Source organism: Bidens hawaiensis, unplaced genomic scaffold, assembly GCF_021521415.1.
Source record: "Bidens hawaiensis isolate Kalapana, Puna unplaced genomic scaffold, B.hawaiensis_p1.1 tig00001179_1, whole genome shotgun sequence".
Lineage (NCBI taxonomy): Eukaryota > Viridiplantae > Streptophyta > Magnoliopsida > Asterales > Asteraceae > Bidens > Bidens hawaiensis.
Window position 1 is genome coordinate 3,894,141 of NW_027491068.1, and position 72,089 is coordinate 3,966,229.

Genomic DNA, 72,089 nt, shown 5'->3' on the forward strand with positions numbered 1-72,089 from the left:
ATATCTCGCTTTTGGAAATCTCTCCAATCTGCGCTAGGAACTCGCTTGGACATGAGTACGGCATATCATCCCCAGACTGACGGTCAGTCTGAGCGAACTATTCAAACTCTTGAGGATATGCTCCGATCTTGTGTTCTTGATTTTGGAGGTAATTGGGATTCGCACCTACCTTTGATCGAATTCTCTTATAATAACAGCTATCATTCCAGTATCGGTATGGCCCCATTTGAAGCACTTTACGGTCGTAAGTGCCGCTCCCCGATTTGTTGGAGCGAAGTGGGAGAAGCTCAAATCACAGGACCCGAACTTGTTCAAGAGACAACCGATAAAATCGCCAAGATCCGTGATCATCTGCTGACTGCCAGAAGCCGACAGAAGAGTTACGCAGATCGTAGACGGAAGCCTCTCGAATTTCAAGTTGGTGATCTTGTTCTCCTCAAAGTGTCGCCCTGGAAGGGTGTTGTCCGCTTTGGGAAGAAGGGTAAGCTTGCTCCTCGATATGTTGGACCATTTAAGATTCTCGCGCGTGTGGGAAAAGTTGCCTACAGACTTGACCTGCCGCCCGCGCTCAGTAATGTGCATCCAACGTTCCATGTATCCAATCTCAAAAAGTGTTTAGCCGACGAGAACCTTCACATTCCACTTGATGAAGTTCAAGTTGATGAAACTATACATTTTGTCGAGAAGCCTGTTGAGATTATGGATCGCGAGGTAAAGCAAACCAAGCGCAGTCGTATCCCTATCGTGAAAATTCGCTGGGAGTCCAAGCGCGGAGCCGAGTTTACATGGGAAAGGGAAGATCAAATGAAGATCAAGTACCCGCACCTGTTCTCTGCGCAACCTACTTCGAGATAAATTTCGGGACGAAATTTCTTAAAGTAGGGGAGACTGTGACATCTGCCCCGATCCGACCCGACCCAGGTACCCGTTTCTCTGACCCGATCTCTTTCTTTTATTATTTAATATTTATACTTATATTTTACTTTTAATAATAATATATATTTTCCTTCCCGCCTCTTTCTCTCTCTCTTTCTTTCCGCCGTCCCGTCCCTCTCCTCTCTTTCCGCCTTCTTTTCCCTCTTGTCGCCGTCCCGCCCTTAAGCCTTGTTTCCCTCTCTTCTAACTCTTTTGTTCCTTCCCGCCTAAGGTTGTCTGCGCAGACCCCTTGCAAGGAATCCTGCGTGAAGACCATCTGTTCCTGCGATACGCGAGACGAATTCTTCTCGCAGCGCGCTAAGAACGGTAGTTCTTCCCGCAACGCGCTAAGTATCGTAGTTCATCCCTCGGCGCGCGAAGAATTATAGTTCTTCCCGCGGCGCGCTAGGAATTTTAGTTCCTCCCGCGGCGCGCTAAGAAATGTGATTCTTCCCGCGGCGCGCTTAGAAATGAAGTTCTTTCCGCGACGCGTTAAGGTTGGTTCTGTCTGCCTTCGCGCTCGCGCTCTCTTGACCTTCTGTGTCTGCCTTCGCGCTCGAGCTTTCTCGCGCTAAACCCTTTGAGTTTTCTTCTGTTTAATCTAGCCGTTGCTTTTGTGTTGTCTTATCTTTTGAGCTGTTGACCTAATCTGCTTTATGTCTGAAAAGCCACTTTTGGCGCAGCATGCGCACCAACCCCATTGGTTGGCAGAAAAAGTGACTGACATTATCTTTTGAGATCTGCTTTTGCCATGCTTGACCAATACCTTTATCTGAACCGCCCATACTTTTTACTGTTCCCTGACAGCTTTATCTTGCCCCCTGCAGCTGCCATATCTTTTGATATCTTTTACTTGCTTTTGATATCTTTTGTTATCTTTTGTTTTGTCTTGTTCTGTTTGTCTTGGAACCTTTTCCCCTTTTTCTGGATTTATGTCTCCTAGGGTTTTCCTATAAATAATAATCTTATTTTCATAACACTACACACACAAAACACTTAATCTCTCCTGTTCTCTTGCCCCTTGCTCTCTCTGCCGCCTCCCTCTCTGCCTCCGTCTTCCTCCCTGTTCTGCCCTGCTTTTCCGGTAATATATATATATTATATATAATAATTTACTTATTAATTATGCTAACTTATAATCAAGACTTAAATCAATTCATTAAAACAATAATCTTATTTATAGGTTAACTTGTGCTTGTTTAAAGTTGGTTCTTGCTTTATCTTACACCGCATCGTTTATCAAGTGAGTAATCTCGTACCTAATCCCTTTTTGCTTTTAATGTTTTGGGATGTTCATGTGTTCATACAAACTTAGAGTCTTAAACTTGTTTATGAACTTTAGTCGCGCAGTATCCCATGTGTTGAGGACGTTTACTTGGCTGTTTATTTGTATGTGTGTATCATTAACCGCTTTGTTCGGCCTATTCCGCAGTTTTCATGGATCCATTAGATGAACACGGGAGACCTATCGTTTACGGTTTTCTTTGTTTACACTTGCACAGATGTTTTCTCGTTTTTGTGCTCAATTGGGAGCACGGATTGAACTATGAACTATGAGCTATGATCTATTTAGGCTTGATCACAATCTGATTGCACCCTTGATAAACACCAGACATACACGTGTTGTGCGCAGATTTATTGTTATCTATGTATTGTATTAAACTTGATTTCTCACCAACACGCAAGTGTTTGACGTTTATTTTAACACATGTTCAGGTTTGCAGTAGCTGTTTTGGAGCTTGTGGACACGTAGGAAGTTTTCTTTATTTTGGACCTAGATTAAAATGTATCAAGACAAGTTTTTGCTGTTCGAATATTATGATTTATAATATATTGATTTATGATGATTTATGTTATTGTGTTTACTTTGCGCGTGCGCGAATGGATGTATTTATTAAATATTGACACCCAATAGTGTCACGAGTAATGAAACAATATGTGGCGCCCCGATGTATAATCCGCCTTTGGTCGGGGTGTTACAGCAGAGAACCTAACAGAGAACCCAACAGAGAACCCAATAACTAAGGCCCAACAGAGACAAGGCCTAATTCCAACTAAAGCCCGAGCTGAAGCTGAGTCGAGACCCCTGTAATATGACCGAGAACACTTGAACAGAGAACATACAGTGGCCGAGAACACAACAATAAACCCGAAAACGATGTATCTTGGCCGAAAATGTTTAATAATTTCTGAGAACCCTTGTTATGTTGCTCGATAATGATCAAAGGATGCCGAGAACACACAAATATTTCCGAGAACGATTAAAAATTTTCTTGAATACTCAGATCTGGCCGAGATCAAACAATCTATGCCGAGAACCCTTGTTTACTGTCCGAGAATGATCAGAAATTTCCGAAAACACTAAAATTCTTAACTTGGTAAACTTGGTAAGTAAATCAAATCCAGAGAATGAAGGGGTTTGAATTTAAACCAAAGATCAAGTCAAATATATCCCAAAACTATCTCAACTAATCCCGATGAACACGAAGAACACACTGGACTTGACTCTAGAAAATCTCCAAAGAACATTAACCAATAACACACTCCTGAATCAATGATATCACCAACATCTAGCCTTGAATAGGTCTATACGCTCTGATACCAATTGTAAGTCCCAATAACAATATAATAATCAGTCCAATAACAATCCAATAACTAAGGCCTAAGGAGACCAGGCACAATTTCAACTAATACTCGAAAACCCAATAACAGAGAACCCGATAACTAAAGCCCAACAAGGACAAGGATGAATTCCAACTAGAGCCCGAGAACACTGAAGCTGAGCCAAAAACCCTGTAATCTGACCGAGAACACTTGAACAGAGAACATATAGTGGCCGAGAACAAAACAATAAACCCTAGAACGATGTATCTTGGCCGAAAATGTAACATCACGGGAATTTTGAGTCAAAAATGTCAACTTTTCAAAGTTAAAGGACCGAATATGCCAATTTCCAAACTCCAGAGACTAAAATGTAAATTCTGTTTTCTTGTCCTATCGCGATACGCGATGGGACAAAAGACAAGCCCATCTCGTAATGCGATGGGGCTTGGTCAAAGCTTTTGGAAGGGGTCAATGGCGATACGCGATCGTTGTTGAACCAACGTCATCTATCGCGATGACGTGGTCTGACAGATTGTGACACGTGTGCCACGTGGCACACGGTGGCACCGTCTGCCGCCACGTGTCACCATGTGGCAACACGTCCGCCACGTGTCTCCACGCGGCGTAACGCCTGCCACGTGTCGCCACGTGGCAGGTCTACGTGGTGACACAGATGGCCTATATCGCGCTACGCGATAGGCTAGCCCAGGGACCCATCGCGTACCGCGATGGGATCCAAATTTTTTCCTATAAATAGCAGGTTCGGGCATTCACAATTTCACACCAAAATTCACATTCTACTCTCTCTCTAAACATCTCACTACACCTCGAAAATCGTGCCTTCGATCCATCTCGATAAGCGTGCCCAAATCCTTGTTTTCGGTGCCCTACCTCGATAAGCGTACCATTTTCCGACGACGAGTATATCAAGAAGGTGATCTCGTACCGACGTCCCGACGATCACTTCGAAGTACGTGCTGTGAAGTGTTGGTGCCTTGAGAAGCGTGCCGAAGTGAAATGGCGATCAAAGCGAGTGTTGAAAAGACTAAGCGGCGTAGAAGTGCTGCTCGAATATTTAGAGATTTATAAGCCGAGTAAAGGTAAGTGTAATGCCCGACTAAAATAATAATAAAATATTATAAAGGCTTAATGCCCTAAGTCGGAATTATACTCGATGATTATAAAAAGAAAATAAATAACAAAGAAAAGAAAATAAAGAAAAATAAAAAGTATATACATATATATATATATGTGTGTGTATGATGATGATATATATATATATAATTCTTTGTTATTATTATTATTATTTAAGTTTAAAGAGTATTCTTAAATAATAAAGAAAAGAATACGTTTCTTAAAGAAGAAGAAACGTAGGGTTTTTATAATAAACTAAAGGTTTATAAACAATACTTTTAAACTAAAGGTTTTCAAGTAAACGAGAATTGAACTAAAGGTTCATCATGGTAAAATAAAGACTAAAGGTCTTAAGCCGAATTGTATATCCGACTAACAAATGGTTATACTCGTACTATAGGTGCGAGATAGCAAGAAAGAGAACTCAAGGACGGTGTTGGAAACCGATCCCGATAAAAGGTGAATACGCCCCACTTTTACAAACTTGTTTTCAAACAAATAAGCGTGTTATGTGCAAAACTTTACATGAGACTAAGTGTCTCTAAAAACATTATGAATAAGAGTAAAAGCCTAGCCCTCAGGTTGTAGTATACGTTTGTCTGGATCCTTACATATGTGGTTAAATGCTGTGGGCACATCGCACCACGCCTGGTCACGACCTCCAGCCACGATGGGCCGAACCAAAGTATGTTCGAGTGAGAATGACCTTGTGTATATTTATGGTACCTAAGTACGTCGAAACGCTGCGGTGTTTTGCTGGGGTGACCTAGTGTAGAGACTCGAGTTTATAATGGTATTTTTTTAACTTTGTAATTCCTAAGCCAAGACGGGGCCGAGGCTTGCGTAACCCTCGAGGGGTAACAAAGTAAAAGAAAATATTTTTGCATCAGCATATTCACCAGCATTCGTTGCTGACGTATTTTCTAACATTTTATAGGTAACCAAGATTAGAGCTTGAAAGACGAAGGGCTCAAGAATCCGATGGCTCGGATATTTTTGTTTAAATATTAAAATATGATGTTTTTGCTAAACTTATAAACAAGTAAATCTAATCGAGACTTTCGTCTCGACTTTTGTAATATAAATATCTTAACTTTAAATCCACATGTTTTATAAAGTCTTCCGCACTAACCCGTAACTATGATATATTTACAAATGTGGTACCATCTGTCGAGTCGCACTCCTAGGCCCAAGATGGGGGTGTGACAGGTTGGTATCAGAGCCAACAATCTTAGCGAATTGGGTATCATAAAACAATACCCAAGCTTCGGTCCAAAGCATATGAAAATATTTTACTTGTTTATTTGAATAGGGATAAGATTGGCTGGTAACCCTTTCTTTCCCTCTTTACATTCTAAACCACCCATAATGTAGATGTCATTTAAAAGTTGGATGGAAAACTATGTACGCAAAGCCAAGGAAGCGGGAATCGCTGAACCTTTTCCCGAGGACAACATGAGCGATGGGTACTATGAAGCTTACTTTAACCAAGATGTGGAACATGACTTGACCAAACCAGTGTACTACCCCGGAAGTAGACACTATCCAATAGATGTTCCCGATAATCCACCAAGATAAAGAATCAAACCACCAAGACACTCAAGTTACCATCCACCAACAATGCCCATATACCATCCCTCTAAAAAACCGACGTACCACCCATCGGCGATCCCGAATCATCAACCATCGCAGACCCTGCAATACTTTCCCATCGGATACTTACCAAATCCACACCCATCTTATGCCTTCTTTTCAAATCGACCAATCAAGGAAGAACCGAAATCCCCATCCTCCGTCTGGATGCAATGCCATTCCGATCAACGAAGGTGGCATACTGGAAGCTCCACTGCCTTCGAAGTCAACTCGCAACCCAACAATGGTGAAGGACCGTCCCGCAAGCCCAAGTTGAGGGTAATGATGCCCTACAAAAGTCTTAAGATGCCCCGGATGATCAATAATACCACCCAACATATGGAGGAGGAAGAACCTATCGAAGAAGAGGAGGAACTAGGAGAAGAAGAGGAACCAGAGAAGGAAACAGACCCCGAAGAGGAATTTCCCGACAACCCAAATGAAGAGATGACACCGGTGGAAGAACCATTCCCTCAACAAACCCCAAGTTGTGGTTTTGTTGACCCCCACATGCAATTCCTTCAAGAGCTCAAGGGCAAAGCATCGTCAAGCTTCCAACCATACACAGGTGAAATCCCATCAGTTGAAGAACAGGAAAACGAGATACGAGAGCAGATGGTGGCTGCCGACACTTTCTTCAACTACCAATCCGATGTGACTACTTCCCCATACCCAGATCCAAGGAATCATTTTGACGTGCTGATGATGGGATACCGAGATCCACCACCTCATTATGGTTATCCAAATGATATTCCCCAGTCACAGGAGGAACATCTGGATCGAGCTTTACACGAGATCGATGATTTGAGAAAGAAGATTGCAATGGATGGGAAAAAGAAGAAGATGATAAGAGAGACGCTTCTTCGCAAATGCAACAAGTTGACAAAGGTTGTTAAGAAGTTTATGAAAGACTAGGAAGATGGTGATGATGGCATGTTTCAAGAGATGAAGTTTATGTGTGTAATCTAGTATGTGTGTTATGTGATGTATGAATAGGAATATATATACATCGAGTATGAATGTATATATATGTATGTGTTGTAATGATCAATGTATATACCATGTATGGTATATACAAATGTTGAAATAAATAAAATGTATGTTTAATAAAAGAACATTCGTTAAATTTCAGACATAAAAGATAAAAAGAATAAAGAGAAAAGATAATATGTCTCAGCAAAGTAATAACTTTGAGGCTTCCCGAAAGGAAGCTGAAAAACAAAAAGAAAAAGGAAAGGGACCCGAAAACGAACAAGAAGATCCAATTCCCGAAAAATTTATGGACCGAATTCAAAAGATGATTAAAGATGCAGTTAGGGAAGAATCCATGGCTAGAACTCAATCTAGACAAACAAAACATTCTCACTCGGCTAATCCGTCCCGAAAATCTGTTTCTAAACCCCGTTCTAGACCTTCACAAATGGATGAAAGTGTGCATGAATCGAACGCTGATGGTGGAGTTCGTCAAGAATTCAAGAAACTCAAAATAGGTGGGTGTACATTCAAGGACTTTAAATACTATGGACCGAAGGCATTCCATGGTGATAAGGGAGCCATCACGACCGTGAGGTGGCTTGAAGAGATGGAGACAATCGTGATTACGAGCAAGTGTTCGGAAGAAGAAAAGATTCAATATTCTGCCCTGATGTTTAAAGGCGAGGCTTTAGAATGGTGGAACACTTTGATAATGTGTAGAGGAAGGAAGGTTATGTACAACATGTCATGGAGCGAGTTTAAGGAGTTGCTGATGTCGAAATTCTGTCCGATGCATGAAACACCAAATTCAAACCAAATTCTTGGCTCACAAGGTTGTTGGAACAAACCTTCGTGAATAACACGAAATTCCACGACACCTGTCTTTTGGTTCCCCAACTGGTTACCCCGGAATCCAGCAAAGTTACACGTTACATTTGGGGACTACCACGAGAAATTCGTGACATGGTGAGGTCACACTTGCCACAAACCGCTGACTCCGTGATGGAGTTGGCTGGATATTTGATGGGCGGAATGATCCGCAATAAATAAGAGGACAAGAGGGTCGTGACGACACAAGACCCTAAGAAGGAAGGAAATACCCGTTTCAAGGGTAAAGGAGTTGACCAACGAAGGTCTGGCTTCAACCCCGGCATCCCACAATGCAAAATTTGTAAGAAATACCATAGGGGTCGATGCCACCTAACTCCACGACTTTGTGAATCATGTCACAAACCCGGCCACGCCACGACCGATTGTTGGAAGAAGAAGATGACCTGCTACAACTGCAAGGAGATGTGACATCTTAGTTTCGAGTGTCCCAAGAATAAGCCCGCGACTGGTGGTGCAGGTGGTAGCGGTCAAAAGAATGAGCCCAAGAAGAGCAACGAAAGAGTCTTCGTCTTGGATACTAAGAAAGCGGCCGAAATGCCGGAAACCATTACCGTTACGTTCCCTGTTAACAATGCCTATGCTAGAGTCTTGTTTGATTCAGGAGCCAATTTAAGTTTTATAGATTATAAATTCTGTAGTCTATTAAACGAACCTTTAGTCAAACTTAGTAAAACTCTAAGCGTCGAGACCGCTAATGGCGAAATTATTAAAATCTCCGAAGCTCTAGAAAACAGAAAATCTTATTAGCCGGTTACGTTTTACCTATTCAATTGCTACCTATGACTCTTGCTGGTTTTGATGTTGTGTTGGGTATGGATTGGTTATCCAACAACCGTGCCCATATCCTTTGCAATAGCAAGACCATTGAACTCCAATCCCCGGACAAACGAACTATTCGGATTGAAGGGGATAAAGACACTGGCCAAGTTAGCCTAATCTCTATGATAAGGGCTAACAAATGTTTGAATCAAGGATGCTTAGCATTCATGGCCTACATCACTGAGGAATCAAAACCCAATAAAATCAAAGACGTTCCTGTAGTTTCCGATTTTGCCTATGTCTTTCCTGATGAACTTCCCGGCATTCCTCCCGATCGTGAAGTATAGTTTAGGATCGATCTTATTCCTGGAACTGCTCCGATCGCTAAAGCTCAGTATCGCCTTGCACCAACCGAGATGAAAGAATTGAAGAAACAACTAGACGAGCTTCTCGAGAAAGGATTCATACGACCAAGTTCATCACCATGGGGAGCGCCGATACTTTTTATCAAGAAAAAGGATGGATCCATGCGAATGTGAATCGATTACCGAGCTCTCAACAAAGTTACAATCAAGAACCGATATCCACTTCCTCGAATCGACGATCTTTTTGACCAACTCCAAGGTGCTAGCTTCTTTTCCAAAATCGATATTCGCTCCAGCTATCACCAACTCAAAGTCCAATTCGAAGATATTCCGAAAACCGCGTTTCGAACACGGTACGGCCATTACGAGCTCACCATTATGCAATTTGTAAGCATTACTTAGATAAATTTGTGATCGTATTCATCGACGAAATATTAATTTATTCTAAGTCTAAAGCCAATCATGAAAATAACCTTCGAACGTTACTTGACATTCTTAGGACCGAGAAATTGTACGCCAAGTTCTCGAAATGCGAATTCTGGTTGCACGAGGTGCAATTTCTTGGTCATATCATCAACGTCAATGGTATTCAAGTATATCCCGCTAAGACTGAAGCCATCTCTAAGTGGGAGATCCCAAAGTCGCCAACCGAGATTCGAAGCTTCTTGGGATTGGCCGACTACTATCTAAGGTTCATCGAAAACTTTTCTCGAACCGCTGTTCTCTTAGCTTCCTTAACTTGAAAGAACACCAAATACAAATGGGGAACAAAATAGCAAGAGGCGTTCGATATACTTAAACAAAAGCTTACCCAAGCTCCTATACTGGCCTTGCCAGAAAGTATTGAAGATTTCGTTGTCTTTTGCGATGCGTCTCATTCCGGCTTGGGGTGTGTATTGATGCAACAAAAGAAAGTAATCGCTTATGCCTCTTGTCAATTGAAAGTACACAAGAAGAACTATACGATTCACGATTTAGAGTTAGGCGCCATAATCTTTGCACTTAAGATATGGAGGCACTATCTATATGGAGTAAGATTTACTGTGTACACTGATCATAAGAGCTTAAAGAACATCTTTGATCAAAAGGAGCTCAACATGTGCCAACGACGCTGGATGGAGACTCTCAACGACTATGACTGCAAAATAGTTTATCACGAAGGTAAGGCCAACGTTATGGCTGATGCCTTAAATCGGAAAAAGCACGAAAAGCCAAAAAGAGTCCGAGCGTTGAGGCTATAATTACAAGTCGATCTCTTCGAACAAATCAAATCCGCGCAAACTCAAGCGATAAATGAAAACCAAATCTCTGACGAAAAACGTAACGGCACCATTGACTCCTTGGTCAAAGGTGATGATGGTATACTTAGACTCGGAAATAGAATTTGGGTACCAATCGTTGGGGACTTGCGTGAGAAAATCCTGAACAAAGCTCATAAGTCAAAATACATGATGCATCCCGGGAGCGACAAAATGTACCATAACCTAAAAGCAAACTATTGGTGGAATGAGATGAAAAGGGATGTCACTTCGCATGTTGCGAAATGCTTAACATGTTTGAAAGTCAAGGCTAAACACCAAAAACCTTCGGGATTGCTTCAGCAACCCGAAATTCCCGTATGGAAGTGGGAGTTGATTACTATGGATTTCATTACTAAACTCCCTAAAACGACTCGACAACATAATGCAATCTGGGTGAGTGTGGATCGATTAACAAAGTCCGCACACTTCATACCTATTAATGAGTCGTACTTAATGGACAAGCTAGCTCGTATCTATGTTAACAACATCGTCGCTTTGCATGGAGTACCACTGTCTATAATTTCTGACCGAGACAGTCGTTTCACGTCTCATTTTTGGAATAGCTTCCAACAAGCGCTTGGTACGAAACTAAACCTTAGCACCTCCTATCACCCACAAACTGATGGGCAAAGCGAAAGAACAATTCAAACGTTGGAAGATATGCTCCTCGCATATGTGATAGACTTAGGTGAAAGTTGGGACGACCACTTACCCCTAATGGAATTTTCGTATAACAATAGTTATCACACGAGCATTCAAGCCGCACCATTTGAGGCGTTATATGGTCGAAAATGTAGGACGCCCGTGTGCTGTCTGAAACCGGAGATAATTAATTATTTGGACCCGAAATAGTCCAATAAACCACCGAAAAAGTCATTCAAATCCGAGAACGACTTAAGACGGCACATGATCGCCAAGAGAGTTACGCCGATGTCCGTTGTAAGCCGTTAGAGTTTAGCGTCGGTGATAAAGTTCTTTTGAAAGTTTCGCCATGGAAAGGCGTAGTCCGCTTTAGCAAGAAAGGAAAGTTAAGTCCTCGATTCGTTGGACCGTTTGAGATACTTGAACGAATTAGTACCGTCGCATACCGATTGCGACTACCCGAGGAAATGCAAGGGATAGACGACGTATTCCATATCTCAAATCTGCGAAAGTGTCTAGCCGACGAATCTCCTGCAATGCCGTTAAAAGATGTTGAGATCAACGAAAACTTAAAATTCGTAGAACGACCAATCCAAATCGAAGATTCAAAATTAAAGAAACTTAAAAGAAGAACTTTGAAAATTGTGAAAGTAAAATGGGATTCCCGACGAGGACCCGAGTATACTTGGGAACTCGAGTCTGAAATGAGAAAGAAATACCCCCACTTATTCTCGTAAAGCAATCTCGAGGACGAGATTTATTTCAAGGTGAGGAGGATGTAACATCACGGGAATTTTGAGCCAAAAATGTCAACTTTTCAAAGTTAAGGGACCGAATCTGCCAATTTCCAAACTCTAGGGACTAAATTGTAAATTCTGTTTTCTTGTCCTTTCCGATACTCGACGAGACAAAAGACAAGCCCATCGTGTACCGCGATGGGGATTGGTCAAAGCTTCTGGAAGGGGTCGATGGCGATACGAGATCGCTGTTGAACCAACGTCATCGCGATACGCGATGACGTGGTCTGACAGATTGTGACACGTGTTCCACGTGGCACACCGTGGCACCGCCTACCGCCACGTGTCACACCGTGGCAACACGTCAGCCACGTGTCGCCACAAGGCTTAACGCCTGCCACGTGTCGCCACGTGGCAGGTCTACGTGGTGACACAGACGGCCTAAATCGCGCTACGCGATAGGCTAGCCCAGGGACCCATCGCGTACCGTGATGGGATCCAAATTTTGCCTATAAATTGCAGGTCCAGGCATTCACAATTTCACACCAAAATTCACACTCTACTCTCTATCTAAACATCTCACTACACCTCGAAAATCATGCATTCGATCCATCTCGATAAACGTACCCAAATCCTCGTTTTCCGTGCCCTACCTCGATAAGCGTACCATTTTCCAACGACGAGTATATCAAGAAGGTGATCTCGTACCGACGTCCCGATGATCACTTCGAAGTACGTGCTGTGAAGTGTTGGTGCCTCGAGAAGCTTGCCGAAGTGAAGTGGCGATCAAAGCGAGTGTTGAAAAGACTAAACGGCGTAGAAGTGTTGCTCGAATATTTAGAGATTTATAAGCCGAGTAAAGATAAGTGTAATGCCCGACTAAAATAATAATAAAATATTATAAAGGCTTAACGCCCTTAGTCGGAATTATACTCGATGATTATAAAAAGAAAATAAATAACAAAGAAAAAGAAAGAAATAAAAATAAAAAGTATATACATATATATATGTGTGTATGATGATATATATGTATATATATATATATAATTCTTTGTTATTATTATTATTTAAGTTTAAAGAGTATTCTTAAATAATAAAGAAAATAATACGTTTCTTAAAGAAGAAGAAACGTAGGGTTTTTATAATAAACTAAAGGTTTATAAACAATACTTTTAAACTAATGGTTTTCAAGTAAATGAGAATTGAACTAAAGGTTTATCGAGATAAAATAAAGACTAAAGGTTTTAAGCCGGATTGTATATCCGACTAATAAATGGTTATACTCGTACTATAGGTGCGAGATAGCAAGAAAGAGAACTCAAGGACGGTGTTGGAAACCGATCCCGATCAAAGGTGAATACGCCCCACTTTTACAAACTTGTTTTCAAACAAATAAGCGTGTTATGTGCAAAACTTTACATGAGACTAAGTGTCTCTAAAAACATTATGAATAAGAGTAAAAGCCTAGCACTCAGGCTATAGTATACGTTTGTCTGGATCCTTACATATGTGGTAAAATGCTGTGGGCACATCGCACCACGCCTGGTCACGACCTCCAGCCACGATGGGCCGAACCAAAGTATGTTCGAGTGAGAATGACCTTGTGTATATTTATGGTACCTAAGTACGTCGAAACGATGCGGTGTTTTGCTGGGGTGACCTAGTGTAGAGACTCGAGTTTATAATGGTATTTGTTTTAACTTTGTTATTCCTAAGCCAAGATGGGCCGAGGCTTGCGTAACCCTCGAGGGGTAACAAAGTAAAAGAAAATATTTTTGCGTCAGCATATTCACCAGCATTCGTTGCTAACGTATTTTCAAACATTTTGCAGGTAACCAAGATTAGAGCTTGAAAGACAATGGCTCAAGAATTCGATGGCTCGGATATTTTTGTTTAAATATTAAAATATGATGTTTTTGCTAAACTTATAAGCAAGTAAATCTAATCGAGACTTTCGTCTCGACTTTTGTAATATAAATATCTTAACTTTAAATCCACATGTTTTATAAAGTCTTCCGCACTAACCCGTAACTCTGATATATTTACAAATGTGGTACCAACTGTCGAGTCGCACTCCTAGGCCCAAGATGGGGGTGTGACAGAAAACGTTTAATAATTTCCGAGAAACCTTGTTATATTGCCCGAGAACGATTAAAGGATGACGGGAGCAGACAAATATTACCGAGAACGATTATAAATTTCCGAGAATACTCAAATGTAACTGAGATCAAACAATCTATGCCGAGAACCCTTGTTTACTGCCCGAGAACGATCAAAAATTACCGAGAACACTCAAATGATTGACTTGGTAAACTTGGTAAGTAAATCAAATCCCGAGAATGAAGGGATTTGAATTTAAACAAAAGACCAAGTCAAATGTATACCAAAACTATCTCAACTAACCCCGATGAACACGAAGAACACATTGAACTTGATTTCCTATAAAATCTCCAAAGAACAATAACCAAGAACACACTCATGAATCAATGATATCACCAACATCGAGCCTAGAATAGGTCTATAGGCTGTAATACCAATTGTAAGTCCCAATAAAGTATCATTCCATGTGATATCACTTAAACCCGTTGTTAGGCAGAATCTGACAACGGATTGATTCAATGCAAATACGATCAAACACAATAAACACACATAATGGTTTCAAAACACATGTTATATTCAACGTTGGGTGCTTAAGCCCTAATTTTCGACTCATACCCCAATTGAGCCAACAATCACCCCCAATTGTTCTATCCGACTCACATTCTAATTTCCTGCTCGAAATTAGTGGGTATTCAACTTCACGCTTGTCATCCTTTTGCTGATTCTCCTGAGACTTTTGTTGATCTCTTGCAATGTTCTTTGGGCTCCACTTGGCTTGATTAAACACTTGCTTGATTTGATCATTAGAAACCTTCCCTTGGGCTTGAATCACTTTCTTGACCACACGTTTAGTTTCTTGAACACCCTTCTTTGTACTTTGAATTTTGGAACTTGGATATTTGATTGGAATCTGACTCCTAACCAGGTTATCTTCTTTCAGTCCAATCCTTTTAAGATTCCAACTTGCAAAATTCTTCATTCCAATGATAGTTCATTTACCGGGGCTTTCTATTATGAGACTAATCTTGTACAATCGGTTCTTGGTCCTTGTCATCTTCATCAAAAAGTTACCTGCATCATTTTTAATGGTTAGCAAATTGTTTCTCATGTGAATATTGCATCCACCTTTCGTTGCTTGACCAAGATTTATGATATTGCACTGTAGGCTCGGGATGTAGTAGACATCGGTCAACAGGCGCCACTCCCCTGTTTTTCCCTCAACTAAAAATGACCCTTTCCCACAAATATCAATACAAGATTCATATCTGAACTTCACCTTTCCCATGTCTTGTTCATTCAATTCATAAAATACGCTTTATTACCAGTCATGTTATTCAATGATCCGTTCTCGAGATACCAAACATCTTTCTCCATTGGCTCAGTTTAGAAACACTTTGGAATCACACCGTCTTCATTCAGTAAAACCGTCTTTTGATCACCTTTTATCATAAATAAAGACATATCAAAATCATCAGTTTTGTTCAAATTAGATTCTTTTTTTTCTTCATACGTTCAAGACAAATAGACGCAAAGTGACTAAACTCATCACAACGATAACACTGAACCTGTGACATATCTTTTTTCTCCATTGACGATCATTCGTTCTTATTTGACCCGTATACCTTGACACACGATGTTGACCATCTTGGTTGTCACAACCATCTTGATCCTCATCCAAAAGGTATTGACCTCCGGTTTCATGACCTCTTCTACGTCCCTTTGAACTCGACCCACCCTTACCTCGGCTACCGGACTGATTATACGACTTGCCTTTGTAACGACTTTCCGACTGATTGAAAAGTAAACGACCTTGTGATTTTGAAGTGCGTTCTCTCCCTCGTAGACGTTCCTCAAACGCTTTTAAGTCTTTCAACAACATCTTCAAACCTCATGCTATCAAGATCAAAACTTTGCTCGATTGAGGCTACGAGTTGAAAGTATTTATCAGCAACCGCATCCAATAACTTCTTCACCAAGACTTCATGCTCGAACACATGACTTAGGCTCGATGCCTTTGAAATCACACCTGTTATTTTTCCTGCAAACTCGTCAACAGGTTTTCTGCCATCTTGAGTTTTTCAAATTCACTTTTCAACGTTAGCAGTCAAGCCTTTTGAACTTGCTTGGCCCCAACATACCGTGCTTTCAAGCCGTCCATATTTTCCGGACATTCTTGTATTGGGCAATCTGAAGAAGAATATCACATTCTATTACTTAAAAGAAAAAGTGCTCGTTTTGTTTTATTCATCTTCACATCAATAACAGCACCCTCATTCGGTTGAAAAACTTCCCATAACTCTTGAACATCTAAGATCTCTTCCACCACAATCTCCCATGTGATGTAATTAGTTCCGTTCAGCTTTGGAACCTGCAACGATATGCCCCCACTCGTTTTGCGTTGGATTATCATATCTTCTTTGTCACATGCTATTAATGGTGTTGAACCCACTTCCTCCACTTCGTTGAAACAAATATAAACCAATCAACCCTAAACTACTTTTCATAACCGAACTTGTTTGTTCACAATAACACTGATCACAAATACCTCTTGAAAAACAAACTAATCTTGGGCAAAACTTTTAAATTTCAACAAAATTATTTTTTCCTATCTTTGTTCGAGACCTATGAAATCTACAAAGTGCAAATCCTCCTTTTTTGACTTTTATAACTTGTTTGTAACAATTTAATCACAAAAGCAACAAATTCATTAAATTGTGAAAACTTAAAAACGACGTCAGGGAATCCGATTGTGACAGCCCCAGTTTTTCGTCCCAACTTCTGTTCGTACTCACTACGGAAACCCGTACTTCATTTTCTAGCTAAACTCCGACCTAATAGTGGTATTAAGTGTCCGTCATTTCCAGTCCAACTATCTATAGAAAATCTTTCTTCTTTATAATATACTGAATTTATTATATATTTGTTGCTAGGATTTTGGCATGTGTATATCTAGAATTAAACTTAATTTATTGATCATTACATATAATTCAATTAAGATATTATATGAAAGTATGATTTCTTCTAGTCTCCTTTGAGAATTGGAGGATTTTTGATTGAGTGGAAAAAGAAGGATCTTTTTGTCTACTAGGTACAAATAGTCAATCGAGGTACCCGTTCTATGACATCTCTTAACTTTACCTCTATTTTGGTCCCTTTAGTAGGCCTAGTTTTTCCGGCAATCGCAATGGCTTCTTTATATCTTTATGTTAAAAAAAACAAGATTGTTTAGAGCCGATGACACAAAATATCATCTATTTTTTTTTACGTTTGTATCTTAACACAGATATCCTTATAAAAAAATACGGTTTAAGCGGCTTCCGCTGAAAAATTCTCATGTCTCAGAAAATTTTATATTCTAGCTATTTTCAAATAGACCCGAATCGGTGAATGGCCCAGCTATAAAGCTGGTCTATAACCAACCAACCTTGTTCTTCACGTTAACTTCACAAGACCCTGATTCGGAAACTTGGTTTCGATATCCACCGATTGATAGCTTCTTCTCAAGCCACCGCTCACCACTAATTGATTATCGATTTCTTAGACTTGGATCTAATACCAATTGAAGTCCCGGGTCAATAATCAAACACGAATTAAACGAATAACTCTCGTTTATATTAATTAGAAAATATAACTCAAAAATTGATTAGAACTCTCAAACCCTAACTCGTTTGACTCTTTATTAACCCTACTTGGTTGCACCAACTACAACATCTCCAATGTTTAACCATAACTCGGTTTATATAGACTAACCTAACTTGCTAGTCAAGACATTACCAAATATAATAAAACCCATTTAGTTCTTAGATTGGACCTTACACTCGGGCCAAACAACAATTGAGCCAACATTATGTGTAACGCTAATTTTATTTATCAAATTATCAAACCACATATCGAAGAAATTTTGCTTGAATGTGCTTTTCTTTTCTTTCTAATAGCAACAAACTCAGAGTTTCGAATACTATTCATGAATTACACATTAATGTGTTACTACAAATCCACACATTTGTAGAGGAAATCTATCCAAAACCTTTATGACTATGCCAAACACTTTGCGGTCATTAAAGAACGATAAACACGATAAAGAAGAAAAAAAGTAGAAAGAGAGGAAAATTATTATCTCAGAACGTATAGTTACAAATCAAAAACAAATAAACTATATGTATACTAAAACACATACGACGTATTTATGCATAACATATACGTCATATATGTTACACAAATATACTAAATAGATGTTAAGATTACGCTCACACCCCCCCCCCCCCAAGTTGGAGGTTGAGAAAACCCCAACTTGCATAGAAGCCCATGAAAGTAAGGCCCTGGTAAGCTCTTTGTAAAAATGTCAGCAAGTTGATCATATGTCTTCGTATGCACCAAAGTCACGAGGCCTTCTTCCAACCTCTCACAAACAAAATGGCAATCGATTTCAATGTGCTTAGTCCACTCATAAACACAAGATTCTTGGCAATATAAATTGAAGCCTGACTATCACATTTGACTGTAACAGGAGTAATGTTAGGAACATTAAATTCTGAGATGGGTCTGGTCAACAATGCAAGTTTGGCAGTTACACGTTGAAGAGATCAGTACTCAGCCTCAGCAGAGCTTAACGAAACTATACGTTTCTTTTTAAATTTCCAAGAAATCAGAGACCCCCCAAGTGAAATATAAAAACCACTAACCAATCGTCAAGTATTAGGAAAAGCTGCTCAATCTGAATCACATAATCCTTGTAAATCAAAGGAATCGTTGTTGAAGAATAATCCTTGATATATAGTTCCTTTAACATAAGAAAGAGTATGAAGGGAGCCATTCCAATGAGACATTCTCTGAACTTGAATTAACTGACTCAAAAGTTGAAGAACAAAAGCAATATCAGGTCTTGTGTGTTTTAGGTAATTGAGTTTACCAACACGTTTCCTGTATCGTAATGGTTCTTCAAGAACAAGTCTCTCATGAGCTTTAGGCTGTAAATGATGAGGAAGTGGAGAATTGGTGACGAAAAGATTGGAAGTGAAAAATTCGGAAAACATGTCCTTCACAAATTTGCATTGACACATGATAAAACCTTTAGTGGTGTAAAGAACCTCCATGCCTAAAAAAGAACTGAGACCTCCTAGATCTTTGATTTTGAAAGTTGAATCTAGGAAAGTCTTAAGAGAATTGATCTCTTCAAAATTGTTCTCGGTAACCAAAATACATCGACATATACAGCAACATAAACCACAAATTGATCCCAAAGACTTTTAAAACCAATGATAATTCTGAGAACCCACATGCCCTCTTGACTTTAAAAAGAAAGACAATTTTCCATACCTTCAAGAGGCCTGTTTCAAACTGTATAAGGATTTCTAAAGTTTAAGCACCTGATTATTAAGAAGTTTCATACCAGTGGTGGTAGCATATAGATATCCTCATCTATTTCCCATGAAGAAATACATTATTAACATCAAACTGGAAAAGAGGCCAACTTCGTTTTGTAGAAACAGCTACAAGGCTTTGAATGGTGGACATCTTTACAACAAGAGAAAACATTTCATTATAATCAGTCCCCTCTTGTTGAGTAGCACCTTTGACCACCAATCTTGCTTTTCAATGTTCAACAGTTCCATCTGCTTTATGTTTGAGTTTAAACACCCATTTGCATTTAATAGCCTTCTTTACAGGGGAAGATTAATAACATTCCAAGTATGAGTATTTTCTAGGCCTGAAATTCATTTTTCATTGCATCTTGCCATTCAGGAATGTCAACAGCTTCCTTATAAGAAGTAGGCTCATGTAAAGCAGATATCACTTGATTGAAAGACTTGCTGGAAGGAATAAGATGAGAAGAATAGCAATAATTAGTGACCGTGTGAAAAACAGTAGTGAGAAGAATCATAATGATTACAAACATAATCATTCAAGTAGGAGGGTGGAACAGAAGTTCTCGAAGATCTTCGAACAAATTGATCATTAGAAGGAGTGAAAGATGAAGGATAAGGAGCAAACGAAGATGAAGAAGTAGAATTAGTGGAAGAGGTAGGAGTAGTAGGGATAGAATCGAAAGCAGGATCATCAAATAATTGATTAATAAGATCAATGGATGGGTAAATGAAATTGTCTTTTTGATTTGGTTATTGAGGGAAATAAAGCTTCAAAGAAAACGTCTCTTTAAATAATAACCTTGTTTGTATCAAGATCATACAATATGTAAGCTTTCTTACCATGAGGATAACCCAGGATAACACAAGGCATAACTTTGGGTGAAAATTTCTCTTTTCCATGAGATAATGTAGAAGCATAGGCAAGACAACCAAAAGATTTCACGTGATCAAAAGGAGCCTTTCCCATTAAAACTTCATAAGGAGTTTTATTGTTGAAACACACTCGATTAATTAAATGTGTAGCTGTTAAAACACACTCGCCCCCAAACTGAAACCGGGAGTTTAGATTGAAACATAAGAGCTCTTGAGGTCTCAAGCAAATGTTTATGCTTTCTCTCGACAACACCATTTTGTTGAGGCACAACCCTACAAGTGGTTTGATGAATAATACCTTTTCTCAACAAATAAGCGCTTTGTATAGAACTAGATCAAAGTTCAAAAGAATTATAGCATATGATGCATTTCACAATGGTGCCAAATTGAGTGTTGACCATTTCAATAAATGATTGAAGTATGGGAAATGCATTGATTTTGGTTGAAAGCAAATGTGTCCATGTGGTCCTACTATAATCATCCACAATGGCTAAAAAATATCTAAAGCCATGGTAAGTAGCACTGTGATATGGCCCCCAAATATCAATATGAACTAGTTCAAAAATTTTACTAGTCGATGTGGTACTAGTGGAAAATGGCAATTTATCTTGTCTGCTTTAGGACAAATAGAACAATGATCAAGAGTTTTCAAAGAAGCATTAGAAATGAAAGATAATTGTTTTAGTTTGTAACTTGGTAAGTGACCAAGTCTGTTGTGCCAATTTTCACAACTAACAACAGAATTACAAATTTCATTTGAAACAAAATAATTAACAACAAATTTCTTAGTGGCCACGAGTAGATAAAGAACATTCAGCAGATCACCAAGAACCTATGGGTTCTTCAGAAAAGGGGCATGTAGAACAAAGTGTTTTTAGAGAAAAGAACGATAACATCAGTATCATAACATAATCTTGACACAGAGAGAAGGTTATTTTTAAAATGTGGCATGAAAAGAACTTTTGTTACAGAAATTTTTTCAGTTAAAGGAACAATCCCATGTTGATGACTGTTACAGATGTGCCATTAGGAAGATTGATGAAAATAGGATTTTTGAGAGAAGAAACGCTTGCATTTAAAGTTTGATCATGACATATATGATCGTAAGCACAAGTGTAAATGATCCATTTAGAATTAGATTTTGAAGAATTGCAAGACATTATACCTCTAAAAGATTCATGATTGATGGTTATGGCACTGTTAGCAATATAAGTAGTTGAAGGCCCATATTGAATTTGATTCTGCTGCAATAAAGCCATCAAGTCATGATATTTTTGCTGAGTGATACCTTGCCGATTAGACTGATTGGGATCACTCTTTCTTTGATCTTCAGCAACGTTAGCAAACTTCTTTCCTTTGTTAGTGTTGAAATCTTTTAGGAAACGCATAAGTTTATAGCACTTGTATACTGAATGCCCATTTCTCTTGCAATGAGTGCACACTAAATTCCTCATATTCTCCCCCGTTACCCCCACTGCTTGCATTCATAGATGCAGAGGATGCAATGAAATCAGTGATGGTGTGAATCACTTTTTGCTTCTCATCTTGAATGAGAATCCCATATGTACGATTGATAGAAGGAAGAGGCTGCATCATCAAAATGTTGCTTCTAATCATGTCATAACTAAGATTAAGGCCAAAAAGGAACTGAATTAGCCTTTTATCCTCATCTCTTTTAGAAAAAGCATGAGCAACACCACAAGTGCATGAAGGAATGGTATTAATTGCATTCAACTCGTCCCAAATCGACTTCATTTTTGCAAAATAAGTAGCAATATCAATACTACCCTGAGTGGTTTGGCAAAGGTTCTTTTGCAATTGATAATTTTTAGCACCATTTGCTTTACCATAACGAGAAATAAGCTCATTCCAAAGAATCTGAGCAGTTTCAGCATACATAACCCTATCACGAATATCATGAGTGAGAGTGTTAAGAATCCATGATATCACCATATCATTGCAACGTTGCCAAAATCACGATGTGGTTCACTGACTGACATGATCACAGTGTTGTTGATGAAACTGAGCTTGTTTTTAGCTGAAAGAGAAATCCACATGGCTCTTTTCCAAGCTCCAAAACCGGTACCGTCAAAAAATTTAGAGACAAGGATCATACGGGGATGGTCAGAATGATGAAGGTAAAGAGGATTAGAGGAATCAATGGTCATGTTTTGAACAACAGAACTGGTCGAGGTTGCCATTAGAAAAACACAGCAAAAACGAAGCACAAACGAGAAAGAAAAAATGGAAGACACTTATACGCAAAACAAATAAGTGTATAAGTGTTATACGCTCGTAGTAGCGTATATGTTCAATATATACGCTGGAGTGATCAACGTATAAGATATATACATAGAAAAGAATTATATGTGCCGTGTTAGTCCAAATTTATACGGCGTATAAGCTGAGAAAGAAGATTTTGACAAAAACTGAGAGAAAAGGAAAATAAGAAGATCTGAAACTTTGAGAGAAAGTTCAGAAACAAGAATGTGACGTGATTAAAAAAATTGATGAAGAATGAACGGATAAAGCCTCTGAAAAGATGAAAATAGGTAGAAAAAGATATGAAATTTCAAAAGAGATTGAATGCAACGAACGATAAAGATAAAAAATGATCAGAATCTTGAACAAAACAAAAGAATGATCACAAAATATCATATGAATAAGAGAAAATCGGCAAGAAACCGACTAAAAAGAAGAACATGACTAACAACCGTGCTCTGATACCATGTAATCGTTAAAGAACGATAAACACGATAAAGAAGAAGAAAAGCAAAAAGAGAGGAAAATTATTATCTCAGAATGAATAGTAACAAATGAAAAACAAACAAAGTATATATATATACTAAAACATATACATCGTATATGTTAAGATATACGCTTGCACACTTTAGTTTTTGAATGCGTAATCTGAGTTGAAAGTTTAAATGTGTAATTAATGTTATAGTGAGATGTGAATGTAAGAATATATATAAATGACTAGGATCATGTGAGATCTATTTTGAAATTGAGAACTTTGAGAACCATTTTAGACCACAAAAAACACTCTTCTTAACAAAAAATAAAAAAATACATAAAACAAAAAAAACTCGAAAATAAAAAATGTAAAAAAACCAAAAATTTTTATTTTTCATTCCGGTTTTATAAAAAATAGAAAAAAAATATCGGTTTAACAAAATTATACACATATGTATAATACTTCTTTTTTAAATTTTATACATGTTTTTTCATACACATATGTATAATTTAAAGTATATGATAATGTACATATGTGTACATTACGTAACTAGAGATTAAATAAAATTATACAAATATGTATAATACGAAGTTTTTTTAATGAAACTAGAATGAAATATAAGAATTTTGGTTTTTTTACTTTTTTAAAATTTTTGTTATTTTTTATGACATTTTTAAATATTTATTTTAGAGGTTTTTTTTTGTGGTCCAAAATGGTTCTCAAAGTTCTCAATTTTCAAATGGTAATCTTAGGATCTTTACATCATATATATATATATATATATATATATATATATATATATATATATATATATATATAGGATAAAGTTAAAATACAAAGGACAACAAAAATGAGAAGGGTGAGAAGGAATCTAGTTTATTGATCTTAGATTTGAATGGCTGAGATTAATTTAATAAATAAAAATTGATGAAAAGGGCATTAAGGTAATAACCCACATTTGTTGAATTTCTATCTTCACATGCAAGGCACATGCTAATTCTCCCATCATTTTAAAATGTCCATAACTTTTTCATACGACATTATGTTTTTTAAAAACATTCACCATAATAATAAACGTTTTTTTATCTTTAATATGAGTATCATATTGTTATATAAAAATAAAAAAAATTAATGAGTTTTTTAATTGTGTTTTTTTTGTTGTTCATTGTGTCATTGTGTAATATGTTGTTTCCATTGTGTTTTACGTTTCAAGTCATTGTGTTATATATATTCACCATTGTGTGTTATGTTTTAGGCCATCGTATTATACGTATTCGTCATTATGTCTTACGTTTTAGGTCATTATTTTATACGTATTCACCATTGTGTTTTACGTTTCAAGTTATTGTGTAACATGTATTAATGGCAAAAAAAGACACACTGTTGTGCGAAAAGACACAATGACGAAAAAAGGCACAATGATAAGCGAAAAGACACAATGGTGTGCGAAAAGACACAATGAAGAAAAAAGACACAATGACGAAAAAGACACAATGATAAGCGAAACGACACAATGGTGTGCGAAAATACACAATGAAGAAAAAAGATACAATGACGAAAAAAGACACAATGATAAGCGAAATGTCACACCTCAACCAAAGGCGGCGAAACATGCCGGGGTGCAACCGATTGCCCAAATACACAAGACACTATTTAAAGTGACAATATTTAATTAACTCATTTTATTTCAACGTATCAATAAACAACACATCTCGTCCACACAAACAAGTTGAATACAAGTAGCAATTATATTGTTTGTTTTACTAATATCCTAAAAGTCTTAGTAACATTGTCGTCAAGTCCTCAAGTCAACAAAAGTCAAACCTGTAACATTTCATAAAATAAAGTTTGTCAACACAAAGGTTGGTGAGCAATTCATAAGTTTGAGCATATAAGTACATAGTAATAAAAAGAAAGCCACAAAACTGTTATACAAAACAATAAATAAAAGCTATAAACTTGGATAAAATAGTTATCGCTAAACAAGTTAGCGACACCTAGCTATAAGGGGATGCCAAATAGTCTAGGATTTTATTGACAATTGCTAAACACATTAGCCCACCTAGCTACAAGGGGTTGCCAAGTAGTCTAGGATTTTATAGTTATCGTTAATTGCATTACGTTAACGACACATTGCCATGAGGGGTTGCCAAATGGTCTAGGATTTATAGTTCCACCATCCAAAAGCGATAAACACATAAGCATGTAAGCATAGAACACCAAATCGAGCAATTATTTAAGTAAAGTATACAATCACGTTTGTGGGTTTAAAGATTCAAGTAAATAAAGCATTTAGTTTGATAAGTATGAAATGTCACCCCAAAACAAAAGAGGGAAAAAGGGGTATGAAAGTACTCACCTCGATTGACGAATCGGAAATAATAAATGATCAACATATAAAAAGCTTGTGAACGAAACGAACGAATCAGACTTGAAAGCTAATTGAAAACGAATAAATAAAATATATTAATGAACTTGAACTTTAGTTGAAACTACATTTGAAACATTGAACGAGAAGGTTCGGTTGTTAGTCAGGTTACCGGTTAATTTATAAATGTTTAGGGACTCGTGCTTAATTGGTAATTTAAGATAAAATAATATTATTTTATTGGGTTTTTATTAAATAACTAACCCAATATTAAATAGAAACACGACGGGTTTAAATCAAGAGTTCGGCTTTATAAAATTAATTGATAATAAAGTTTACAATAATATTATTAATGTTAAAGATAGTAATGATAATAATGGCTTTAAAAATAGGATATATATATATATATATATATATATATATATAAAAGATAATGATGTTAATGATAATAACAATAATTATTTTTTTAATAATACTAATATTAATAGTTATAGAATAGAAATCTTGTATTAATTGTAATGTTGTTGATAAAAATGATAATAATAATAACTAATATTGATAGTAAATAATGATATCATACCCGATGTTGGCTCGATTTCTAAACGAGTTCACAAAATAAATATAATAATATTATTGCTAATAATTAATGATAAAAATATGATTTTAATAGATAATAATAATATGATCTTTAATAATAATAATAACAACTTTAATATTTATAATAATAATGATATTAATAATAAATAAATATAATAGTAAGTTATACGTAATTATACTAATAATAATTCTTATGTATTAATATTAGTACCTATAGTAACCATTATTCTATTAAGCATAAAAATAATACCAAAACCGGTCTAGGATGAGACCCGTACCCGTGACCTCTAGTTCAACAACTTATGTACAAACCATTCGAAACAAAATATCAATTGTTAACTTAAACCCATAAGAAAATAACATATCCATTTCCCGTGTGTTCATCTTGTCCCCAAATAAAAAAAATAACTCTATATCCACACCAACTCGTTTCAAAGTATATAACCAAATATATATAACCGGTTATTAACGAATTTAAATCTTAAATTCGATATATGAAAATTCATAACGCCGACACCCAAATTAATTTACCTATTAGGTGATTGTGAGGTCGTGGCTCTACACCGAGAAAAACCCGAGCCGAAACCGCCAGGGATTTGTGACCGCTGCCGGAGAGAGAGACAGAGAGAAAGAGAGCCAAGGGAGAGAGATAGAGAGAGAGAATGAGGGCCGAAGCTCCGGGCCGCCGGAGACGAACGCCGGAAAGCGAACCCACTGGAGACGAATGCTGGAGGAGCCGAGAGAGGAAAGAGGGTGGTTTTTGGGTGCGGGGTTACCAGAGAACGAGAAGGGGAAAAGGAGGAGTTCGGTGGTGGTGTGTGGTGCTCGCGGAGGTTCGGGCTCGCCGGAAAAACGGCTAGGGGTGGCGGCTGAGTTAAATAAGTTAGGGTTAGGGTTTGTGGTGGTCAGTGGTGGTGCGTCGGAAAAACAGGGGAGAAAGGGGTGGCCGGAAATCGTTGACGAAGTTGCCGATCGCCGGAAATCGGCTCTGGAAAATGAAAGAGAAGGGGAGGCGGCTGGTGATGTTTATTGTCTAGGGTTAGGTATTTTTCTTTACATATTCATGTTACATATTTACAATAGAAAGCCTCCAAGTTTAAATAAATGTTTAATACAAGTTTAAAGGTTTCCAAAGCTTATAACGAGTTTATGAAAGTCATTTTAAACCCCTTATGTTTTTCTTAACCACTATATTATGACAAACATCGATTTATTTAAGATCGAAGTCTATTTTAATATTATATAATAACTAAATAAGGTTCTAAAAATGTTGAATCGGTTTTACAAAAATAAAAGTTTACAAAACTAATATAACTCAATACTCAAATTTGACGAATGTCATAGTATCCCCAACTTTTTAGAAATTTCGTCCCGAAATTAAAATAAACTTTAAGAAAAATAATTATTAACAAATATCGTTTTTTAGTAAGATAATTGTATGAACATTTTTTAGCAAAGAATAACGTCGAATCCTTGCATGACTCGAAAAAAAAACGCTACGAATGAGAAACATAGTAAGGGCACTTATATATAGGATGTACCGGCGGCGTATCCACCGCGCCCTTATCATATCTCGCATTTCTACCGGTTTTCTGCTATCATACCCGGGTCTGAGTTATCGCACACAAGAGTACTAACTATGACTTCCATACGGAGATTTCGATAATTAAGTGTGCACCCATAATTATTTCGATCGTCGTATGGTCCACATGGTTCGTTCCATTGTGTGGTTTAATAGACATATTTATTTTAAAATCTATAAATAATAGATGTGTAAATAAATTTGTTGAATTTTACCAATATTGACAAAACAATACTAGCGGTTGAGAATTTCGGGATTGACTTTTTAGTAAGTAGGAAAATGGGATACATAAAGGAAACAATTTAAAGTCTTAGGATATAAAGCAAGACGAAAATAACAATTCGGCTTAAATTAAGTAAAGACGATAAAAAAAATTTAAGGTAAACAATATGAAATAAGATTCGAAGTCAAAAGTCATCAAGATAGTACCAAAGTCTATAAATCGAGGTACTAAATAAGATTGATAAGATGAAACCCGATAAATAGAAATGAAAAGTCTAATAAATGATCACATAAAGTTGGGATAAACGATTATACAACTTGCAATAACGTCGTATGATGAGTTTCACACGTGAACAAACTTGAGGTTATAGGTATTTGAGGATATGATTACATGAAATGTGATAACATGAGAATGGGGTGAGTTTCTTTGGGGTGACGCATACGTGTATCAACATAAATAAAATAACATTAGATTAACAAACAAAACAATCGGTGAAATGTGATAAAACGTGAATACGGCCACAATTGTGAAATCATTTACATAATCGTCATTATAATAATGGTTTCTAATAGCGCCAAAACTTGTAGACAGCCACACATAGGCCGTTAATAGATTAGATAAAATGATATAGAATAATGTATATAATGGTGTTTACATAAATGCTCAAATATAAATAACATAGTCATGATAATATCGTTTAAAAGATAAACGAGTTTTTGGCGAAGTTAAGGTTTTGAAAGTATTACACAAATTGTTATTGAATAGTTTGCATTCGGCCACGAAAATCAAAACACAAAAAAAAGGAAATCTCATGTGCATAATATTGTCATCGAAGCATCTCATCAAATGAAGATAAAATCGCAATAATTGTGAGACTCGAATTTAGTGTCGAAATATGTAAATCGCGTAGCGTATAATAGACTAAAACTGAAAATGATGTCTTAAGTAAGGCCGTTTTATTGTTTTTAAGAAATGTACATAATATCAAAGCATTGCGGTAACGCAATGCTTTGGAAAATATTTAAATAATTATTAAATGTAAATCTTGTAACCCAAATTGTTAAAGGAGTTTGTATACATAAAGTTTGTGATGAAAATAAATTATATAAAGTGATGATGCTTGCGATAATAAGAGGTAATAGTTCGCGTAAATCGTTATTGAGCAAAAATTTGTGTTAAAATATAACATATTTATAAACGCGTCCCAAAAGATTTGCAAAGCCATGGTCATTGAGTTTATACAACATGGTGAAGGTTGTAATTTATTACTAAATAAATCTCACATTCATACATTCAAAATGAAACCTCGAATTTATAAAGTCTTTATGAGGTTTATCACCTTAGGTGACAATATTTAAAAATCTTAAAATCATACATTTAATCGTTTAATAAATCTCTTTGAAAACAAATCCTCATAATCAAATTTTGTTGTCATGACAATATTTATGTTCTACAAGATGGTTTATAAAATATGAGCAAAATACTTAAATCATTGACCTTGAAAAAGTTTATAATTTAAAAGTGATTATTTGAACACATGAGGTTGTTATAAATACGCTAGTTGTATATATATATATATATATAATTTAGGGAAAAATGAAGCTTGCATGCGTAGGGAGGGGTTTCAGGCTTCGTACGGTGAATGGTTTGGAAATGTAGTAGTAAGTGTGAGTGTTTAGGTCCGTTTGGATAGTTGAGTTTTTTTCTTGAGTTGGATTGATGAGGTTTGTTGAGCTTAGGTCGTTTGAGTGGGTTAGGCTTTAGATGATTTATGTCAGTAGTGGTTGGGAAAATAGGTTGGGTTTTGCTTATTTGAGCTCGGGTTAAGTTGATGGGTTGGGTAATTTGATCTTGGCTAGCTTGGGTTGAGATTCGGTTTATTCACGTATTTTTTAATGAGTGTTTGGGGTTGTTACTTTTAAAATTAAACTCTATGGTTGGATGGGAATGGTGTGGCGATATGGTTTGTGACTCGACATAGTATGGGTCGAAGGGTTTTGAGTCTTAGTTGGGTAAACTTTGGTTTGTATATGTTCAAAGCATCCGTGAGGGTGTTTGTCAGTGTCTTTAAAGTATTAGGATAGTAAGTTTGATAGGTTTTCGTGGCGTGGGAGTGTCGGTATTTAAGGCTTTTTGTTGGGTTAATGTTGTACATCTTGGATTTTGCATGGGGCTTGATTTGGTGAGGGTATACCTTCGGATGTTTAGGATTTCGTTCATATTGAGAAAGGACTTGAGTACGTGGGAAAACTTTTGAAGTTAAGGGGTGGTTTCATTTAAGGCGGTAGTTTGAGATGGGATACGGGTGTTTGGGAACTTGTGGTTGTGTATAGGGAGATTTTTTTTTGACTAATTATAGATATTTAATTGAAAATGTCATAATTTATAAATAATGTTTGAAGCATCCATGAAATTTTGATGATAAAAGTGCAAGTTAATATACATATGAATATATATATTCTATAAACAGAATTTTTGAGATCCGAGCGTGTGAATCACACAATTTTTTTTATAAAGATTACAATAATTTTTTTTTATTTTTAAAATAAATTTATATATATATATATATTGCTTATGAGGAAATTTAAAATACGTAAGTTGAATGTTAAAATTTATTATGAGGTATCAGTCATTGAACGATGAGTGTCGTTTTAGGAATATAAAGTTGCGAAATGAAATTTTTTTTACCAAGTTCGTTACTTAATATCATATGACGAAAATATCATGGTAAGTTAAAATGACCGGCATTGTAAATCGAGATATCACGAGCAAACGATTTTTGTCTTTAAAGTAAAATTTCTATGAAGTTTTGCATGAGAGTTTCAAGAAGATTACAAGCTATAAGTTTGTGACTTTCTTGAGAAATCATGGCAAAACTATCATAAGAATTTTAAAACGCGGAAAATCGTATGATGTAAATTTTTTTATTTGCGAAAATTTATAACGAACCAAAGATTGTATTATGAAAGTTGTTATGAAAATAAATTTGGGTAGCGAAAATTCTACCACATGTATTATATAATGTAGTATAATTAAAAATATCGTGAGAAGTTTAAATAATTACAATTTTGTACAGGAACTTTAAAGACAATTTAAAGTTTATACAATAGGAAATTTACTTGAAAAGTGGAGGTGAAATTTATCATAAAACCTTCTTAATATGATTATATATATATATATATATATATATATTTAACTTATATCGAAGAGATCATAATGAACGAAATTTGTAATAAAAATCATCGTGAAATCAAAATGAGAAAATTAGGGTAAAACTTTACCATATAAAATCGAGATATATAAAATAAATATAACATTTATAAACGAAGACTTGTGATAAGAATTTATAGCAAAATAAAGGAAAAAATGGTTTAAATTCTTTAAACGTAATAATAATGTTTTAAGATTTAAAGGCGGAGAAATCGTGCAAGAACCACCATGACTTGATATTCCGACACTTAAAACCTTTAATACAAAAATACCATGTTGGAGTCTAAACATGTGCACGTACCACCGCGTCTTTTTCATGTCTTCGACTCAAATAACGATTGTAACAAAAATAATAAATCAGGATACAACGTCATGTCAAAACGCTAGTTCACGTACCACCACAGTTCTATTGTTTTGACACCGAAAATCAAGATGGCGAGCGGAACCTTCGCATTCGACTACTTAAAGTGGTCATCTCATAAGAGACAATCTTTAAGGAGATTTGAAACAACGGGATCAAGTTAAGCTCGTGATCCATAACACACAATAAAAACTAATGTTTTGCGTTTTAAGGCAATGATACCTTGGAGTACTATAAAGTTAAAGTGTGTTTATGTGTAAATATAAAATTAAACAAAAGTAAGGTAAGGATACCGTAGTATGTTTCGAGAATTTGTGTATATATACGATTTAATGAAATAAATAAGTATATAAATAAACAAGTATATGGAACAATCAAGTAGGGTAAACACGTATAGGCAACACGTATAAGGACCATAAGGTAAATACTATACTAGGTCGTTACGTCTAACCACCTATCCTATAGTCTTGTGGCTCTGATACCAATCTGTCACACCCCAACCAAAGGCGGCGAAACATGTCGGGGTGCAATCGATTGCCCAAATACACAAGACACTATTTATATTGACAATATTTGATTAACTCATTTTATTTCAACGTATCAATAAAAAACACATCTCGTCCACACAAACAAGTTGAATACAAGTAGCAATTATATTGTTCGTTCTACTAATACACTAATAGTCTTGGTAACGTTGTCGTCAAGTCCTCAAGTCAACAAAAGTCAAACCTGTAACATTTCATAAATTAAAGTTTGTCAACACAAAGGTTGGTGAGCAATTCATAAGTTTGAGCAGATAAGTACATAGTAATAAAAAAGAAAGCCACAAAACTTGTATACAAACAATAAATAAAAGCTATAAACCTGGATAAAATAGTTATTGCTAAACAAGTTAGCGACACTTAGCTATAAGGAGATGCCAAATAGTCTAGGATTTTATTGACAATTGCTAAACACATTAGCACCACATAGCTACAAGGGGTTGCCAAGTAGTCTAGGATTTTATAGTTATCGTTAATTGCATTACGTTAAAGACACCTTGCCATGAGGGGTTGCAAATGGTCTAGGATTTATAGTTCCACCATCCAAAAGCAATAAACACATAAGCATGTAAGCATAGAACACCAAATCGAACAATTATTTAAGAAAAGTATACAATTGCGTTTGTGGGTTTAAAGATTCAAGTAAATAAAGCATTTAGTTTTATAAGTATGAAATGTCAACCCAATACGAAAGAGGGAAAAAGGGGTATGAAAGTACTCACCTCGATTGACGAATAGGAAATAATAAATGATCAACATATAAAAAGCTTGTGAACGAAACGAACGAATCAGACTTGAAAGCTAATTGAAAACGAATAAATAAAATATATTAATGAACTTGAACTTTAGTTGAAACTACATTTGAAACATTGAACGAGAAGGTTCAGTTGTTAGTCAGGTTACCGGTTAATTTATAAATATTTAGGGACTCGTGCTTAATTGGTAATTTAAGATGAAATAATATTATTTTATTGGGTTTTTATTAAATAACTAACCCAATATTAAATAGAAACAAGACGAGTTTAAATCAAGAGTTCGGTTTTATAAAAATGAATTGATAATAAAGTTTATAATAATATTATTAATGTTAAAGATAGAAATGATAATATTGGCTTTAAAAATAGGTTTTATATAAGATAACGATGTTAATAATAATAACAATAATTATTTTTTTAATAATACTAATATAGTATAATAATTATAACAATAATTATTATTAATAATAGTAATATTAATAGTTATAGAATAGAAATCTTGTATTAATTGTAATGTTGTTGATAAAAATGATAATAATAATAATAACTAATATTGATAGTAAATAATGATATCATACCCGATGTTGGCTCGATTTCTAAACGAGTTCACAAAATAAATATAATAATATTATTGCTAATAATTAATGATAAAAATATGATTTTAATAGATAATAATAATATGATCTTTAATAATAATAATAACAACTTTAATATTTATAATAATAATGATATTAATAAAAAATAAATATAATAGTAAGTTATACGTAATAATACTAATAATAATTCTTATGTAGTAATATTAGTACCTATAGTAACCATTATTCTGTTAAGTATAAAATTAATACCAAAACCGGCCTAGGATGAGAACCGAACCCGTGACCTCTAGTTCAACAACTTATGTACAAACCAACCGAAACAAAATATCAATTGTTAACTTAAACCCATAAGAAAATAACATATCCAATTCCCGTGTGTTCATCTTTTCCCCAAATAAAAAAAAAAATAACTCTATATCCAAACCAACTTGTTTCAAAGTATATAACCAAATATATATAACCGGTTATTAACGAATTTAAATCTTAAATTCGATATATGAAAATTTATAACACCGACACCCAAATTAATTTATCTATTAGGTGATCGTGAGGTCGTGGCTCTACACCGAGAAAAACCCGAGCCGAAACCGCCGGAGATTTGTGATCGCGGCGGAGAGAGAGAGAGAGAGAGAGAGAGAGCCGAGGGAGAAACAGAGAGAAAGAGTGCCGAGGGAGAGAGATAGAGAGAAAGAGAATGAGGGCTGAAGCTTCGGGCCGCCAGAGACGAACGCCGGAAAAGCGAACCCTCCGGAGACGAACGCCGGAGGAGCCGAGAGAGGAAAGAGGGTGGTTTTTGGGTGCGGGGTTACCGGAGAACGAGAAGGGGAATATGAGGAGTTCGGTGGTGGTGTGTGGTGCTCACCGGAGGTTCGGGCTCGCCGGAAAAACGGCTAGGGGTGGCGGCTGAGTTAAATAAGTAGGGTTAGGGTTTGTGGCGGTCAGTGGTGGTGCGTTGGAAAAACAGGGGAGAAAGGGGGGGGCGGAAATCGTCGACGAAGTCGCCGGTCGCCGGAAATCGGTGCCGGAAAACGAAAGAGAAGGGGAGGTGGCTGGTGATGTTTATGGTTCAGGGTTAGGCATTTTTCTTTATATATGCATGTTACATATTTACAATAGAAACCCTCAAGTTTCAATAAATGTTTAATACGAGTTTAAAGGTTTCCAAAGCTTATAACGAGTTTATGAAAGTCATTTTAAACCCCTTGTGTTTTTCTTAACCACTATATTATGACAAACATCGATTTATTTAAGATCGAAGTCTATATTAATATTATATAATAACTAAATAAGGTTCTAAAAATGTTGAATCGGTTACAAAAATAAAAGTTTACAAAACTAATATAACTCAATACTCAAATTTGACGAATGTCACACGAATAGACACAATGGTGTGCGAAAAGACACAATGGTGTGTGAAAAGACACAATGACGAAAAAAGACACAATTATAAGCGAAAAGACACAATGGTGTGCGAAAAGACACAATGACGAAAAAAGACACAATGATAAGCGAAAAGACACAAGGGTGTGCGAAATGACACAATGACGAAAAAAGACACAATGATAAGCGAAAAGACACAAGGGTGTGCGAAAAGACACAATGGTGTGCGAAAAAAGACACAATGACGAAAAAGACACAATGATAAGCGAAAAGACACAATGGTGTGTGAAAAGACATAATGACGAAAAAAGACAAAATGACGAAAAAAGACACAATGATAAGCGAAAAGACACAATGGTGTGCGAAAAGACACAATGACGAAATTATAAGCGAAAAGACACAGTGACGAAAAAAGAGACAATCATAAGCGAAAAAGACACAATGGTGTGCGAAATGACACAATGATGTGATTTTTGTTTTAAATTTTATATAACAAAAATCATACTCATATTAAAGATAAAAAAACGCTAGTTATTATGATGAACTTTTTTTTAAAAAAAATATCATACGAAAAGTTATCAACGTTCTAAAATGATGGGGGTATTAACATGTGCCTTGCATGTAGGGACAGAAAATGTGTACAATTACCTTTATACCCTTTTTTTCTTTGGTCCTCACTTAACACATGTCAATTATTTATGCCTTCTCACACTTCTCATTTTTATTACCCTTTGTAGAATAACTTGACCCATATATATATGTGATTAAGTTCAAAAGAGAAGTCAAGTTATTGTGAGAAGTGCGAGAAATCAATGCAGCCAATTAGATTTTTTTCTTTTCTTTTTCTCTTTAAATTAAATATAAGGGTAGAATGGTAAAACTTCTAAGTGGTTTTATGGAAACTATTAATGTCATTTTTGAACATTTTAATATGTTTAAACAAATATTTTATTCATGACAACAAAATTAAGCAACCGTTAACATAACATTATTTGATCATGCATCCCTAATCTTTAAAACAAAATTAATCATATTTATTCCTTTGTTATTTAAATTATTTTGTTATTAATTAAGATTTAAAAACAAGGCGTGTAACATTGTAATTTCTTTATCCTATTTTTATTTTGATTTTAAACATGAATTTTTCACTTATATTAAAATATATCAATATCATGTTATACTTCAGATCATTTTTTTTTAAATTTCTTTATGTATCGTTTAATTAAGTTTAAATATAAAGATTTTTTAACTATTAGTCTATTATTCACCCAAACCACATATCCGTCAAAAAATTGTTCATTTTATTTTCACCTACACATAACTCATATTCGCATAAACAAATTGCTAGTTCACTTTATTTTCACCTGCACGTAACTAATATTTACCTACACATAACTCATATTTGCCTAAACAAATTATTTGTTCATTTTATTTTCATCTATACATAACTCATATTAACCTACACATATAAAATTGAATTAAATAATTGAAATTCATGTAGATGATTATTGATTATATGTTACTAGAGTGGATGAGTTTATTACCATTCATCTACATAGTGCAAAAACCCTACAAAGTGGAACAATGAAATAATTCTACACTTCAAAGTATTAAAATAATCCATACAAAATCCCTACACAATGTGCAAAAAAAAAAATCTTTGAACTATGGATTTTAATAGGCTAGTTTTTTAAAGAAAAAAACACCTTGCCTTTATTCTTTGTTTGTTGTGAAGAATTAGTCTAGTTTTGAAAACCCAAGTTGTAGATTAATTTGTTAGGAGTGAGATAATTGCTAAAAATAGAAATACATTTAATTGGATTATAAATACTAGGGGTGTGCATGGGGCGGTTTGAGGCAGGTTTTGGTAAAACCCATAACCATAACCAACATGGCGGTTAATAGAAAACCATAACCATAACTATAACCAATCCGTTATGGCGGTTTCGGTTAATCGGTTTTGATTGTTATAACGAGCGGTTATGGGTCGGTTAACCGTGACCAAAACAAATATAATTACTCCTAAAACTTTTGTACCAAATATTATCAAAAAACAAAAAAAAGACATGACACGATCAAACAAAATACATAATCCATAGTATTAATACCAAATATTCAAACAAAACGCCATGACATAAACCAACAATAAAATTCAAGTTAATTCGATAAAAAACAATGAACCAAAACACAAAAAGATTTAATCTGAATATATTTAATTGATATTGATATATTGATTGTGAATATCAATATGGCAGCCACCATTATTAACGTTTCAATTGATGTAGTTTGTTGAGATAAGTTAGGAAGAGAAACTGAAGCTAAAAGGTCAAAAAAATGTCTTCTGCTATGACACCAATTCCAATATCCAAACTTCTTTGTCGATTCATAAGTATAATAAACGGGGCGGTTCGGTTATGGCTAGTTTGATATTATCATAACCAAAAACGACCCGTATTTGACGGTATTCAAAAATCATTAAACCGACCCACCGGTTATAGCGGTTATCGGTTAAAATCGGTTCGGTTATGCCGGTTATGGTTCGGTTTATGGTTAAAAATGGTTAATTTGCTCACCCCTAGTAAATACTGACTTCAATATGATTTCACATTTCTCGCATTAAAACGACTTCTCACATAAACCATCCCCTATATAAATGTGTGTGTGCATATAATAACTTATTTGAATGCGTAATTTGAGTTGAAAGGTTGAACGTGTAAGTAATGTTCTAGTAAGCTTAGAACGCAAGAATATATGTAGACTAACTTACTATATTGCCTACGAATTAGTAATTGAGGTAAATTGGTTTGGAAATTTAGTAAGTGTTTTCCGTTAACAAAAATTAATATTGTGATGCGTACACGAACACGAAACATGTATACATGTACATGACACGTAAACTTATCGTCTACCTGTATTCCAAACCTGAACATGGACATGTTAATACCAGTTACACACGATAAGACACGATAAGAATTGTTTAAAAAAAACAAACTTGCAACTGCGAGTAGGTTGGACTGCCAAAGAATCAGAGATGTTGAGAGGTAGATCGGAGAATCGAAGGGTTATGACTACCAGACATGTGAAGGAAAACCACCGGACTACCGAAGATCCGAAGAGGGAGAACCAGAGAAGAGTTTGTGCGCCATCTATTTGATGTTGGTATGGAATGATGTGCATCGTGTTCAGTTTTTTTGTATAAAAATTTTGGGTTAACTATTTTAAGACATATAACATATTATATTATTTTATATTTTATTTATAAAAAAAATATTATCAGGTGTACCAACGGGTACTTAATAGGTAAACAAGTATTTTGTCTGTTTAGACACGAAAATTAACAGGTATATTCGTGTCTACCTGTTTAGTACACGAAATCTGTTAATGCAATACCCGATACATGTAAAAGTCATGTCGGTTCATGTCCGGTATCCATGTATCATGTCTAAATTGCCAGCCCAATCTTTAAGGTTCGATTTAAGTGATTTGACCAAATTTAAATAAAGAACACCATTTGTAAAACTAAATAAATAAACTACTATTGTTGATTGCCTTTTAGCTTATAAGAGGCTTCAAGTGTTTACTCCGCCAAATATACCGTCCACCACCAACCACCGTCGCCTTCCACCACCACCACTATCATCGTCGCCTACCATTATCACCGTCCATCACTACCATCCACCACCACCACTACAACCTACTACCATAATTCGTACACCGCCACTAGTTTATTTTAACAGTTTACAGACGTTAAAAAACAAACAGCCTTCTTAAAGACTGTAGAGGTTTAATCCACCCCGTCTTCTACAGAATTCTACAGTTGTGGTTTGTATGGCGCAGACTACAGACATTTTACACATGAAAAAACAAACAACACCTTAAATTCCATTTATTAAAATAAAATGCAACAAGAAAGATGAAATAAATTTTGTTGAAGCTTTGTGTTCGACATGGATCTAAGTTTGAGTCTCCCAAGAGGGCTAATTTGTTCCGACAGACGGAACATTAGGAATTGTCGGGGTAGACATGAGCACAAATTGTACTTTGAGTCGGATTAGTAGAAAGAATCGAGAAATTAAGGACTGTCCGTAATTCTTTAGTATGTTTTTAAAGTTTGGTGTTTTTTTGTTTTTTGTTTTTTTTTTTAAATTAAGGATCACCCTAACATATATAATGAAAAAATGTTAAACAACTTCATCATTGAAAAAAAAATGCATAATGTCTTAAATGTTATCCATTCAGCTTAAAATTGGACATGTTCGGATTCTAGTATAGGCAATATTGTGTAAAATTTAAGAGAAAGGTTATTTCTGCAAAATGGGTATGTTTTGATATCTTGATTTTGCCTAACTTAATTTTGGATTGATTTAATTGAAATTAAGGTATAACCAACCTCCCTTTGTCTTGTCCACTCTCCATTAGTACAGTTCATGTGCCAAATCATAATAGGACGCCAACACCAAAGCATCAACCACGGCTATAAATATGCAATGTAGCTTCTGAAGTTTCAACACAACACAGCAAAGCAAAGCAATCACAAGTAAAGAGCTCTTATCAGAGGTATAGATCAATACGATCATAATTTGATAAAATTCTATGAATATAGTTATATATAGATAGGCGTGTATATATGTTTTTATGCATGCAAACTCACGAAATCATTTCTGCAGGTTGAAACAATGGGGGCTGGTGGACGGATGAATGTTGCTAGTGCCGACGACAAACCCCTCGCTCACAGACGTGTACCAGTCTCAAAACCTCCGTTCGAGCTTAGTGATCTAAAGAAAGCAATACCACCACACTGTTTCCAGCGTTCTCTTTTGCGTTCCTTAGCAGCCGTTTTTCGTGATTTTATCCTTGTGGGTGCCTTATACTATCTCGCAGATACCTTCATTCCTATGCTTCCGAAACCCTTAGTATATGTAGCATGGCCTGTTTATTGGTTCTTCCAAGGAGCTTATCTTATGGGGTTATGGGTCATAGGCCACGAATGCGGCCATCATGGGTTTAGCGAGTACCCATGGCTTAATGACACAATTGGGTTCATTGTACACTCGTTGATCCTCACTCCGTACTTTGGTTTCAAATACAGCCACCGTACCCATCATGCCAACACTAACTCTATTGAATACGACGAGGTTTGGATCCCCAAACGCAAGTCGGACAAATTGTACTCCGAACTTCTCAACAACCCAACAGGCGCATTTCTTGTATTTGTCTTCAAGATTGTTCTTGGCTTCCCTTTGTACTTTGTATTCAATCTTTATGGCAGGAAATACGAGAAGGGAATCGCGAGTCACTTTTACCCCTACAGTCCTATCTTCAATGACAGCGAGCGCTTTCAAATTTTCCTGACCGATCTAGGAGTCTTTGCCACTTGTTATGCAGTCTACCGCGCTGCAAAAATCATGGGCACGCAATGGGTGATTAACATCTACGGAATTCCCATACTTATCATGAGTGGCTTCTTTATCTTACTCACATATCTACACCACACGCACCCTTCCATCCCTCACTACGATTCCACCGAATGGGATTGGCTTCGAGGTGCTTTAGCAACCGTTGACAGAAACTTTGGAATCTTGAACCATGCTTTCCATGATGTTACCCGTACTCACACCGTTCACCATCTCTTCCCAACAATTCCACATTACCATACTTTCGAGGCAAGGCAGGCAGTGAGACCTATCTTGGGTGAATACTACAAATACGACGATACACCCATTCTAGAGGCTGTATGGAGGGAGACAAAGGACTGCATCTTTATCGAACCGGATGAGGGTAATGGAACGAGAAAGGGTATCTACTGGTTTCAAAAATAGGGACCGTGATATCGTTGGTTATGTGATATGTCTCTTACCTTTTAATATATAGTAAGAATAATGGCTAAGGGGTAGTGAGTGAAGGCATGCCATTATGTATTCAATGTCTGATGTGATTTTCTTATTTTCTATTAATGTCCTAATGGCAGTCAAAAGACTTTTAATAGATCGATTAAATGTTTGTATCAACAATGGACATAATCGTAATTACGTGAAGATATAATGCGCGTGAGGTGTGAATTAGAAAGTAAGGTTGTTCGAGGTGATTTACAATCATTCGGTAAGACGACAATAAAGAGACAAATGAACGAACATCCTCATGGATAATATTTGCTAAAACATGTTGTCGTACAGATTAAATGAACACATATACCGAAAATATTTGATGCTGAAAAGGGCATTTACATAACACGCTGTGGGAACTTTCAAGGGACCTCTCAGCGGCATGGGTAACAAGGATGTGCAAGTTTGCTAAGGGTACTATATGTCATGATGATGTGAACATTCTTTTGATGGTCACACGCTTTTAAATGTTTATGGGAAGATTCACATGTTCTTTGGATAGAATATTTATCCATTATACGAACATATTACCATAGGCATAACTTTTCATTGTGTGAAATCCATTTGTACGCATTAATAGTCAACTCCAAAAACTACTATTTAAAACAACATATTTATAACGATCGATCAGAAACTTCTAGGATCCGTCAACACGTTTTATTTAAATAGATTATGTTTTATGGAGGTGGTCTTCAAACATTACTAGAAAACAAGTCATTTTCCTACAAAATTTCCTACAAATTTTCGACGATAATTAGTTCAAAAGGTGTCCAACAAGAAAATAAGTTTCAACTTTGCTACAATATTATCTAATAAACATTACGTAGAAGTTTACAACCACATGTTTTTGTAAGAAAAGTTGTTACAAAACAGTTGCAAACGATTTTTAAGCATGTGTGTTTTCAACGTAGTTTTTTCTTTTTGAAAAACTGTTAGAAACTGATTAAATGCATTGATGGATGACAAAAATTTATAATTAATATTTGTTCATTTCATCCATACTCTAATGGAAATATCAAAATTGTACGTACGTTATTTCCCTTGAATGGATATAGTCATATAGATGAAGCCAAGTTAATATGTTAGTGTTATATATATATAGGATTGATTTTTTTTTAGAATCACTTTGAGTTTTAAGTACTTAACGTAACAATTTTTTTTTGAATTTTATTACACATATGTAATATGTAAGTGTAAGTAACGTAAAAAAATTACAGTATGTTTTTACACACCAAATCGACTTTTTACACATGTGTAACTAACATTTAAACTTGTGTAATAATCAAAAATCTTTATTCTATCTCCTGATTTATTTTTTAATTAAATTTAAACTCAGTCACATATTCTATACTTAAATTATTAAATGTGAGGTCCATATTGAGTTCTTAAAGCTCTTACAACTTATCAAGTTCTCAAAATACCATTCCCCTATATATATATATATATATATATATATATAAAGGATCAAATATTATTCTTTTGGCAGTATCATTACTTTTATTCTTTTGGTGTCGAACATTATTCATCCAAACTTCGTTCCGGTTTGAATTTATTATTTTTAATTATGAACTCAACCTTTGAACTTGGTTATTTTGATTTGTTTTTAGCATGATTACTGGCTAAATCCTTTCTAGTTACCTAGGTTTTGAATGAATATTTGTTGAGTTTTGGATTGTTTGTCGTTTTTATTGGTGAGATATGTTTGATTAATTATTGTAAACAACTTTTTAATGTTTAATAAGATGAACATGCATGCTTAATATTAATTTACTTTCATTCAATTGTTCCATATGTGTTTTTGTGAATGTCTTTCATGCGTAGATGCATATTAGGTTACCTACTGTGTGTTTGTAACTAGTTTATGGTTTATAGTCGACATAATCCATAGGAATTATTGTTTAAAGGTTTAGAGAAATTAAGTGTTCTACCGATTTTGAGACTGAGAGGTAATAAATAGTCGGGGTTCTCTTGTTCATTAGGTGGTTTGGGTATTGATGTGTGTTGTGTGTAGTGCTTAAAAGGGTAAAGGGGTTGGAATGTTGTTTTCGCACAATATCGTGTTTTAAATTTATAAAAGTGATTTCTACTAAGACTAAACACACACACAAAATAGCCAAGTGTACCTATCGTATATGTAGAATAATATTGGTAAGAACCAAGTATCGATCCGTGGACACAAATGTTTCTAATTATAAATCTTTGTTTTAATTCAATCGGAGAGTCTAGTCATTTTGAGTTGATTTTTAAAACTTTCGTAAAATAACACACACACACACACACATATATATATATATATAATATAGGTGAACAAGAAAAGAAAATCTAAATGAGTAATTCAATTATATGAAGGTTACCATCTATGAGCAAAATTCCACTTCATTCTTCCTTGATGATTATTAAGTAAACATATGATAAACTTGCTCTAATAGTACATGATAGAATAGCTTCCATTTCTAAGTGAACATATTCTATCACATAAAAGAAATTAGCATGCATATTTTCAAGTCCATTCTTGCATAATCTCATACTAACTCGAGAATGTCAATTTAAGTAGACAAGTAGTTTAGTAAAGTAGAAAGATTAGGATTGACTTCGATTTCTTAAATACCAATTCTAACAACTTCGGTGGTTATAGTTTAGCTACACAACCTCCCATTGCTTGATTTAATTAGGTTATAATTACACACTCCTTTAACATATGATTTCTTTAACTAGTATGATAACCTAAGCAATCGTGTTAACAATATTTTTTTCAGAATTACCAACACTAGAGAAATAGATCATAGCTTATATCTCATCATTTCTAAGTACAATATAAGGATCCATGTTTATCTTGAATAAGGTATCAAATTATTCTTTTTACCATTTCTAGTCTCCAAGAACATGAGTGAATCATGAATGATTATTAATCATCAACCTTGATTGGTTGAGTTAAAGTGATAAAACATTTTTCACCAAAGGATAATTGCAAAATAACCATGTGCTTTAATAAACTAAATCACATATTTAATATAATCACCAAATAAAACAAAGCTTCTTCATAGAATTAGATGGTAAATGGAGTTAAGCTCATAATGAGCATGGTTATGAACATTAAAAGAGATGAAGATAACAAACACATGATCAAACTAGAACGATCTAACTAAATGTGGATGAATCTTCCTTCTTCAATGGTGATAGATGATGATGATGATGGATGATGGTGATGATAGATGATGGTGATGATAACCTCCAAGCCTTCGAACTCTCCACGGGACCTTCAATATGAGTGTAAAGTGGGTGTTTTTATAAGAGAAACTCGTATTGAACTCTATTCAAGCACACCAAATGAGTGCAACATGCTCCTCTATTTATAGGTTTTCTGAGTGATCAGGCATGTCCCCGTGCTCCATGTGGCACGCCCCCACATCCATCTGTACACTCGCATTAAATGCTCTGTCAGATTGTACATGACTCACCACGGGGGTGTGCTTCATGAGGCACGGTCCCGTGTTTCACTACGTGAAAATTGACCTTCTGCCACACGAAAAAAGTGTATCCGTAGGCCTTTAGCCACACACATTTGGTTCAGGTCATATGTGGCCAAAGGTCGCGACACCGTGGGTATGATATGGCTACACACAGTTTTTAGTGGCCTTATGTGGTAATAAGTGTGGCTAAAGGGTATAAGCATTAGTTGCTGGCCATCAAGAAGACTCTCCAATAAGTGTGGCTAAACGGTAGAAAATGACCACATGACAATTTACTATGAGTAACCATTGCACGTATATAGCCACATGAATTCATGTTTCAGCCACATGAATTTTATATTATTGTGGCCAATAGGGTTGTGTTAAGCTTGCATTGTGACCTATTCCGTGTGGATATAGCAAAGAAATGGCCACTTAAATTTAATAATAAAGTGGCTAATTATATGATATAGACATTGGATATTACATTAAAAGTGGCTAAATATGTTTACTTGCCATTCAAACACTCCTTTGTAGATGATAGTGTGGCCATTGTCTTACCTTTTGTCACACATAATGCTTTTCCTAATTTAAAGTGTGGCTATTGTCAAACTTTTCGTCACACATAGTGAGATACTGTGTGGCTAATCATATCTTATAGACACTGGAGGTTATTGTGAATGTGGCTAAAAATGTGAACTTGCTAGTCAAAAACTCTTTTGTAGTTTGTGGTGTGGCCATTGTCTTACCGTTTGTCACACATAATGCTTTTCGTAATTTAAAGTGTGGCTATTGTCAAACTTTTCGTCACACATAGTGAGGTACTGTGTGGCTAATAATAACATATAGACACTGGAGGTTGTTGTCAATGTGGCTAAAAATGTGAAGTTGCAACTCAAACACTCTTTTGTAGTTTGTGGTATGGCCATTGTCTTACCGTTTGTCACACATAATGCTTTTGTAATATAAAGTGTGGCTATTATCATACTTTTCGTCACACAAAAATGTTTATGTTGTGGCTAATGGTCATTTATAGACTCTAACTTTTGTAATTTCAGGTGTGGCTATTGTCTTACTTTTGGCCACACCTATTTAATGTGTTCTATGTGGCCAAATAGTGTGTAATTAGGCAATATATAATTATTTTTATTTTTGTGCAGTAATATAAAACAGCTATTATAAGCAAGCATGACAAAACAAAATTAGAAACAAATTATAATAACAATAATATTCACTTAAGTAAATGTATATGCAAAATATTTTACAAAATACAAAAATAATGACTACCTATATACTAGCTAAGGCGTCGGTTTTCTTGGCACTGCTCCTTGTCTTCTGTTTGGTCACCCGGTCTATCGTTGTGTACTTTGCCATTGTCTTCTTGCCAGCCATGTCTGGTTCTTTTGAGGATGGGAGTGGTGGTAGCTGGAACAACAAAATATGAAAAACAAATATGTATAATTAATGTCGTATTTTGTAATTGAATAAAACAAAATAGTAGGTCTGCAGATGAACCGAACGTTCGTTCGTGAACCTTTCAGCTGGAAGTTCGTTTATGTTCGTTTATCTTTGTTCAATTACGTTAGTTTAGATTATAAACAAACGAACATAAATGAACACAAGTGTTCATTTTTTAAACTAAATGAAAATGAACATAGATATTTGTTCGGTTAAGTTAAAAGGGAACAAACCTCCTGGTCACATAAGATTAGGTGTTCTGGCAAAGCAACAAAAGTACCAATTGCGTCGCCAACAGTTGTAATTTCACCTGCCTCACATGGAATAATTGCTTGTTTCTTTATGGCTCCATCAATACTAACTTTATAGCAACCCTCCGGGATTGCTTTCCATGTAACAGTTGTGGAACCGGTGACCAATGAACTTTACCATTTGCCACCTTGTTACGCTTGTCATGCACACACAAACGACACTCATACACCTATAATCAAGCATGTGAAATTAAGATGGCTTAGTGGAAGTCAATATATAACTACATACCCATGTTGGTGGGAAATTAACAATGTTTCGCGCAGTACATACCTTTATGTCAGCAGGTGGGGAAGCTTCAACCGTAGATACATCAACTTTTCTTTTGTGGCTTCTCCGTTTTACCTAAAAACCATTCAATGAATCAATCAACAATTAAAGGAAAAACTGAAATTGCCAAAAACTTACTAATGGTTTTTTCGAGCCGTTACTATCCAGAGTGTGGTGTAGTTTTGTTGATGCTTGGTCAACATTGTTCTCTACAGGCTTCATTGGTAATATAAAAGAAATTGGAATTGTTAGACCAATTAGGTTATAAAATATAAAAGCTGAAATTGCCAAATACTTACTGATGTCGTGCTATGGGGATCGACTACCGTTTGGTCAACACTTTTTTCCACAGACTTGGCCTGCAATTCGGTAATAGAAAATGAGCACACTCACATTGGAAACGAATTATAACAAGTACTGAAATTGTCAAATACTTACTGATGTCGCGATATGTGGAGCGGGTACCGTTTCGACAACTATTTTATCCGCAGACTTGGCCTACAATTAACTTATGCAAAATCAGCACACTCACATGGAAAGTTAATTATTAAAACAAATCAATCAAACTGTCAAATGCTTACCTGAGAAGCGGATTCTTGTTGCACAGCCTCACCTGAGGTTAAAATGTTCCCACAGAACTGGCCTACAAATCAATTTATTAGGTCATGGAAAATGAAAAATCACATGGAAAGTTGTAATAAACAAAGAAACTGTCTAATACTTACTGGTGCTGGCATTTTATTTTGCGCCACAACACTAGTACTTTGGTTAGAACCAACTTGGTTGGGAACAAGATTTACCTACGAATTGTGACAAAAACAGTGCCAGTTATGTATGTCGAATGCATTAATTAATATGTAGCATACGTCACTTACTTGACTTGCCGACATTTGCGGCAACAATCCTTCGAGATGTCTGAACCTGGCCTCAAATGCTAACTGTTCCTTCTCACGGCTTGCTAGCATAACATTCGTGGATTTAAGTAGAGTCATCAACCTGTTCACCACTTCATCTCTCTGCACCGCCTCATACTCAAGTTGGGCAATCCGTTGCTTAAACGAGCCTTATACCTGACTCACACCCCAATATTTACTTGTTGTCAATCCGTACCCAATCCCTTTTAAAAACCCACCTTTATCTTTGCCAAGCACTAAGGTGATGGCATCTGTGCACGGTTCAAGTGCCAGGGCTCCGGAGGCGATCTGCTTCTCATGCTGAACCTGCAAGAAAACAAATATTCTAATACACTTGTAACACGCTTATGTACTAAAACATATATAAATATTCTAATACGCTAGTAACACGCTTATATATCCACATCAAGTGTTGAGACAAGTTATACAGACTCAAGTTTTTTTGACACCAATATAAGGCAATGAATTGACTTTAACATGATTTAAAAAGTTTAATACTAAAACATACTAATTTGGCTGCCACGCCTTCGACAACATCATTCTTGTATGCACCATCTTTGTCCTCCCTTCCTTTCATACACATTAATACATGGCCGGGGATCTCATCCGGTTCAATTTCCTTCTTTTTGACCTTGTAAAATATTCAAGAGAAAGCAGCTGACGGTCATGCGTTAGACACATAACCAACAAATCATTGAACTAGAGAGAAAGCAGCTGAAGGTGATTACCAGTTTCTCTCGAAGGTAGGTATAACCCCCTCGTCCCATGTGATGATCAAAAACATTCTTTGCTCGAGCTCCCTTTGATGAAGTCGATTTTTTCTTTAACCACACATTATAATCATTTCATTATATTTAAACAAAAAACATAAACCATATATAGTCGATCAATCTACGTTTGCAGAGTAGAGGATTTATACCTGAAACTGCTCTGATTGTATGTACTCAACGAAGCGATCCCAGTCTTCTTGCCTGATCATCTTCCTGTGTCCCTTGGGTATCGCCTTCAGCTTCAGAGGTTTACCGATGTTCGGCATACATTTTTCTTCTGAAATCCCGAAGAAGGTGTCCGAGCCGATTCATCACAGAAGGCCTGTGAGATGCCTCAGTCTCAAAATATTTCTGCATAATATAATACAATAAAGGTAAATTACTTCTCAAAATATAAAATGCACAAATAAAAATTAAGAATAACCGTTATTTGTTCCCACAGTTGATCTCTAAGTTCCTTTGTGACCTCCCTCCAACTTAATTGTATCAAGCCAACTATTTCCCTTACAACATCCCTTAAAAAACTTGCAAACTTTGATCTGTTTTGGCAAGTGAACCTACCCAGATTATCAAACTCCACTACCAGTCTGACACCTCTAGAGTTTGCATAATAGATATGTAGCTTAGGTAACCTCGTCAACCCCTGTAGGTTTTTGAGTAGTAGCAAAACTGTTGAAGGGTTCGATAGCCATCGTCGCTATAGCATCGTCTGCTTGACCATCGTCGTCGTTGGATTCCTCGCTGGAGTAGCCTTCAGTGTCGTCTGATTGAGCGTCGTCGTTGGCTTCCTCATCGGAATATAAAACATGTTCTTCTTCGATTGTTTTTTAATAATTTGGAGTATAAATCACTGTCGTGCTGATTTGTGGAGTGGAAAATTTTTAATAATTTGGAGTGTAATTTGATTTTTGGAGTGTTAAATGTAATTTGGAGTTTTTGAATATTTGGAGCCAATATTTTGGAGCCTTTTGAGTTTTTTGCTTCCCTTTTAATTAAGAACCAATAGATTATTGGCATAGTTTTTACGGTAGAGAACCTGTGGTTGAAAATAGACACTTTGACAGAAGATGGTTGGATAAGCGTGTTACTTGCGTATTAGGATATTTATATGTGTTTATGTACATTAGCGTGTTACAAGCGTAATAGTGTTTTTAACAAATTGTTTTTGTTTTATTTTTAGATTTAACCAAGTGTTTTTAGTTTTTTCGATTTGTTTCAAGATACTCCATAATTACCATTCATTAAAAGTTTTCATACAAAAGGCACCATTACAATACATTCCATGAAACAAAATAATAGTGAATAACAAAATAGATGATACAAGAAACTATAAAAGTAAAGCATTTAAAAGCTAACCAACCAACATTCAACACAATAAACTAAAAAGTATATCAATACAACCATACAAATATTACCCAGAGTGACCAAATTACATATGTTCCAAAATTCACCAAACACATCACCAAATATTTCCCAAATGTTCCAAACATCACCAAATCACTAATCAACTTTTGAAACTAACAAAGTACCTTCATTGAAGTCATATTCAAATATGCACTTATCACCAATCTGTAATTCATTTTCCTCCTTGAAAATTTTTCACTTTTGTAAAGAATATCTGAATTTCAGCTTCGACACTTCACCATGGAGTTTCATTTTTTTTACGACCTTCGGGATTGACCAAAGTGATTAGAATTCCATCATAGGCATCAATTTTGGTAGCAATGTGACCCAGAAGATTCTATGAAAAGCAAATTTCAAATATACTTGTAAATAAAAAAGAAATTTAAAAATTCAATTTACCAATTTCTTGGTGACGTTCATGTGGAAGACGATTTTAGAGTCATCATTTTTTTGATCAAGATGAATTGGGTTTTGGGAGGAACTACCTTGATTTCTTAATTGGTAGTTGAGAAACAGCTGATTTAGACCAGGATGGATAAATTCTATGCCATCTTCATGAAAGACATTAATATGAAATGTCTTATCTGATATGATTTCAAACACAACAAACGAACCACCTTTCAAGTTGGTTTGTTTAAAAACCTCAATCCATCCATCCTTTAGCCTACAACCTACTCAATCCCAAAGACATGAAACTTTAAACATATATCTATCTGGAGCAATAAGCTCGAAAAGCAAATTCATGTAATTGTCACCAAATTCTTGAATCACGTACCACTCAGGGAAATCTTATTAAACATGTTAATTAAAAGACATTTGAATTTGGAAACAATCATTAAAAATAGAAATTAAAACTTACTAGAATACATATCATAGTACCAGATTGATCATTTACGTTTCTTTTGAAAGTAAACATATTCAACATAGATCTTGATTTAAGCTAAAAACAACATATGATTCCAGCTTCTATACAACATTCTCTGATTAATTCAGTCCAACCGGTTCCAAAATAAAAGTCAACAAGTACTTTGATTATAACACCAGAAAACGTTCTACCACTTTAATCATAAATCAAACAACAGCCGGTATTCGATTTCTTGTCAGCAAACATTGGTTGAACAACTTTAGGAATGAGCTATAAGTAACACAAAAAATGTTCTTAGTATGTATATGTTGCAAAACTATAAAATGTTTCATAAAAAAATTTAACCAGATAACATTAACATACCATCCTACTCATGGAATCGATGTCGATATCTACCAGGAACTTAACTCCATTATTGAGACGTGGCATTTTTATGTTCTTACCAGGATACGAATTACAGTAAAGTGAAGTAGAAGTCGACTAGGGTTTTGAAGTTAAAAGGGGTTTGAATTTTGGTCTTATTTATTTCTACACATTTAATTATATATATATTTTGGTTTTTGTTTTATAACTTTTTAAAAATAGTATAAAAACATTTACTTTTAGTTTTGTTTACTAACATTCCGGTATTAAATTTCGTTAAAAGTTGAGTTCGTTTAATAAATCGTATTTTTTAAATAAAATTAAAACTTTTTCCATTATTGAAGTATTATCTTAATCATTAGTAAGATTTTCTGGATAAGATTTACAACTTGGTAATAGAGAAGCTCATAACATTCTAGTGTTATCATTATTATATGTAGTTTTGTATCATTATCATCTTCTAGGTTATCATCATCACCATATGTGTTATGATGTTGATCAACATCATAATGTTATCATGGTTATCATGTATTATAGTGGTTATCATCATCATAATCATCGATCACCGTCACCATGAAACGACATCATCATCAGACCTGCGGGTAATCAACGTGGTCATTGTATAGGCTATCGTAGTCGGTGTTGATCATACGGGTAACATATATCTCGCTATCAGTGTCGTCATCATCGTCACACATCATCATCATCATCAGCATCATCATCATCATCCGATTGCCATGTACGGGATGTAGTCAGCATCGTATGGGTTATCGTAAACAAAACGCCCAATATTAGCGATCACTGTCGGCACCATCTTATGAATTGTTGTCGTCATCAAACGACATCATCAGTCGTACATGCTACCATCAGTATGACCATCGTATACGTTATCATGGTCGTCGTCGATCATACGGGTTACATGTCATTAAACATCGGTGTCACCATCATCATCAACATATATATATATATGTGTGTGTGTGTGTGTGTGCGCGCGCCTGTGTGGCGTATTCTCATATAGGTACATATAATTGGTCATCATCATATATATGTGTGTGATCATCATCATAGACGTCATGCTCGTCGTACGAGCTACAGTCGCCATCGTACGGGTTGGCGTAAGCAAACCGTACCATATAGGTTAGCAGCATCAATATGATAACCACCAACAACTCAGGTTGTTATATTAGCATCGTCTCGTCATAATTGGGCCGGTCATCATACGGGATAGCACCGTCATCGTCTCATGTATTACATATCCGCAATCATACTACACACCACCTACTACCACCATCCACCGCCCACATTCGCCACAACGACCTCCAACACTCACCACTAACCACACTCCACCACCACCTACCACAACCACCCACCACACCACCACCACCCACTAATATTATATATAAATATATATACATTTACTTATACCCATCCACCACCACCACCCACCCACCACCATCTAATATTATATATATATATATATATATATATATATATATATATATATATATATATATATATATATTGCTACTATACAATACAAACCGTACGATTAAAATTTAAAAGCACGCTCGTTTTTGCTACTATACAATACAAATCTTACAATTAACCATCGATAATTATTCCCAAAATTCAACCTCGTAAGTCAATATTCCTAAAAACCGTCGACGATTCGTTTCTACTGTGAAGCACAAGCACAAGCCCGAGTGGTTTAATTATTCTGGAACAAAACCAAAATAAAGAACCCTAACTCATCTACTTCTGGAACGGAACCAAGGATGAAGCAAAAGCACGATAGGTCTCAGAATAAAGATGGAACATGTGTTAATTTATGATTTTTTTAGCGTTTTAGGTTTACTTAATCTTAAAATGTAAGCATTTGTTTGAATGTTTGTATGTATTAAAGCGTTTGATAAGTGTGTTGTTGTTGTAATACATATCTTTGTTTTTTTTAAATCTATGTATAATATTAAAGCATGTTATAAGTGTATGATTAGCGTGTTATGGCTTTGGTATGAGAATTTATCATTGTGATATTTTATAAGAGTTTTCTGTTTCCTTGTGATTCGTGTTGTTATCCCCTACTCCCGTGTTTTATTGTATGAATGTGACTTAGTTGTCGAAAAAAACAAGATTGATAAAAGGAAGACTATAAAAGTTGCTCCGGTGGGGAAAACAAAACATGTTGTGGAAGCAGACTCTGATTCAGACCTTGACACAAAAATCGACAGGTTGTTATAAAAGCGAAAACAGGTGGAACACAGCACCGCTGGCCCGGACTTTCAGCGTCCGAAAAAGAGAGCCATTAAAGAAAAGAAGCCAGCCGAGAGGGGAAAACCTTTTGTTGAATTTGTAGACAAAAAATTGAAGAATAGGTGTGCACCTATTAATATTGTTGATGCAGTGAAGGCAATGACCACTGCCCAAAAAACTTGTGTAGAAGAAATGGGTTTCGGGTCAATGTTAAGACTTCAAGTAACCCAAACTCCAACAACTTTGGGATATTGGTTGCTCATGAACTATAATAACCGTTTAAATGAATTGAACATTGGGAGCGGTGTTATTAAGATAACACCACAAAAAGTACATGAAGTGTTGGAGATACCAATGGGTAAGATTCCTGTTTTAGACAAAAGTAGACCAAGATTGGGGGAAGATGTTACTACATATTTGTTCAAAAATCAATTCCCGACAAATTCAAGAATCAGTATAAAGCATGTGAAAGACAAACTGGCCGCGTATCAAGGAGTTGGTAAACTGTTTAAGATTAATTTCCTTGTGTTCAATACATGTATAGGATTTGTGACAAAATCAACAACAGTAAATCAACGATTCATCTCCGCAATTGATAAAACCTCGGATATTCCAAATATGGACTGGTGCAGCTATGTTATTGAAAACTTGAAAATGACAAAGGAAGAATGGAGAGGTATCAACGTTCAATACAACGGTCTGATCACCTTCCTTGTGATGCTTTACACGCATGAATACCAGAAAAAATATGGTCCATTTGGGACTCCCGTCACATCGCCTGCAGTCAACTACATAACAACAACTACTCTTAATAAGATGGAAAAATGCTTGGAGAATAATGGTCCTCCCTTAGAAGAAGATTCTACTGAGGTTGCTGCTGTGACGTTTAGTGTTGACGGGAAAGGGATTGATGTTGCTGCTGTTGTGACCGTTAGTGCTGCCGGGAAGGGACTTGATGAAACTACCGATGCTGCTGTTGCTTATACTACTGCTGTGATAGTTAGTGCTGCCGGGAAGAGACTTGATGAGACTGTTGCTGCGGCGGCTGCTGCTGTGACGGTTAGTGCTGCCGCTAAGCCTGGAGTTGAAGAAAACACTGCAGCTGAGGAGAAACAAGAACATGGTATTAAACTTGTTATTTTCTTCTAAAAAACTCTCATATCTCTTATATCTACATGAATTTTATGTAATACAACATTATATGTAATTGAAAAAACAGATGGTTAAAGTGTATCTGAAACAGATAACGCTGATCAAACAGCTGAACAAGATGTGGATGATTATGTAAGCGATTATTCACCTCTAAGTTTGTAAATGCCTATTGTGCTTGTTGACTATTATTTAACTCCATTACAACTGGCTGGGATAAATTGAAAATGGTTTTGAATTAACAATAACTATATTTTCTTTTTACAGTCTTGGAATAAGGCAATGGATAACAAGTTGAAGAAAATTGATAAAATTTGCTCCGAGATCAACGAGTTGGCCCGTCAAGGAAAGGATAGACATCCATCAAATAATAATATCTTTGCTAGATGTTGTGAATGGGAAAACAGATTCACTAATAATGTGGTCCCTAAAACACAAGATTCAGATGTTGGTGTTGGTGGTCCAGTGGCTGCTCTAAAAGGTATTTGGGCTAAATTAATTATTAGTATAATTAAAACGCTCTTAAAACACTTATGCTGTTATTTTAAACTTATTACATCTGTGTGATGCAGTTGATTCATATGTTGGTGTTGGTGGTCCAGTGGCTGCTCAAAAAGGTATATCATATATGTACCAGCTTAATTATATACCAGCTTAATTATAATCACAGTTGAACATATTACATCTTTGGTTGTCGTAAAAAATGATGCAGGTGATGCACGTCAAGAAAACAATGTCTCGTGCGCAGATATTGATGAAGTTGTTAATACAGTGATTGCGTGGGCAAAAGAAGGTATTTAATTATAAATAAAAACCAAAAGGGGTTGAAGGTATTTAATTATAGTTACAATTATTTTCAGTCAAATTTAATGTGAGTTGTTTTATGTTTAACAGTTGACACCGGATTGTTAACAAGTGATAGCCTCATTACACTGAACTCTCCATATCTTCTGAGAGAGGTTGACGTATCCGCTAGTGTCACAGTAGATGAAGAAATAATTTCAGAGTATATATTTTTTTGTCTTGAAGACATTTGGGAGGAGGTCTACAAGTCCACTCACACAGACTCGTTCAAGGTGGTCTTTGAAAGCTTCTGTCCTGGCATTTATATAGCCACCAATGCAATGGATGCATTCAGTGAAGTAATGAACTATGAAGAAAAGAAAAAATCTGCAGCATCACTGTTCAGATTCTTTGCTTCAAGCACTGTGCTGGTACAAATTAATCTATTTTGTTTGTACTATTAGAAAACGCATAATAAATGCTTTAATCATCTGCATTTTAATTATTATACAGACAAGTGACCATTATGCTGAGTCAAGGGGTTACACAGACAAAGAAAGACTAGATGTGTTTTCAGACAACATCGAAACAGAAATGGCAAGGAGTGGAATTATATCACTCTAGGAGGTTGCTATAGTGCTCGTGCCAATTCTACAACGCGATCATTTCTTTGTGGTTACCTTCATTCTTCAAACAGGAGTGATAGAATTACTTGACAACAGTGCAAATCAAGAAATACCAGCTGATGCAAAGTTTAAAATCTTAGAAGACAAATCAAAAGCAATTAGAGAGAATTTTGTGCAAAGATACGGAAAGACTCCTGATATACTGGTAAACATATATACCTTTAACCCAAAAAACATACATACCTGTTATAAAAATTTTCAAAATACTTAAATTGCTTTCTATTTTGTTTAGAGAAACGACTTTTGCATGTATCTTAAAACAATCAAACACCCCATTACTCAGCAAATCCAAGTAGCAACAATCAATAGATTGAAGATGACATGGAGAACAAGAAATAATGGAATAGATTGTGGTATTTTTGCTATGAGACACATGGAGACATATGATGGGAAGAGACCATGGGGGTGTAATTTCAAAAAGAAAGGCCATAAACAACAAAGACAGCTAAAATGGTTGAGGTCAAAGTATTTGTGCAAAATCCTCCTCTCGGATATAAACCAACACAGAAATACTCTTATCATAAAAGCACTGCTATTCCATGAAAATGACGACACTCGTTTAACCGGAGAAGAGTTGATTGCTGAACTTAAGAAAAGGCAAAAAAAAAAATTTGAATGATTTCAAAACTGACTGCTATGTACTTTAAGATACTTTTTATGGAGATCTCTAGTCTTCTGTTATCAGTTTGTAATGCCCTTTAAGATAATAGTTACATGTTGAATCAATGTTTTAACACAAACATAAAAATTTTATTATTACCAAAACACACATATAAACACACCATCACAAACATACAAATTTTATTACTACTAATCTCTGGGTGACCCACATAAAAACACACCATCACTACACCATAAACACTCATGAAACGCCATCACATACTAATCTCTGAGTGACATAAGAAACTTCAACTTCAATTCCATTGAGCAATTCAGTTCAAGAATTGCCTTGCTCAAAAGTTTTAACTCGTCAATCTCTCTCTGTCCTACATCAACCATAAACAAAACAACAAGATCTCGGATAGTACTAGCGGGCATTCGAGTAAGAACTTTTGCAATGACATCCCGGGCATCCAAGCTGTTGCTAGTCTTTACAAATTCTTCAGTAAGAGTTTCCTGACAAGCTTTATCTATCTCGATTTGAGCCTCAATATGCCTTCTGAGGGCAGCCTTGTAGGATCTGGATGATGATGATGACGAGCAATCCATTATTAACTAAAAAAATAATTTAAAATTATGTAGGTATATGAGTTTCACAAATGTGGTGTAGGTATATAAAACCAAAAGGCTCATAGACAAAACAAAAGGATGCCCCACGCTTGAGAAACGCAACCGGACGAATAGTAACTCTGTAATAAAAAACAAAAGGGTGTCTCACGCTTGGGAAACGCAAAAACTTGTCTCATGTGTTTTTGTTTAATCTAGAGATTACTTGCATTTATATCACTTGTCAGAATTAATTGATCACAATTATACTCACCTGTCAAAAATGCCGGGAAAAATATTATGGTAATGATAGCCTACATTAAAGTTAAGCTATATCTTACTAGATCTTACTATATCTTACTAAAAATCAAACTTACTAACTTACTGGTTACTCAATCACACTAACAGTTTCAGAAAGATAATAAAATGGTATTCTTCTGACAAAACCGTGAAGAACATGGTGAAAACAACGATGAAACTTGAGAAAGAGAAAGACGACACTTTGTTGAAGACAGTCGAAGCGATTAGGGCTAGACTCGCTTTCGAAAAAACAAAGACCTTCGACTCCTGTAAAATCATGTTGTTTGAAGACGACAATGAGTTTCGAGCAATGGTTGCTGATTATCAGAAACAACAGTCTGAATGCTACGACTCAGTGTGTGAGACCCTGGTTGACACCATAACTAAGGTGTCAACCAACATGAGTTTTAAGGAGATGGGGGCTGATGTGGGCCCAAGTATAGAAGACCGGGCCATTATGTTTCTGGAGGCCCAAGATCGTGCTTCAAAAGGAACTTCACAAAAATGGGCTTAACTTGGGCTACGGGCCTCCGTTTCTGGCGTTCTACCAGTAAAAACGACCGTTGGAACGTGGGCCACGTTGTGGTATCTAGTAGTAAGCGGGTTATCCCATTTATTTTTCTGAAATAAGGCCTCTAGATAAATTTTTGGGCCACTTTTATGTTTTTCGTCTACTTTTTGTGTTTTGTTTTGGATTGTTGTTGAGCCTTTGGTTGTTTGTTTCGGCCCAAATCTATTTTGGCTTCTCTATTAATATGTTATGAATGTAATGTGACTGATCATTGATCAGAATTAATAAAAAAAACTTTTGACTTTTCAAGTTCTTGACTTTTGGGTCGAATTTGGGGGTTTGAGAAGGATTTTCACGGGTATTCCAAGAATCAAAGTGTTTAGCCTTCGGATTCTCGTTGTACACTGCATCAGGGGCGGAGACTATGGACAAGGCGGAGTGATGGTGATGTTAGCTTTGCAGGTCTTGGTTTTTTTGTGATGTATTGTAATTTATGGTACTTTTTGTGATGCATCTTTTGATGAATGGTAAATATGGATTAATGGTTCTCATCTTTCTTTGTTAAAATGCGTGTAATCAATTAACTTAAAATATGTTATATATTTGTTCAAAAGAGTCTATTTCACTTGCAACACGCTACTGTACAAAGACATATATAAATATCCTAAAACGCTAGTAACACGCATGTGTACAACAACTCCTTTCTAAACCCTCCTATATAAATATACTTATATATCTAGTTTTGTTTTACAATAAAAACTCTTTTTTCACCATGGAAGATATCTCATCGCGGACCACAACATCCAGTAACAATCGATCTCAGGTTTATTGTTTTTGTGGTCAAGAAGCCATTCTAAGAACATCAAGGACCACCAAAAATCCAGGTCGGAGGTTCTACAATTGTGCATCTCAGGTTAGTGCAATTGCAAATAAAGTTGGAATTCATCTACAATTGTTGACCCTAAACTCTATATTTTTTAACTTAGGGCAAAAAATGTGATTTCTTTACATGGTCTGATTGTGTTTCGTCCACAAGATCTGATGTGTGCACAAGATGTACAGACATAATTCCTATCTTGATAAAGGCAAATAAGTCATTAGAGGATCAACTTGAAAGGAGTGTAGCTTCACTGATTGAATCAGAAAAAAAAGTGAAGATATTGTATTTTATTTGCTTCTTGTTGTTTTTAGGGCTTTTAATTAGTTTTGTAATTAAAAGCTAAGAAACTTTGTTATGATTTTAGACCAGCTATTATGATGTATTTTTAAGTTTCTGAACGGATTTAAAGGCCTTTTAATGAGTAGTTTAGTTTGAGTGTTTTCAAAATCACAGTGTATTTATTTCATTAAAAAGAGGCTATTATAAAAAATTAATAAAAATATGTTCCCTCCTGAGTTTCGAACACGCGGTATTTGCAATCTATGTTTAATCACAAGCGCCTCAACCGTTTGAGCTACACCCTGAGAACGTAATAGAACCTCTTCGAATATTTATATAACGAAATTTAGAAGTTTAAAATTTTCATTTTTACCTTCCAATTAATCGAGTTATCTTCTGGAAGCCACCTACATCAATTAGTATTGAGCAAATAAAATCTCACAGTCTCAACAAACCCTAATAAATGATCTGCTAGTGTATTTATTGAACTCTTATCAATCTCAATACTACCAAACAGCTTCATTAATATCAGGTAAGTACCAAATATTTTTGCATTTAATTAGTCGGTTACATTTATTGGCGTTAATTAGTATATATATATATATATATATATATATATATATATATATATATATATATCGTTGATGACACAGTTAATAAAAAATTCTTGGAAGATGGATAAGTCATGGATGTCAGTAGGCGACATGTGCAGTAAAGCATATAAAAATGGTGTTAAGGCATTTCTACATTTTGCAGTTCGTAATTGCAAGGAGACATCACCACAAATTTCTATTACATGTCCATGTGTTCGGTGTGTGAACCACGTATATCTTAGTGTAGACGATGTAGAACATGACTTGTACAGGTTTGGAATTGATAAGAGTTATACTACTTGGATAAACATGGAGAATCCGACACCAACATTCCAACTAATGTTAATAATGTTGGGTTTTCCTACACCTGCATTCCAACTAATTATGATAATAATACTAGGTTTGTTGACACCAACATTCCAACAGATGCCTTTGAAACTGTAGAAATGGTAAATGCTACAAAATACAATTTCAAAGGCGACAAGAAGTATCAACAGTTTCTACAACTACTTGTTGACGCTGAGAAGCCCCTATATAAAGGATGTCTTGACTTCACCAAGTTATCTGCATTAGTACAACTACTCAACTTGAAGAGCAAGCACGGGGTATCTCATAAGTTCATTGATGAACTTCTGAAATTGTTGAAAAAGATGTTACCTGCAGATAACGAAATGGTAAATAATATGTATGAGGGAAAAAGGATGATGAAGGCAATGGGCTCAGTATACGAAAAGATACATGTGCGTATCAATGATTGCATTATTTACTATAAGTATTACAAGGATTTGGAAGCATGTCCAGTTTGTAAAAAGTCAAGGTGGAAGGTGGATGAGAAGACTAACAAAACTTACATAAACACGCCCGCTAAGGTATTGTGGTACTTTCCCATTATTCCACGATTCAAGCGCCTCTTTCAATCAAAGACCACAACAGAGAATTTAACATGGCACACCACGAGTACCAATAAACCCGGTGTTTTACGCCACCCATCAGATTCACTAGCATGGAAAGCCATAGATGACAGGTACTTCGATACCATCGGAAGCGATCCAAGAAATCTTCGTCTAGGGATTTGCACTAATGGGGTCGACGTACATAGCGGCAACAAAAACCACAGTGTCTGGACTGTTTTAGCAGTCATTTACAACCTTCCACCTTGGATGTGTATGAAAAGAAAATTCATCATGCTTTCCTTATTAATATCCGGAGTGCCAGGAAACAATATTGATGTGTTTTTACAGCCTTTAATTGACGATCTAGCATCTTTATTTGAGGTCGGGGAACCAACATATGATGCATATAAACAAGAAATGTTTACACTACGTGCAGTTGTGTTATGGACGATTAATGATTACCCTGCTCTTGGTACACTATGTGGTTGCCCTTACAGTGGATTCAAAGGTTGTGTGGTGTGTCGGGGCGACACTCAGTGTGTTCGAATTTATCTCACAAAGAAGCAGAGTTATGCTGCCCACAGAAGGTATTTATCACATGACCATCCTTTCAGAAAACAAACAAAGACGTTCAACGGAAAAAAGGAGATGAGAACCGCTAAAGAGCCTATGACAGGTGAAAAGATATACGACGAGGTCAAAAACATTAACAATGAATGAGGAAAGGGATCTGAAACCCTAAGTGGGAGTAAGAGGAAAAGGGATAACACAATGCCGCAGCCATATTGGAAGAAGTTCAACATATGGTACCAACGGCTCAGCTATTGGAAGTATTTACCTGTCCAACATTGTATTGATTTGATGCCTGTTGAAAAGAATGTGGCAGAAAGTATTATCGGGACGTTGCTGAACATTCGCGGTAGGACAAAATACGGATTGGCAGCTAGAAAGGATTTGGAGTTTTTAGGGATTAAAAAGGAGTTGCAACCGAAAGCAAAAGGCAACAATACAGAACATGCTTCACATTATCAGCACAAGAAAAAGACATATTTCTTGAAACATTGTATAAACTGAAGGCTCCACTAGGGTATTGTTCTAACTTCTCTAGTTTGGTGAATCTTAAAGAAAGGAAGCTACAAGGCCTTAAATCACATGATTATCACATGCTTATGCATCAGTTTCTGCCCCTTGCAATACAGTCCATCATGCCAAAACCAATGAGAAATGCTATAATCAGGCTTTGTTTTTTTTCAAGTCAATTTGTAGCAAAGAAATCATTGTAGAAGAGCTTGATAAGATGCAGGAATAGCAAATAGTTACACTGTGCCTGCTGGAGAAGTACTTTCCTCCATCATTTTTTGATGTCATGGTTCACTTAACCGTGCACCTTGTTAGAGAGACAATATTATGCGGGCCACCATGCTTTCGTTGGATGTATCCCTTTGAAAGGTGTATGAAGGTTATCAAAGGGCATGTTCAAAACAAAACTTATACAGAAGGGTGCATTGCTGAGGAGAACATTGCGGAAGAAACAATCGAGTATCTGAGTGAATACCAAAAAAGCATCAAGAGTACTGTTGGTATTCCACATGATAAGCATGATGATAATGGGGAGACAATTCCTGTCACAGGCGCTAAATCAGTTGAAGTTTCTCCTGATCTCTTCAAGAGAGCACATTTCTATGTGGTGCAGAATACGCCTTAAATAGCGCCGTATATCGAGTAAGTATTACTAACATATATACTCTAAATTATATATATATATATATAGGGTGAAGTGCTCAGAAAACTTAAACGCTCAGCAAACGCACCCATATATATATATACATATATATATATACATACATACATACATATATATATATTAGTTCAGAATATACCATACGTTAAGGTATTAGCGTACAGTAACTGCACCCATATGTATATTTATATATATACACATTAATTCACAATATATTATACTCCTACTTGCAGACAACACAAGACCTCTTTGAAAAAACCAAATGCCTGGTAAACGACAAACATAGTTGGAGAAGGGGCATACTTTAAAGTTTGGTGACTAGTTACGCGACAAAGTAGATCAATTTATTAAGTCTTCTATAATTTCATAAATCTTTTATAGAGAGAGCTAATCCTTGTAATGAAATTCAGGTTGAAAGAGAGCTAGCGGGCTCCCCAGGTTTTATATCAAAAACCGTAAAGTGGATTGCACACGGAGCACACCGCAACGTTTACAAATACGACTCATACGACATCAACGGTTTTGAATTTCGTACAAAATCTCATGATGGTAGAGTTTACTAGAACAACGGGGTTGATGTAGAGGCGGATGACATGCACATCAAAAAAGACGTGGTGACCTATGGACAAAACTTTTATTTTGGGTTTTTGCAAGAGATATGGGTCCTAGATTATCATACTAAAAGAATTCCGGTCTTCATGTGCCAATGGGTTGACCGTAAACATGTCAAACATGATATTCTTGGTTACACGTCGGTCGACCTAAACAAATTTGGCCACAAGGATGATCCGTTCATATTGGCCTCGCAAGCACGCCAGGTGTTTTATGTTCAAGATCAGCTAAATAGAAAAAAAACATGTTGTCCTCATGACTCCACCCAAGAATTATAGGCATTCGTATAACGAGGTCCATGAGGAATTTAGCATGGTAACTTTCCCTCATGAGGGTAATACATTGCAACTTGTACAACCAAATCAACTGCTTCGTAATGAGTCCCGGGATGATTACTGGAAGCCCGGGAAAAAGCCTACAACTATTCGTAATGGAGATTGACACCGATGTCGGGGTTGTCGACCCAGCAGTTGTGTTCGTTCGACTAGTTAGATGTAAATATATATTTAAATTTAGTTGTGATACACGATATCACCATTCTTTAATTTGTACTTATTAATTCAAACTAAAGAAATATTGGTTGTTTTTAATACTATTACTACTTATACATCATCTTCTGGCTATTTTGGTCAATTGGTGTCAAGTTCAAACATACATCATGTTACATCGATAAAAGTCACAATTGACTTGTAGTGTATCATAGTAAGATCAATAAAGTCATTACACTCATAACTGACTCGTGCTATATCAAAGTTACATTAATACAAAGAAAGCCCAAAAATGCATCATGTTGTCTAGGGTGTTCATGGTTCGGTTGGAAACCGCGAAACCACCCAAACCGGCCATCGGTGACAGTCATCATTTCTCGTCTGATGGTTTTGTTTCTTGCACAACCTCTATTTGGTTATGTTTCAACATACTTTTTGACAGCTGGTTTCCTGCAAAACATTATCAACTCATTTTATAAAAAAAAAGCCATTATGCCCTTCTTTTCACTAACCAGCATACCAAAATTTTACCCTCCATACTCAGATCTTTGAACAAAGCATCTGTGGGTCTTAGACTTTGAAGAAGCCTTTGAACAAATAAAATTCAGTTTTGAAAAACCCCTTCCAAACTCAATGCCATCACCAGTAACCTAATTTAAGATTTGGTGATAGCATTGAGTTTTGGAAGGGATTTTATCAAAATTTAAGATCTTTGGGAAGTTTAAGATCTGTGGAAACCTTAGATTTTTTCTTCTTGACCAAGTTTGGTATTCACATAACATATATATATTAAAGCCTAATATATTTCAGCCACCAGTTTTATTGCAGGCATTAAAGTCTGTTGTTTTATAGTTAGTTTATTGCAGTCATTAAATTTTAGCCACCAGCTATATATATCAAGCTTTGAAAACGCTCCACGCTTTACAGTTAATAATAACATTTAAAATAATAACATTTACATAATATAAGTGATTATGTATTAAAAAAGAGCTGTCATTAAATTTTAGCCACCAGTTATATATATCACGCTTTGGAAACGCTCCATGCTTTACGGTTAATAATAACATTTACAATAATAACATTCACATAATATAAGTGATTATGTATTAAAAAAAACTAATATGATTAATCAATTCACATAACATATTAATACCAAAATATAATAACATTTACAATAATAACATTTACATTAATATAGAAAACCAAATTACATAAAACTAACTAGCTCCTAGCATCCGACTCCATATCAGAATCTACATCGACATCCATCGTAGACCTCCCGGTAGATTCCGTATCCGAATCTACATCCGGATTCTCTTCTGGAGTAGATGAATTAGGCTTACCGATCACTACTATGGACTGGGTACAAAAAACAAACTAATCTCGCACATCGTGCAGGAACAGCTGTGGAGGAATATCATTAGACCTTGGTATGTTGATAGTGGTTGTTCCGGGCACATGAAAGGAGACATCTCTCAACTTCACGACATTCAAATATTTAATGGAGTGTATGTTTCCTTTGTGAGAGGAGAAAAAGGAAGATCACACAGAAGGGTACTGTAAGTAATGGTGTTCTTAAGTTTGAAAACGTTAATTTTGTTCCATAATTAAATCACTGTCTGCTCATTGTTTCGCAAATCTGTGACAAGGGTTTTTCAACTCATTTCACAAACAAAGAGTGTCTAATTTTAAAACATGGTATCATCATATAAGAAGATTAGGTTCTTGTTCGATCACAAATAAAAGATAATGCTTACGTGATCGACATGAATAAAAATGTTCCAGATGAATCACTTGTTTATTTTCAAAAGTGTCGGAACATAATGCCATGCTCTGGCATTGTCGTCTTGGTCATGAAAATGATAAAACTTTAAACCGCCTCACTAAAAATGACATTGTTTGTGGTTTTCCAGTTAAAGATTTTGTTACAATTGAAAAATGTGTAGCGCTTGCTTTAGGCAAAAATCATCGTAAATCTCACAAACCAAAACTGATCAATACTATCTCCTTGGTTTTACAATTGCTTCATATGGATTTTTTTGGTCCTGTTCATGTTTTCAGTCTTTCTCCCAGCTCTTATTATTTGGTTATTACTGATAACTACTCACGTTTTACTTGGGTGTTTTTCTTGTCAAATAGGAGTGAAACTAGAGAATTGATAAAGCGTTTTGTGGTGCTAATGGAGAATCAACTCAGTCTAAAGCTAAAAGGAATTCAATGTGACAATGGTACGGAGTTCATGAACTCAACATTGAATCATTTTTGTGCTGAAAAGGAGTACTTAGATAATACAGCTCAGCTCGTACACCGCAACAAAATGGTGTAGCTGAGAGAAAGAACAGAACTCTAATTGAGGCCGCTAGAACCATGTTGTGTGACACAAAGTTACCTCTGTTCTTCTGGGCCGAAGCGGTCAACACAGCGTGTTATGTTCAAAATCAGGTGTTGATCAACAAATCACAGATGAAGACTCCTTATGAGATTGTTTATGATCACAAGCCCACTGTAGCACACCTTAAATCCTTTGGATGTCCATGCACTCTGCTAAATCTCGAATCATCTCCAAAGTTTGGAGCTAAAGCTGATGATTGCTACTTTGTTGGGTATGCTGGTCACACTTCCTAAAGAGTTTACAACAAGGCAATGAAGCAGATTGTGGATTATTATGATGTGCACTAGCTAGAGGATAATGAAATCGATACTCGTGTCATTCCTGACTGGTTATTTGATTATAATGAATTGTTTAAACCATTTAATGTGTTTCCAGTGGTTGATGCAGAAAACTCAGGTGTAGGGGTTTTGAATGATGTTGATTAAGAAGAAGACATCTCTGCTGGTTTTCAAAAATCTCTGGTGCTGGGTATCGATCCGTCGAAATCAACCGATATTTCTCAGGCTCTGTCTTCAAGTCCACAAGAACATGTTACTGAGACTATTTCTTCACACAAGTCTTCTGAAGTATGTGAACTACACATAGCTGAGACACCTGCAGCCGATGTTTCGAAAATAGAGGGAGAGAGTATCATTCGTCAATCTTTGGTAGCACTCTATTTCCAGATGTCATACGAATTGAATACATAGCTATTACCTCGTACTCGCACAGTACTGCGACATCTGGATGGAGGAACCCTCTCTCTAAACTCCTTGAAGATCCAACTAACTTGCCTACTACCAGTGCTGTTCCCGATCATTCTGTTCAAACAAAGATTCAACGGGATCATCCAATCGAGAACTCCATAGGCCCACTTGAAACAGGCATCTCAACGAGAAGTCTAACAGGACACATCAACAGTTATTTATATTCCTGTTTTATTTCTCAAATTGAACCAAAGTCTGTTGAGATGGCACTACAAGAACTAAGTTGGGTGGATGCTACGCATGAAGAGCTGAATCAGTTTGATAAACTCAAGGTTTGGATATTGGTGGAGTTACCGATCGGGAAAAAGGCATTAGACACGAGATGGGTTTTTCGTAACAAGCAAAATGACACTAGGGTTATTGTTAGAAACAAATTGGCTTGTGGTTCGTGGTTTTCATCAATTCGAAGGTTTAGACTGCACTGAGGTGTATGCTCCAGTGGCTTTTCTTGAGGCCATTCAGATTTTCTTGGCATATGCTTCCCACATGGGGTTCATGATTTATCAAATGGATGTAAAGACTGCGTTTCTGTATGGAGAAGTAAATGAGGAGATATATGTGGATCAACCACCGGGATTTACTGATTTGAAGCATCCTACTCTTGTCTACAAGTTAGACAAAGCTCTCTATGGCCTTCATCAAGCTCCTCGGGCATGGTATACCACTTTGACGGCTCATCTACTAGGACATGGGTACAAGCTAGGGATGATTGATCAGACTTTGTTCCTTAAAGCTATTGGGAAAGATCTGATCTTGGTTCATAATTATGCGGACGATGTCATTTTTGGTTCCACCAGTACTGCTCTATGTTCTAAATTTGAGGAGGTAATGAAGAAGAGATTCGAGATGAGTTCATTGGGGGGGATGACGATATTTTTGGGGTTACAGGTTGGTCAGAGTTCGACAAGAATTTTGCTACATCAAGGGAAATATTTCGAGGACATGTTGGCTAAATTGGAGTTCCAAGATTCTAAGAGTGCGACGACTCCTACATCAAGGGTTACAGTTTCGTCAGAGTTCGACGGGAATTTTGCTACATCAAGTGAAATATGTCGAGGACATGTTGGCGAAATTGGAGATTCTAAGAGTGTGACGACTCCTATTGCAGAAATACCTTTTCTTTCATCCAATCCTGAAGGGAAATCGTAGATCAAACGTACTATCGATTAATGATCGGATCCCTGATGTATCTCATTTCCAGTCACCCCAACATCATGTTAGCATTCTGACAATGCGCACATTTCCAAGACAATCCTAAACTTTCTCATTTAGCTGCTGTTAAACGTATTTTTAGATATCTGAAAGGGCAACCGAAGCTGGGTCTTTGGTAACCAAAAACTCAAAATTTGATTTATATGCCTTTGCTGATAGAAATTATGGAGGTGATGATATTGACATGAAATCTACGTCTGCAGGATGCCAATTCTTGGGTAATCGACTCATTTCATGGCAATGCAAGAAACAACAAACGGTGTCTACATCGAATACTGAGGTTGAGTGCATTGTTGCTTCTGCCTGTTGCTCACATGTTATCTTGATGCAACACCAATTGCTGGATTACGGTTTGGAATTTCTTGACACTCATATCTTTTGTGATAATGATGCTGCTATTGCAATTATTAAAAATCCTGTTCATCATTCTAAACCAAGCACATTGACATAAAAATTCATTTCATTCGTGACTGTTACGACCGGAAATTGATTCATGATCTTGAACAAGTTCACAATGATAATAATGTGGCGGACTTATTTACAAAACCGGTCGGAACAGCCAGATTTAATGTGCTTGTAGGGTTTCTTAAAATGCTATGTTTCGACATTGAGTCTTTTTTAGGTTAAACTTGTATATAAAATTTTTTCTTTCTATTAAAATTTTTTGCACAAATTTAGGGGGATAAAATTCAAAAACACAAAAAGAGTATGCGTGTGTTTTATATTCAAAAATACAAAAAAAAGTGTGCGTGTGTTTTATAAAATTAAAAAATATAAATTTTGGCTTTTGATTCTTTTTCTACATAGGAAGCGATATGATTATTCAGATACATGCTTTATAGAAGCTCAAAATGTTTTTAAATTAAATTTTGATCAAACTTTTGGAAAATGATAGAAAAATTGATTTTATGTGCATAACGTGTGAAGTTACTAGGCTAAAAAGACTTTTGAACTGTCATTGATTTTTATGGTAGCTTTCTATGATGCGTAAAAGTATGAAATGATATAAACTAAATCTGCTAAACTTATTGTGGAGAGTCATTTTGAAGATTTATGCATGTCTCTAGATACATCTCTCCGAATAATAGGTAGAAAAACAATTAACCAGTCATACACGAGCCCGTTAGTGTCTTGATCACCAAACATATTTTGTTTCTTATTTATTGATTAAAAAAATGCTATTAGTATATAATATTAAGATTAAAAAAATTGCTTTTAAGCTTAAACGGTCAAACTAGAACTACAGGGGGCATTCAAGTAAGTCCTAAACACTCCGAATGTAAGGCTTGTAAGGTCGGACGGCATGTAAGTCCAACGTTCAACCTTAAAGCTTAAAATTTTTGTTTGTATTGTAAAAAATCTTTTGATCAAGAACTAGGGAGTTGAAGTCAAATTGGGTGATCTGGAGAAAGCCAAATACGCTTTGAGAAGAGATAAAAGGCATCATAGGTCCATAAGCGATGTCCGTCTAAGCTTTATGCGTAGTTGAACCTAATACGTATCACTGATGCAATGAAAATCATGCTAAGTATCTAAATACCTGCTATCAACCTGATCTCTATGTCATAATAATGTTGAAAATGAATCATTGTGAAAGCATCTTAATCAATATGATTCCATGTTCGGATCTTTTCATAAAAGTTTGCCCGTTTAACAAAAGGGAAATTTGGTGCCGAAATATGTTAGAACTACTGAAGGCCGGGTGGTAAAATTGTTTTTGTTTTGGTTTTATTTTTTTAATTTTTTATTTTTGTTTATTTTACGTCTTTAATTTTACCTCAAGTTTACTATTTTCGAAACAAATGCGTTAGGGAATCGTTTTTATAAAATAATGAATTAGCCTTGATTATGATTTGGGTTCTAAGCTCTTGAAGCCTGGTTTAATTGTTGTGTGGTCTGGCCCAAATGTTTATACATTATTCAATTCTCGACCCGTCTTTTCGGTCCAGACCCAAATCTTTGAAGTTTAAAAGGCAAACCTTTGTTATTTGTGTGCATTATTGTTTATCTAATCTCAAATTTGCATATAACTTTCTCTCTTCCAAATCTCAAAACATCTTCGCCTCTATTATTATCATATCTGATCATCTAAGTTGTTTTTGAAAATCATTAAAGGTATATGAACTTTTAAGTGGCTTGTTCTCGGGTCACTGTTAAAACATTTAAGGACTTAATGAGTGCTCTTAGTTTGGATGATTATTTGGATTATGATATGTGATTGTGATGTTGAATTGTAATATCTAACTGTGATGAATGATTTTGATATGTTTGGTCATATTATGAGTTTCTTAAGTTGCAGGTTTCTGTTAATAACATTTTGGTGTTTTTGGAAATATGACACGATATTCAAGACAGAACCCAAAGGGTTTAAAGGCCCAAGATCATCAGAGATCTCGGTATCTAGGGTTCTCGGGGTTGGTTGACCGAAAACCTCTGGTCAACTAGAGAACCATTGAGATCAACTGAGATTTCAAGGGTTCTCGGTCAAACTTTGACCGATAAATCATAAGGTTGACCGAGAACTCCTTGTTATCGGATTTCAAGACTTATTATCAACCGAAATCACCTATGTTGGACCGAAAACTATCATTTTTGACCGAAATCGTTTATAGTTGACCGAAAACTCATTATGTTGACAGAGAACTCACAATTTGGACAGAAAACACTTATAATCAGATTAACATCATTACTTGGACTAATTTCTAAAAGGGATTTATATTTTTCATTATTTCTATGTTAGGTCCCTATAAAATAATCAAGTTGTTAATCTTAAATGATATCAAGTTTAAAAGATAACTGATTATGAATTTAAGTGAATGTATTTCTAACTTGACTCGTTTGTTGCAGTCATGGCTAATCAAGCACCCCTAAAGTATGTTGACACATAATATTGTTGGATGTCTATATGATCCTCCTCTAGTCCACAAGGAGTTCAAGTCTATGATTGTGGGACTGAATACATGCAGGATTTCTCACGCCTTACAAGAATATCATGTGATCTGCAAGAAGATGGTGACTGATTTTTGGAACCATGCCCCCATCAATCAAAGAGGTGTCGGGGGAGAAGTTTTTTTAGAATCAGAGATCCAGAAGAAGCCTGTATTTTTTTCTGAGGCTATTATTCGTGAGGTATTGTTGTTCGGTGATCAACCTGGTTACCTTACTGAATATTCTACTGATGTTGTGGCGGAGATAGTGCAAAGAATGTGATATTAGAGATCCTACCCTCCAGCCATCAACAAGTTGTTTCATCCCTAATGGAGGTTATTGATTCACACTTTCTATACGTGTGTCTCGGGATGAAAGGGGGGTTCTGACGAGATTAGTCACATCCAGATGTCGGCTGTGGTTTCTATGATCATGGACTGAAACTACAATTACTCCAAGTTCGTGTTCGATGAAATGAGGATGAGGAGAAGAAGAAGAAGAAGAATAAGAAGAAGAAGAAGAAGAAGAAGAAGAAGAAGAAGAAGGTGGAGGAGGAGGATGAGGATATGTTCATGATGTATCTGAGGTTTCTACAGATGATCTTGATTCACATTATCCTGATTTGAATAGATCTGTAGAGAAGCTCGATCTAAAGGCCATGGGTCCTAATACCTTGGGTTTGATGAAGCAGTCCAGGAAATGGGCTAAAGTAGTTTACCAGGACTCCATCCTCTGGTAAAGTTTGGAAGATTTGCATAAATTGAGACTATTGTTGCTGTTGCTTCTGCTACTGTTGCTGAGGAACATGTTGTTCCTATTCAAAGGCCTACAACTGCCTTTGAAACTATTTCAGACGATGAATCTGATAGTTCTCCATCACAACCTGTGGAGACTAAACACCAGGTGCAACATTCTGTACCTACTGCTGAACAGCTTGAAGATTTTGATACGTTTAAAGAAAAGCTCCAGTCAACTGCATTGAAGCCTCCTCAATTAGTTCGCTATGACACATGATGATGATGACGTTGAAGATGAGCCAGCCACCGATCTTATTCCGTGTAAACGAATAAAGAAAGATCCAAGGCCGGGTGTGCTGGTTAGTGATCTTGTGCCAACCACTCAACCAACGTCTACTGAGCCCGTCACTGTTGAAGCTCAAACTGAACAAGGCCCGTCTGTTGAAGCCCAACAAACTCAAGATCAAATTTTTGATGATATTATGTAAGAGTTTGAGTTTTAAGTCTATATCCAGTCAACCACCGAACCCTCTGGATCGTCTGATTAGACTTGTCAAGATAGCTCAAGTGCAGCTGAGAAAACTGCCCACATTCTTTCCATGCAATATAAAATTTTACAAGATAAGGGTAAAGGGATCGCTTTGGAAGCTGAACCAGTTGATGTACATGCTTTACAATGCAAAGTCTTTGAGCTTGAGCAAGACTCTGTGGTGAAAGTTGTACGCATTCAGGAGATTGAAGCCAGCAACGCTGATAAAGACTCAAAGATTCAAGAGCTTCAAGCGAGCATAGGTGGTCTTACTGCTTTATTTGATCTCTAACAAAAGCTTGTTAAAAGGTTTGGAGATGACTTTAAAGGTGGTGATGATAGCGACGAGAAGAATGTTGGTGATTCACAAGATACTTTTGTTGATAGCAACTCCAGTTTGCGCCCTGCCTCAAATATTGATACTTCTGCACAACTGGAGAAATACCTAGCCTCTCCACCCAAGACTGCCGAACAAATGGAAAGAATCAAAAGGAAGATGCTGATTAGGAAGAACTCTGATCGGAATGTCGTGTCTTCTGATCATCCGGAGAAATTCGTGGTAGAACTCAAGAAGAGCCTTTCTAATAAGTATGGTGATCGCTCAAGGGTCATTTCATGGGGTTATGATATCGATGAGGAAATGTGGTGGGTCAAGCGTAAATCTGGGAACACGGAATATTATAAGAAGATGAAGACTTAGGCTCGTGGACAAAAGTTGATTTATGTGATTTGACGCTCCTTTTCACAACCTAAGTCATGATCCAAAGGCCACAAATTTCTGGATATTCTTGAGAACCAAGTTGAAAAGAGGTTCCCTAGTATGCCTACTGCTAAGTCCTTTTTCA

The 72,089-nt window shown here is 35.9% G+C and overlaps 1 protein-coding gene and 1 pseudogene across 1 annotated transcript; one reads left to right on the forward strand and one right to left on the reverse strand.

The window, feature by feature from the left end:
* Positions 1-21,686: 21,686 nt before the first annotated feature.
* LOC143563001 (uncharacterized) lies at positions 21,687-22,247 on the reverse strand. Its single transcript, XM_077050654.1, has one exon. The coding sequence runs from the start codon at positions 22,245-22,247 to the stop codon at positions 21,687-21,689; it is 561 nt and encodes a 186-aa protein (XP_076906769.1).
* A 16,865-nt stretch (positions 22,248-39,112) lies between these two features.
* On the forward strand, positions 39,113-40,685 carry LOC143562965 (delta(12) fatty acid desaturase DES8.11 pseudogene; annotated as a pseudogene).
* Positions 40,686-72,089: the final 31,404 nt, after the last annotated feature.

Excerpts from the sequence above, each read along its gene's own strand:
- LOC143563001 (XM_077050654.1), bottom strand. The coding sequence starts at position 22,247 with ATGGTGATATCATGGATTCTTAACACTCTCACTCATGATATTCGTGAT.